Source organism: Salmo salar, chromosome 16 (assembly GCF_965601325.2).
Source record: "Salmo salar chromosome 16, fSalSal1, whole genome shotgun sequence".
Taxonomy (NCBI): Eukaryota; Metazoa; Chordata; class Actinopteri; order Salmoniformes; family Salmonidae; genus Salmo; species Salmo salar.
Window position 1 is genome coordinate 10,541,826 of NC_138306.1, and position 72,089 is coordinate 10,613,914.

The following is a 72,089-nucleotide window of genomic DNA, read 5'->3' on the forward strand; positions in this document are numbered from 1 at the left end:
AGCTTCTAAAGCCATGCCATCATATTCTGGAATTTTCCAAGCTGTTTAAAGGCACAGTCAATTTAGTGTATGTAAACTTCTGACCCACTGGAATTGTGATACAGTGAGTTATAAGTGAAATAATCTAAACAATTGTTGGAAAAATGACTTGTGTCATGCACAAAGTAGATGTCCTAACTGACTTGCCAAAACTATAGTTTGTTAACAAGAAATTTGTGGAGTGGTTGAAAAATTAGTTTTAATGACTCCAACCTAAGTGCATATTTAAACTTCTGACTTCAACTATGTTTTCAGTCCACTTGACAAGCACCTCTGACCAAACCCACTGAAAGTTTACATCGTAAATAAAGACAGGACATCATTTCATTAGATAATAATTTAATATAAACATTTTCAAATTCAACATACAAAAACTGTTGAAACACTCATCCTTGGCTCCTCTCAAATAGTCTAATCATTGTAATATATTGTTGACAAAAACAAAATTGCACATGAGAACATTTAAACTAGATGTTTGTGACTATCCTCGCCTGGTGATGTGTTTAAAGGGTCTTCCCCGCTGATTGACTGTCTGGCAGAGAGGATATCACAGCATTGAGCAGTCTCAAAAATACATGGGACAATGATGAGGGGCCAAATAAATACTTTTGCAGGCAGCCATTTTGACGTCACCATGGCCAGCCCTTTAATTTTCATGCGATTGTTAATGTTTTTTTAATCACTTCTTAAAACAAATAGCGAAATAAACAGGTAATTTTATCGCTTCCCTTGGGAGACATAGGAACAAAAAGTAACATACTGTAGAAGGCAGCAGCGAGCGTCACTATTTGGGGAAAACCTCCTTTAAAAACACTCAAGACAGACGCACATCAACATCCCAGTTAGGATGCCATAGTCAGTCAAAAGTCTTCAACCCCGTACGTAAAGGTAAAAGGTCAAAATAAAATTAAGTGACATTATGAGGGGAAAAAAGGAAATGTAAATTAAAAAGGGAAAAACAAAGACGTGTCACTTAGTTAGCAGGTCTATACTTACGTACATGATGTAAGGTGATAAAACCCTGAGTGCGTGGCCCAGAGTTTGGACAGGGAGGGAGTTCATTCATTGGCTTCGGTGATGAGCGAGCAACCGTCCTGCCCACAGGCGTCTCCCGGCTGGAGACAGTCCTACTGCGGGAGGGTCTGCCTCTAGAGTCTGCCCCCCTCGCTCTGGCTAACCTAGGCAGTGGTCTGATTGGACTTAGATTTAACGTTTTTTTTTTTTGAGGGGGTGGGGGTGGTTATCCTCAGTGATCCTCTCCCTCCATTTTGCTCCAGCCTAAATTTAGGGGCTCACTTAGACTCACTCCCACCTCTTGACATTTGTCAACAAGTTTCCTCAGTTTATCAGTTTTACCTCCCTCCGTAGCTTCAAACAGCAGGCGCTGGAAGGGGAGAGAGAGGAGGGGGGGGGGGAGGGGGGGGGGTAGGTGAACATGCGTGCATTATCTCCCAGGTGGAACAAAAAACGAACTTTTTTTTTGTTGTTGAGAAGTATGTGTGTTTCAGAGAGATAGTAACTGAGAGGGAAATTACATCTTTCCATAGGGTGGCACACAGTGGAAGCTTTTGCAGGGCTTGCTGATAAAGAAGCCGGACCTACAAAAACAAACAAAAAAACACCAAACGCGGGAGCCACATGTCAGTTTAGCGGAGGACAAGGACAAAACAGGAGAAAGAGCGTGGAATGACGTCAGTGGTTTTAGTAACTAGTTTAGTTTGTCTCTAATAGACCAAACTGTTACCGAGCAACAAAATCCAACCATTCCATTTTGTCCAACGTCAGTTGTAAGCCTTTTAACTGTCATACATTACATTGTGGCGAACACTGACAATAGCCTGTAGGGAAGAAATAGATTACAACAAAATGAAGGGAAGATTATGGGACAGCTGGGTCAAGGTACATATGCAAAGCGAAACACTGACAAGGGGTTGGGACAGCAGCAGAGTCATCAACATGTTAACAGAGCAACATACATGATATACTGTACATCCACACAACCCCCTGCTAACTTACTGTCATATCCCTCTCCCTGAACTTTAACCTTCACCCATCCACTCCCTTACCAGCAGGGCTCTACAGTGAATCCATTTTATTCGCGTGTGCACCGAAATATTTTGCTGTGCGACGAGCACCAGTTCACCGATTGCTGCAATGATTATTTCACTGTACCGCAGCCCGAGTGCCATGGAGAATACACTGAGCGCAGATTCATGACCACCATGCTTGCACCATTACTACAAAGAAAACCGCTTGTTACTTCAAATGTTTTTCATTGTGGTCCTACATTTGTGTGCCCCTACATTTTCCAACTTAGGCGCACACGTGTTCCTTTTAAAATAGGTCAGCGTAGAGCCCTGACCAGTCTTTTGCGCTTCTATTTTTGCCCAACTAGTCTTTCCTTTTTTCACTCGCCCGTTTCACTGCCCCTACCCACGTCGCTCATTGCCCCCTGCCCACCCACCCCTACCCCCCGCTAACTCACCTCGGAGCGCTCCTTGAGTTCCCTCTCCACAGCGATCGCTCTGCCGGGAAACACAGCAAAAAAAGCCTGTCAGCTATTCCCGCAATTCAAGTGCAGCGGCTTTTCAAAGCTGCGATTGAAGCAGGACAGAAGCTGCATTTTGTATGTGAAAAAGGGCATTTGAAAAGTGCATCAGAACAGTGAGAAACCATCTAGAAAGATAATCACCGTATCATAATAATCCACAGCGCAGGAGAAAGTTTGGACTTACATTTTCCAGTTGGCCAGATAGTTTGGAACGCTACTGCTCAACATTCTGGCCTGGAATTTCAGATGTTCTATATTTCCGTCCTGCCATTCTTGATGCAGCAACCTATACAACAACAACAGCAGCAACAAATCTGACCTAATCGTCTGGAGAGTACAGCCTAGACAACAAAATAAGACCGGAGCCGCAGTTCTAACACTAACCTAGATAATAGAATCCACAAGCAGATAACTTGACATAACAACCAGTAACTAACATAGAGATTAAACAACAATAACAAGGCTCTAAATCAGTTCCACCTTCTATCACCATCTGTCCATGTCAAAGCAAGCAGGACTAGTTTACAACAGGTTTAGGCTGGTGGTGTCGGGTGCTTTGGGTACCTCAGGGCCAGTTCAGCGTTGGTGGGCATGGTGTATTTTAGTCTCTCCAGGATATGGGGGTGCTGGGACGGGGGCAGACAGCTCAGGTAGTGGAACATAACCTGAGTGTGGAGAAGTTTGCAATTGCACATTTCAAATACCACAAACGCTAACAAAAAGGATTCCACTTCATAGACCCTTCCTGATCAACATTGGCTCTCTGGATTTATTTTTGTCATTGAGGCTCATCTGATCAGTCGTCATAGTGAAGACAAGTCCAGTTGCGGTTCTATTACCTTGTTGTGAAATCTGAAGCAGCTCCAGTACTGGGCCGAGCTGAACGGAACCTCCAGCCTGGAAGGGACAGTTACTAGGCAACGCTGGACCAGGTCTGAAAACATCCGGAGCTCTCTGCCGTTGGAGGGGCTCCCAGCTAGCTTACTGCTGGTAAAAAGGAGATAACTGGAGAGAACAGTAAAAAGGTTAGTTAGGTTAGGTCTCTGGGCCTACCCCTCACCTGGACGTTTGCTAATGCTAAGGCAGCCCCTGTCAGAAGATGAGTGGAGGATAGCTGCTAACCAACCACACTGTGGTTCCAACCACACTGTGGTTGGTTAGATGGTAAGGCCTTCTGATTGGATGCAAAGTCATCCCGATGAAAGCCTGTGCTCCCACTTGGGAACCCTTTTATTGTACGTGTGCCTGTTTCTCATCGCTAGAAGGAGCATTAGATCTGGCTTGACCCTCATCAGATGTGGCCCCTTCATCCCATGGGACGATAGTACTATCCTTATGGCGATACTGGGTGAGAAGATGAAACAGATGCATGTTAAGGAGTTGGTGTAAGACATTGTAAGACTTGACTCACTCCATCCATAGCTTTTGAAGGACATTTAGCTGCATTACGGCTCCCAGCGCGCTCTCGAAAGCATCGATCGCCTCCCCAACACTACCGTGCACCCACTGCCACAGACTGCAAGACACCAGAAAACACATCACTGTCTCGGACTGTATGAAATGACTTCAGGAAGCCCGACTGTCATGTTTTATTGTGTTGATGAATGAATTAATAACCTAATTCTAAAAGCCTTTATGAAAAGGTAACCGTATTATAAACTGTTACCGGTAAATGTTAACAATGGTGCATTGAACCGCCATATATGAATAAGAACTGAGCTTATGTGTAGTGTAGGGTCAGCCAGCGTGTCACAGCGCAGTACAGCACAATACTTACCAGTGGACGAGGTTCAGGTAAGGCTTTTGGTGACTAAGCTGCTCTTGAAGTTGCTTTTTGATAACTGGGCCTCTTAGGATGTCCTCTGTTGGAATACCAAGGATGTACCTTTAAAAAAAAAAATGGAGATTGCATTAATTCATTGAACCATATACCCCCTCTACAAAAAAAGGTAGCAACTTGGTTTACAAAAAGTCATTAAAAGAAAATATATATATTAAAGTTAAGAGAGTAAGGACATTAATTCCTGCTTAAGTTCTGGGAGGAAATGTCCTACCGGAGCACATCCACAGGTTTCTGTTCACTTCTCTCCCCATCACAGAAAGACAGGACAAACTCCCGGAACAGAGGAGTGATGCAACTCGACTTCTCCTGTTCAGAGACACATACAGTGCCTTCAGAAAGTATTCACACCCTTGACTTTTCCCACATTTTATTGTGTTACAGCCTGGATTTAAAATGGATTCAATTGAGATTTTGCCACTAGCCTACACACAATACCCATAATGTCAAAGTGAAATTATGTTTTGACATTTTGACAAATTAACTCAAAATGAAAAGCTGAAATGTCTTGATTCAAGTATTCAACCCCTTCGTTGACAAGTTCAGGAGAAGAAAAAAATGCTTAACAAGTTGCATGGACTCACTGCGTGCAATAATAGTCCTTCAAAAATCATGTTCAACACTAACTAATCTCTGTACCCCACACATACAATTATCTTTAAGGTCCCTCAGTAGAGCAGTGAATTTCAAACACAGATTTAACCACAAAGGGAGGTTTTCCAATGCCTTGCAAAGGGCACCTATTGGTAGATGGATATTTTTTTTAAAGGCATCTAATATCCCTTGGTGAAGTTCTTAATTACACTTTGGATGGTGTACCAATACACCCGGTCACTACAAAGATACAGGCATCCTTTAACTAAGTTGTCGGAGAGGAAGGAAACCAATCAGGGATTTCACCATGAGGCCAATGGTGACTTTAAAACCGTTAGAGTATAATGGATATGGATGGACCAACAACATTGTAGTTACTCCACAATACTAACCTATAATGACAAAGTGAAAATAATAAAAATATGTCAAAACACACATCCTGTTTGCAGTAAGGCACTAAAGTAAAACTGCAAAAAAACGTAACAGATTTGACTTTTGTCCTGAATAAAAAGCATTATGGTTTGGGGCAAATCCAACATCACTGAATACCACTTCATATTTTCAAGCAAGGTTGTGGCAGCATCATGTTATGGGTATGCTTGTCATCAGCAAGGACTAGGGAGTTTTTCGGGGATAAAAAGAAACAGAATAGAGCTAAGCGCAAGCAAAGTCCTAGTGGAAAACCTGGTTCAGTCTGCTTTTCAACAGACAACGGGAGAAGAATTCATCTTTCAGCAGGACAATAATCGAAGGCCGAAAATATACTTGAGTTGCTAACCAAGACGCCATTGAATGTTCCTGAATGGCCTTATTAGTTTTGACTTAAACCGTCTGGAAAATCTATGGCAAAACTTGAAAACGGCTGTCTAGCAATGATCAACCAACTTGACAGAGCTTGAAGAATTTTAAAAAGAACAATGTGCAAATATTGTACAATCCAGGTGTGAAAAGCTTTGAGACTTACCCAGAAAGACTCAGCTGTAATTGCTGCCAAAGTTGATTCTAACACGTATTGACTCAGGGGTGTGAGAACGTATGTAAATTAGATATTTCTGTATTGAATTTAATACATTCGCAAGATTTCCTAAAAACATGTTTTCACTTTGTCAATATTGGGAACTGTGTGTAGATGGGTGAGAATGTTTTATATTTAACCCATTTTGAATTCAGGCTGTAACAAAATGTGGAATAAGTCAAGGGGTATGAATACTTTCTGAAGGCACTGTAGGTTAGCTAGGTCATGAAGAATCTTAGTGCAAAAAAAAAAACACAAAATGATGTCACTACATGTAAATTGACTATGCCCTTTTTAATTGCATCTAAAGGGATATATAACATTTGAAATGACCAGGAGTGCCACCCAACCCACTAACAGACAGACTGACCTGTGCCATAAAGAACTTGCAGGTGTGGTAGAAGACCTCTGCATTGTGTGGACACTGGGACAGAGCCTGTAGCCACACGCAGACACCTTGCTCACAGTCCCCCTTCCCCACGTAGAGCCCTGACAGGGCATCTAACAGGACACAAGACTGCGGGCACAGCGCCAACAGGGACTCACACAGCTCCAGGCCCGCATCGTACCTACGGGGTGCAAGTCAGTTTTAAGTTAAGACTAGCAAGTAGATATTAGTAGAACGTTTAATGACACACACAGCCACCCAACCACATAAGCACACACATTAAGACCTTTCTTGTCCAAACACAAAAGTAAGGCTGGGTGATAAGACCAAATGTCATGATATTTGAATAACTTATTTGACAATATTTTATGTTTTTTAATAATAAAAGTGAAATATTTATGAGTAGTTCATGAACCTAGGATGGCAACACGCACCATCTACAGTACCAGTCGAAAGTTTGGAGACCTAGTCATTCAAGGGTTTTTCTAGATTTTTTCCTACATTGTAGAATAATAGTGAAGACATCAAAACTATGAAATAACACATATGGAATCATGTAGCAACCAAAAAAAAAAAAAAAAAAATTAAATAAAAGTGTTCAACAAATCAAAATATATTTTATATCCTTGAGATTCTTCAAAGTAGCCACCCATTGCCTTGATGACAGCTTTGCACACTCTTGGCATTCTCTCAACCAGCTTCATGAGGTAGTCACCTGGAATGCACTTCAAATAAACAGGTGTGCCTTGGTAAAAGTTAATTTGTGGAATTTCTTTCCATCTTAATGCATTTGAGCCAATCAGTTGTGTTGTGACAAGGTAGGGGTGGTATACAGAAAACAGCCCTATTTGGTAAAAGACCAAGTCCATATTATGGCAAGAACAGCTCAAATAAGCAGAGAAATGACAGTCCATCATTAGTTTAAGACACGAAAGTCAGTCAATCAGCAAAATGAAGAACTTTGAAAGTTTCTTCAAGTGCAGTTGCAAAAACCATCAGGCGCTATGAAACTGGCTCTCATGAGGACAGCCACAGGAAAGGAAGACCCAGAATGACCTACGCTGCAGAGGATAAGTTCATTAGAGTTATCAGCCTCAGAAATTGCAGCCCAAATAAATGCTTCAGAGTTAGACATCTCAACATTAACTGTTCATAGGATACCGCATGAATCAGGCCTTCATGGTCGAATTGCTGCAAATAAACCACTACCAAAGGACACCAATAAAAAGAAGAGGCTTGCTTGGGCCAAGTACATCAGTGCACAGACCAGACTCTGCCTCCCAGTGAGAGAACCCTGGTCTGTCTAACACAAGTCTAACACAAGCAATGTATATTAGACTGGTGGAAATCTGTCCTTTGGTCTAATGAGTCCAAATTCGGGATTTTTGGATCCAACCGCCGTGTCTTTGTGAGATGCAGAGTAGGTGAACGGATTATCCGTACATGTGTGTTTCCCACCGTGAAGCATGGAGGAAGAGGTGTGATGTTGTGGGGGTGCTTTGCTGGTGACACTGTTGCCGATGTATTTAGAATTCAAGGCAGACTTAACCAGCATGGCTACCACAGCATTCTGCAGCGATACGCCATCCCATCTGGTTTGCGCTTAGTGGGACTATCATTTGTGTTTCAACAGGACAATGACCCAACACACCTCCAGGCTGTGTAAGGGCTATTTGACCAAGAAGGAGAGTGATGGAGTGCAGCGTCAGATGACCTAGCCTCCACAATCACCCGACCTCAACCCAATTGAAATGGTTTGGGATAAGTTAGACTGCAGAGTGGAAAAGCAGCCAACAAGTGCTCAGCATATGTGAGAACTCCAAGAATGTTGGAAAAGCATTCCAGGTGAAGCTGGTTGAGAGAATGCCAAGAGTGTGCAAAGCTGTCAAGCATTGAAGAATTTCTAACAGAAAACACTGCATAATTCCATGTGTTATTTCATAATTTTGATGTCTTCACAATTATTCTACAATGTAGAAAATATTAAAATGAAAGGAAAAACCCCTACTGAGTCAGGCTTAAATCAACCAACATCAGCGCCTGACCTCACTAATTCTCGTGACTGAATGGAAGTAAGTCCCCGCAGCTATGTTCCAACATCTAGAGAAAAGCCTTCCCAGAAGAGTGGAGGCTGTTATAGCAGCAAAGTGGGGACCAACTCCCATGTTAATTCCCATGATTTTAGAATGAGATGTTCGACGAGCAGGTGTCCACATCCCATCGCTGCGTCCCTGCCCAGTCATGTGAAATCCGTAGATTAGGGGCTAGTTCCTTTGTCATCTAGTGTACATTATAAGTGATTTCAAATGGGGCTCTATCCATTCTGATCGCTTTATACTGTTCAACTTAAGCCAAGTGCTCGAGCAATTCTACTCTTCTTGACTGACATGGGGAAGTGGCATGCAGAAGGAGAGTGACGACCCAAGTAGCAAACCCATAAACTACACTGAACAAAAATACAACGCAACATGTAATATTGCGTTTATATTTTTGTTCAGTATGTAAAAAAAAAAGACATTACACACGTCAGAAGTTGCATATCACAAACCAAACACTGAAATACCATTATAGAAGGTAAAAGTAAAAACCCAAACCGGTCTGTGCATCAATACCTGTATATAGTCAAATACGGTATACCGCCCAGCACTACACACAAGACAGATTTTATTGGGGGCCACACACACACACACACACCTAGCTAGCAGAATGTTAGCGTTGAGCTTACTTTCCCAGCAGGCTGTAGCAGGCGATGAGGTTTGTGTATAGAGGCAGACAGACCAGGGTTCTCTCACTGGGAGGCAGAGTCATGTCTGTGCACTGACGTACTGCATCTAGCGTTGAAAAAACAAGAATGAAATCAATGCCCCTCTCAGCTGTAAACAACATTTACATCAATGTGGCAGTAATTGTAGAAAAATGTAATAAGTAACTGAGTGGAAATAGTCAAACTGGAAGCGTAACATTTTTAGGCTTGCAAGCAAACTACATTTGCCATGAGTAACTGCGGACAAAGTGAACATTTATAGACTGTGTGAAAAAGCTAAGTAAAAGACCTGTAAAGAGTCGTTGAATCGTGGCGATGGTGAAGGCTCACCTTCGAACACAGCGATAAGTGTATCAGGCTCGGTGCGGACGTCGAGCGGCTTTCTCCAGGGGAGGGCGAAGGACTCTGTGCTTACCACCCGGGAAGGGTTGGAGTTGGCTGGGTCATACAAGCTGGCCGGCAGGCGGTCAAACTCTGTCAGGTGGATGAAGGCCAGCCAGACTAGGCAGCGGTCACTCGCGGTCAGGTGGTCGGCAATGCACTGCTCAGTGACCGACTTCAAGGCATTCTGGAATGAACAGGGATGCCAGAGAGGTGATTGTTTGCCCTTGAGCATCGTGTGCATTTTGTGTAGCAGTAGCTAATCCAAGAGGTATTAAATCAGTTTGTCCTGACGGTGGGAAAAAAAAGATGCCATATGACTAGGAATTGCCCCGGGAATTGAGGTGTGCAGTTAGATTGTTGGCGCTCTCGGTTTATTTCTTTGCAGTTGCTTACCTGTAGGATGGCCAGGGCATTCTGTAGCCGGCCGGTGAACACGCTGAGTTGGACCCTGTAGAGTAGAGACTCCAGCAACTGGAAGGACAGCCTCTCAGAGAAACCACTAGTCCAAGAACAGTCTAGTAGGTACTGCAGCAGACGACCACACACATAGTCCTTCCCCTCAAACGAGCTCTCCATGGTTAGGTACTGTGTGTAGGGGGGGGGTTAGTTTAGACCTAATACACTATAACAGCATATTGGCTACATGCCTGGCCTGCCAATATTATTCTTCTCAGACCAGTTTATATTTCAGAACTCGAGCTTTGATAACTAAATTGATCAGTTGGTGTAGGTGCTTGCGAGGCACAGCGGAGCGTAAATTGAAATAATTAGCTTTTTTATTTGATTTTACTGGATATGATGGTCCTGGTGCTTTCAACACAACTGGGAACTCTGGAAAAAACAAGGTCAAATCATGACATCAGTGATCTTCAGGTTGGAAAGTCAGAGCTCTAGAAACATGCCCGAGTTGGATGACCATTCAAAAAAACGATTTTCCCCCAGTCGGATCCCATTATTTTCAGAGTTCCCAGTTGTTTAGAACGCACAGACGTCGGAGATTTTCCCAGTTCTCCAGTTGTTTTGAACACGGCATTAGTCTCAGCGGAGGGAGGGAAAACAGCAGAGGGTCCGCTCTCTCACGGTCCCTGCTCTCGCCTTCCTTTCCTCCGGTGAAACCGACCCAATAGGGGACCCGTCTTCCACCTGATGGCAAAACTCGAGTCGCACAACATCTGTCCGTGCACAAATTCACGTTGTTCCTATGACCAGAGAAAGTGAAATAGGCCGACTCCTCAATATTAAAATAGACACGACGAGCTGCTAAGAATGATTCTTTTTAAATGGTGGACTATCGAACACTTGACTCCTCATTCATTGCAGCTGCAGTGGAAGTAGTTAGAAGCATGTTATGTTCGGTAATAGTGTTGAATAAAAACAGTGTTGACAGTACTGAAAAAAACGTACACATGAACTCGCTCATTGCTCCCGAGTGGTGCAGTGGTCTAAAGCTCTGCATCTCAGTGCTAGAGGGGTCATTACAGAACCTGGTTTGATCCCAGGCTGTATCACAACCGGCCGTGATCGGAAGTCCCATAGGGCGGCTCAGAATTGGCCCAGCATTGGCCCAGCATTGTCCGGGTTAGGTCGTCATTGTAAAATAAGAACTTGTTCTTAACTGATTTGCCTAGTTAAAGAAAAAGGTACATATTTTTTTAAACAGCAGCCCTTTGCTGTATTCTTTGACAGTCTCTGGTCATGGTTGTAAAAGTAATGAAATCTCACGTAGGCTAGTATTAAACTTTGCTGTGGCCGGGGTTGTGGAAGCTGTAGGTAGGCGTATCGATTTGAGCTATCCGATTGGCCAGCGCAGTAGGCGCACTCGATTTAGCCACAGACCTCCATGTCTGCCGGGTAGGCAGAGTTTGACTTTTCAGACAAATTGGATGGTTCAAAATGCCAACACTTTGCCTACCCGGTGCGCAGAGCTTCTGATGACTTAAATGTAAATGTAAGTGCACCTACCGCCTTCATGCTTTTATCGTTGGCTTTTCTACAGAAATGTTTGGTGATCGACTAGGAACGCCTTGAAGATCGACTGGTTGGTGAACACTGCTGCAGAGGGTAGGTTGGACATGAGAACTTACACTCCACCAGACTTGGTAGTCGGGGGCGTGCTCAACAGCCATCTCACACATCTCCTGCACCTCGCCCCTCTTCCCGCGGCGGGAGAACAGAGACAGGTAGTGGCACCAAATCTCTGGGTTGTCCCGGTTGTCCTCCAGGGCACGAGACAGCGTGTTCAACGCAGCATCCAGACACTCCGCCACTGAGCTACAGGGACGCAACATAATACAATACTTATGTTCTATTACAAAACATACAGTACCAGTCAAAAGTTTAGACACACCTACTCATTCAAGGGTTTCTTTACTTTTACATTGTAGAATAATAGTGAAGACATAAACTATGAAATAACACATTTGGAATCATGTACTAACCAAAAAAAGTGTTAAAAGAAATCTAAATATATTTTATATTTGAGATTCTTCAAAAGTAGCCACCCTTTGCCTCGATTACAGATTTTCACACTCTTGGCATTCTCTCTACCAGCTTCACCTGGAATGCTTTTCCAACAGTCTCGAAGGAGTTCCCACATTTGCTGAACACTTGTTGGCTGCTTTTCCTTCGCCGGGGAATCCAAATCATCCCAAACCATCTCAATTGGGTTGAGGTCGTGTGATTGTGGAGGCCAGGTCATCTGATGCAGCATTCCATCACTCTCCTCCTTGGTCAAATAGCCCTTACACAGCCTGGAGGTGTGTTTTGGGTCATTGTCAGGTTGAAAAACAAATGATAGTCCCACTAAGCGCAAACCAGGTGGGATGATTATCACTGCAGAATGCTGCGGTAGCCATGCTGGTTAAGTGTGTCTTGAATTCCAAATAAACTCACTGACAGTGTCACCAGCAAAGCACCCCCACACCACGTCCTCCATACTTAACGGGGGGAACCACACGTGTTCACACATATAAATCACACACATAAATTCTGGAACTCCAATTTGAGCAGCAGCAGCTGAAAAATGAGCTCCTACAAATATTGAAATGTACATGGTTTTTAGAGTGAAGTACATCGGAAAAAAGCAAAAGAAAACTGCAAGACTGAATAGGAGAAAAAACAAGCAACAAACAAAGAAGATAGGCTTTTGAAAAATAACTATTTTTCATAAAATTGTAGTTATCTTAGCAAGCTGAATTGTTTACCAGTTGCTAAGCAGTTGCTAGGGACTCTTTTGGAAGAAGCTAGCTAGCTAACGAAGAACAACAAAGAATATCTAGTTAACAGAAGAAAAGAAAGAGAAAATCAGGACAGAAGAAAAAGGATATCAAAGTGAAACAGTTCTCTAAAGACACAGGAGACAATAATACAAGAAACAACACTTCTGTAGCTTGTCAACTATGTGTCTGTCTATCCCTGTTCTCTCCTCTCTGCACAGGCCATACAAACGCTTCACACCGCGTGGCCGCTGCCACTCTAACCTGGTGGTCCCAGCGCACACGACCCACGTGGAGTTCCAGGTCTCCGGCAGCCTCTGGAACTGCCGGTCTGCAGCCAACAAGGCTGAGTTCATCTCAGCCTATGCTACCCTCCAGTCCCTAGACTTCCTGGCGCTGACGGAAACATGGATTACCACAGATAACACTGCTACTCCTACTGCTCTCTCTTCGTCTGCCCACGTGTTCTCGCATACCCCTAGAGCATCGAGCCAGCGGGGTGGTGGCACTGGAATCCTCATCTCTCCCAAGTGGACATTCTCTCTTTCTCCCCTGACCCATCTGTCTATCTCCTCATTTGAATTCCATGCTGTCACAGTTACCAGCCCTTTCAAGCTTAACCTGTTGGGTCTAGGGGGCAGCATTTGCACGTCTGGATAAAAAAAATGTACCCGATTTAATCTGGTTACTAATCCTACCCAGTAACTAGAATATGCATATACTTATTATATATGGATAGAAAACACTCTAAAGTTTCCAAAACTGTTTGAATGGTGTCTGTGAGTATAACAGAACTCATTTGGCAGGCAAAACCCTGAGACATTTTCTGACAGGAAGTGGATACCTGATGTGTTGTATTGACTTTAAACCTATCCCATTGAAAAACACAGGGGTTTAGGAATATTTTGGCACTTCCTATTGCTTCCACTAGATGTCACCAGCCTTTACAAAGTGTTTTGAGTCTTCTGGAGGGAGATCTGACCGAACAAGAGCCATGGAACGGTGATGTCCCATTAGACACCTGGCGCGCTACTTCATGTTGGGTACCCTCGTTCCAATACGTTATAAAAGGCTATGCATTCGTCCACCTTGAATATTATTCATGTTCTGGTTAAAAAAGGCCCTAATGATTTATGCTATACAACGTTTGACATGTTTGAACGAACGGAAATATATTTTTTCCCCTCGTTCATGACGAGAAGTCCGGCTGGCTTACATCATGTGCTAACGAGACGGAGATTTTTGGACATAAATGATGAGCTTTTTTGAACAAAACTACATTCGTTATGGACCTGTGATACCTGGAAGTGACATCTGATGAAGAGAATCAAAGGTAATGGATTATTTACATAGTATTTTCGATTTTAGATCTCCCCAACATGACGTCTAGTCTGTATCGCAACGCGTATTTTTCTGGGCACAGTGCTCAGATTATTGCAAAGTGTGATTTCCCAGTAAGGTTATTTTTAAATCTGGCAAGTTGATTGCGTTCAAAAGATGTAAATCTATAATTCTTTAAATGACAATATAATATTTTACCAATGTTTTCTAATTTTAATTATTTAATTTGTGACGCTGACTTGACTGCCGGTTATTGGAGGGAAACGATTTCCTCAACATCAATGCCATAGTAAAACGCTGTTTTTGTATATAAATATGAACTTGATAGAACTAAAAATGCATGCATTGTCTAACATAATGTCCTAGGAGTGTCATCTGATGGAGATTGTAAAAGGTTAGTGTATCATTTTAGCTGGTTTTATGGTTTTGGTGACCCTGTCTTTGACTTGACAAAACATTACACACAACTCTTGTAAATGTACTGTCCTAACATACTCTAAATTTATGCTTTCGCCGTAAAACCTTTTTGAAATCGTAAAACGTGGTTAGATTAAGGAGATGTTTATCTTTCAAATGGTGTAACATAGTTGTATTTTTGAAAAATTTGAATTTTGACATTTATTTGGATTCAAATTTGCCGCTCTTGAAATGCACCTGCTGTTGATGGAGTGCACCACGGGTGGCACGCTAGCGTCCCACCTAGCCCCAAGAGGTTAACATCCTTATCATTTATCGCCCTCCAGGTTCCCTTGGAGAGTTCATCAATGAGCTTGACGCCTTGATAAGTTCCTTTCCTGAGGATGGCTCACCTCTCACAGTTCTGGGTGACTTTAACCTCCCCATGTCTACCTTTGACTCATTCCTCTCTGCCTCCTTCTTTCCACTCCTCTCCTCTTTTGACCTCACCCTCTCACCTTCCCCCCCACTCACAAGGCAGGCAATACGCTTGACCTCATCTTTACTAGATGCTGTTCTTCCACTAATCTCATTTCAACTCCCCTCCAAATCTCCGACCACTACCTTGTATCCTTTTCCCTCTTGCTCTCATCCAACACTTCTCACTCTGCCCCTACTCGGATGGTATTGCGCCGTCCCAACCTTCGCTCTCTCTCTCCCGCTACTCTCTCCTCTTCCATCCTATCATCTCTTCCCTCTGCTCAAACCTTCTCCAACCTATCTCCTGATTCTGCCTCCTCAACCCTCCTTCTCCTCCCTTTCTGCATCCTTTGATTTTCTCTGTCCCCTATCCTCCAGGCCGGCTCGGTCCTCCCCTCCTGCTCCGTGGCTCGACGACTCACTACGAGCTCACAGAACAAGGCTCCGGGCAGCCGAGCGGAAATGGAGGAAAACTCGCCTCCCTGCGGACCTGGCATCCTTTCACTCACTCCTCTCTACATTCTCCTCTTCTGTCTCTGCTGCTAAAGCCACTTTCTACCACTCTAAATTCCAAGCATCTGCCTCTAACCCTAGGAAGCTCTTTGCTACCTTCTCCTCCCTCCTGAATCCTCCCCCCCCCCCCCCCCCCCCCCCCCTCCTCCCTCTCTGCGGATGACTTCGTCAACCATTTTGAAAAGAAGGTTGACGATATCCGATCCTCGTTTGCTAAGTCAAACGACACCACTGGTCCTGCTCTCACTGCCCTACCCTGTGCTTTGACCTCTTTCTCCCCTCTCTCTCCAGATGAAATCTCGCGTCTTGTGACGGCCGGCCGCCCAACAACCTGCCCACTTGACCCTATCCCCTCCTCTCTTCTCCAGACCATTTCCGGAGACCTTCTCCCCTTCCTCACCTCGCTCATCAACTCATCCTTGACCGCTGGCTACGTCCCTTCCGTCTTCAAGAGAGCGAGAGTTGCACCCCTTCTGAAAAAACCTACACTCGATCCCGTCGATGTCAACAACTACAGACCAGTATCCCTTCTTTCTTTTCTCTCCAAAACTCTTGAACGTGCCGTCCTTGGCCAGCTCTCCTGCTATCTCTCTCAGAATGACCTTCTTGATCCTAATCAGTCAGGTTTCAAGACTGGGCATTCAACTGAGACTGCTCTTCTCTGTGTCACGGAGGCTCTCCGCACTGCTAAAGCTAACTCTCTCTCCTCTGCTCTCATCCTTCTAGACCTATCTGCTGCCTTTGATACTGTGAACCATCAGATCCTCCTCTCCACCCTCTCCGAGTTGGGCATCTCCGGCGCGGCCCACGCTTGGATTGCGTCCTACCTGACAGGTCGCTCCTACCAGGTGGCGTGGCGAGAATCTGTCTCCGCACCATGCGCTCTCACCACTGGTGTCCCCAGGGCTCTGTTCTAGGCCCTCTCCTATTCTCGCTATACACCAAGTCACTTGGCTCTGTCATATCCTCACATGGTCTCTCCTATCATTGCTATGCAGACGACACACAATTAATCTTCTCCTTTCCCCCTTCTGATAACCAGGCGGCGAATCGCATCTCTGCATGTCTGTCAGACATATCAGTGTGGATGACGGATCACCAGCTCAAGCTGAACCTCGGCAAGACGGAGCTGCTCTTCCTCCCGGGGAAGGACTGCCCGTTCCATGATCTCGCCATCACGGTTGACAACTCCTTGTGTCCTCCTCCCAGAGTGCTAAGAACCTTGGCGTGATCCTGGACAACACCCTGTCGTTCTCCACTAACATCAAGGCGGTGACCCGATCCTGTAGGTTCATGCTCTACAACATTCGCACAGTACGACCCTGCCTCACACAGGAAGCGGCGCAGGTCCTAATCCAGGCACTTGTCATCTCCCGTCTGGATTACTGCAACTCGCTGTTGGCTGGGCTCCCTGCCTGTGCCATTAAACCCCTACAACTCATCCAGAACGCCGCAGCCCGTCTGGTGTTCAACCTTCCCAAGTTCTCTCACGTCACCCCGCTCCTCCGCTCTCTCCACTGGCTTCCAGTTGAAGCTCGCATCCGCTACAAGACCATGGTGATTGCCTACGGAGCTGTGAAGGGAACGGCACCTCCATACCTTCAGGCTCTGATCAGGCCCTACACCCAAACAAGGGCACTGCGTTCATCCACCTCTGGCCTGCTCGCTCCCTACCTCTGAGGAAGCACAGTTCCCGCTCAGCCCAGTCAAAACTGTTCGCTGCTCTGGCACCCCAATGGTGGAACAAGCTCCCTCACGACGCCAGGACAGCGGAGTCAATCACCACCTTCCGGAGACACCTGAAACCCCACCTCTTTAAGGAATACCTAGGATAGGATAAAGTAATCCTTCTAACCCCCCCCCCCCTTAAAAGATTTAGATGCACTATTGTAAAGTGGTTGTTCCACTGGATATCATAAGGTGAATGCACCATTTTGTAAGTCGCTCTGGATAAGAGCGTCTGCTAAATGACTTAAATGTAAATGTGGAAAATGTCCGTTCACCTACTCTGCATCTCACTAAGACACAGCGGTTGGAACCAAAAATCTCAAATTTGGACTCCGACCAAAGGACAGATTTCCACCAGTCTAATGTCCATTGCTTCGGTTTCTTGGCCCAAGCAAGTCTCTTCTAATTAGTGTCCTTTAGTAATGGTTTCTTTACAGCAATTTAACCATGAAGGCCTGGTTCATGCAGTCTCCTCTGAACAGTTGATGTTGAGATGTGTCTGTTTATTTGGGCTGCAATTTCTGAGGCTGGTAACTCTAATGAGTTTCCTTTTTTTCTGCAGCAGAAGTAACTCTGGGTCTTCCTTTCCTGTGGCGGTCCGCATGAGAGCCAGTTTCATCATAGCGCTTGACTTTTTTTGCGACTGCACTTGAAGAAACTTTCAAAGTACTTGAAATGTTCCGGATTGACTGACCTTCATCTTAAAATAATGGTGGACTGCCGTTTCTCTTTGCTTATTTGAGCTGTTCTTGCCATAATATGGGCTTGGTCTTTTACCAAATAGGGGTATTTTCTATATACCACCCCTACCTTGTCACAACACAATTGATTGGCTCAAATGCATTAAGTAAAGAAATCGCACAAATTAACAAGGCAGACCTGTTAATTGAAATTCATTGCGGGTGACTACCTCATGAAGCTGGTTGAGAGAATGCCAAGCATGTTCAAAGCTGTCATGTCATCAGGCAAAGGGTGGCTAATTTGAAGAATCTTAAATATAAAATATATTTAGATTCGTTTAACACTTTTTTGGTTACTACATGATTCCATATGTGTTATTTCATAGTTTTTTATATCTTCACTATTATTCTACAATGTGGAAAACAGTAAAAAAATCAAGAAAAACTATTGAATGAGTAGGTGTGTCCAAACATTTGGACTGGTACTGTATAATACACATCAATCTGATACACATTCGTCACCCAAGAAAACAACAACTATTTAACACACCAGATCCAGATTCGAGTATGACCTGAGTAGAGGGTCATACATACACAGACACTTACGTTTCTTTCTGGCTGAGGTATTTGAAGGCCAGTTTGATCCACAGCTGTGCGTCGCGGGGGCTCTCCAGGACACTGGTCTCCAAGTTGGATATGTCGTCAGTCTCACTAATGAAGTACCGCTTGTCGTCTGGGGTCACACACACATCCATGGCAGCAGACAAACTCCTCTTGGAACACCCGTCTATGACAAGGATAAAAAAACGACAAAGAGCAAAAAGGATAAAGGTAAAACTCTCCAGGAGAAAAACTCAACCGGTTGTGTTCATTTACATTGCGCTTCAGATCAAGTTGTAATTCTGCTCGTCCGTTGTGGTTTGTTGTTGGGAGGCGAACCTACTGACTGACTCACCGTATTTGACCGGACCAGGGTTGGCGTCTGCACACTCGTCCCCGCTGTCGTCCCCTGCGCTTGGGCTGGCCTGGCGAGTGGGCTGAGGCCTCCACCTCCGGAGATCCTTACACGTGGTGAAGGGAGGGACTAGACAAAACACAAGTTAGACTAGAGTCAGAATGCTTCTATTGTGGAGTAGGTTCCTTAAACTCGCAATATATTGTTGAGTGAATAGGAGATAAAACAAAAGGAAGGAAATCTCACCATGTCTTTTGCTTTCATTCACTTTGCTCAACAGTAGGACGGCCTTCTGGTCCATTCCCATGCGATCCTTGTTTGTCCCAAAGAGCTTTTTTAAATACTTTTCTGAAAATAGGGACACAAGCAACATTGGCACAACTAACATTGTCAGTGAAAGCCTCAAACACATATTTATCATGGAATAAGAGGTTCAAGATTAAAAAACGTGCATTATTAAAAATCGCCAAATCCATGAATTCTAAACTCAATGGCATTTCAATATTGCCAGATGCAGTGTGGTTCTGTTACCTGTGGCAACACTGATGTCATCAGTAGTACTGCTCTCCGAGCAGCCAATCAAGGCCAGGTTGTACGACAGGATATCCTGGAAAAGCTGGTTTCCACTGAAAGTGCAATTTCTCATATGCTGCCTAGAAACAGAGCAGGAGAAACCAACATCAGATCACCCAAATGAGGTGGGGTGATTATAATGAAACAGAAATGAATACAGACTCACATGCATGTTTACACACACACACACTAAGAAGACCGACTTACCACTTGCAGTCATCGTCATTGCATGTGCCTGTGAGGTCGAAGCGGCAGAAACACTTTTTGGGCACTACAACGTTGCTGTAAGACACAGAGCTGAGTGATAACTTCTCTTTGGTCCGAAAGTACGGACTGAACCTGAAGAAAGGCAAAAAAACAAGAAGAGGAAAAGGCGAGAGGTTCTTATTGAAAGGTCATTCTTAGCACTAGCCATGTGTAATTGGGAGAAGGCCTAGCAGTGAAGTCGCCACCTACCTGTAAGACTTGAAGACCAGGAGAGGGCTGCGATATTGTCCGAATGGGACAGGCTTTAGCTCAGCACGGCTTGACTGGGCAGCCATTATGTCTACATCCACCTCTATCACCTGAACATTAAAACATGTCAGTCTTACCATGGAGAATGAATGGAAAACAGTTCCAGACAGGACGTGTGTGTTGGATGCTAGTCCAGAAACTGTACATAACCATCTAAGTAGCATTTAAAATCACAACAAAAGGAAATCTGAATTCAGTGCGTGGAGGTTCCAGTTAAACTATGCTTTACCTTCCCAGCTGGAGGTTTCTCCACAGTGCCACCTAGCGCCCGTAGTTCCCCGAGCAGCAGCTCTCCAAGGTTGGCCTGCTGCTTGTCCATCGTCTGCAGGGCCTCCACCTCCAGCCCTAAGAACAGCTCCCCAGGCCCAGGGGCCTTCACCTTGGCTGGGCAATCCTTGACCAACCCAGTCCCACCGGGCTCCAGTTTAGGCTTGGTGAAGGCGCCCGTCTCTCTGAAAGAGCGCCTGCGAACACTCTGGGTGGAGGCGGAGGGCACAGCTGCAGCGGCGGATTCCACGTCGCCGTCTTCAGTCTCAGTGATATCCTCACTGCTGACCAGGGTGAGTTTATCCTGGGTGAGGTCATGTAGGGATGGCTGGGGCAAAGGGAAGGGGCTGGTGGGAGGGGCACTGGGCTGGCGAGCCCTGGGGATTGGGGTGGAGGTGGCCTGGGGTGGCGGGGGTTCGGGGACGGCTCCTCGGTTGTGGAGGGCCTGGGCCTCCTTCAGTTTCTGGATCTTTAGGGCGTACTCGGACTCTAGCAGCTGCAGACGCTGCTTCTGGGCCAGGAGGTCGGCGAAGTGGCGTTCAGTCCCGCGGGGGGCGACAGAGACTTCCACCCGCAGACGTTTCACCGGCTGTAGAATGGAGGCAGGGAAGAGAGACTGTTTAGAGAACACTGGCTTTTACTTATGGCTGGGTCGTGTGCAGTTGAAAGGAAATGGGAGAAGACTTTCGAAACAGAGGTGGTGTTACAAGGCGAATAACACACATTTTCCACTTCAAAGCAATTTACAATGTTGTGCCCTACTGGACAAGGCCTTGAACATATTTCTATGTTTTATCAAACAACAAGCAAGGGCTCCAGAAGAGTATAGTGTGGGTCGGTACGTTGTGATGCTCACCGAGGGATGGCTGACGTCGGTGCGTCGTTTCTGACCCCCTGGCTCTCGGCCTGCGGCGGCCTGGGCTTGGACCATCTCTTTCTGCAGCTTCAAGCTGTGGTTCTTCTTCACTGACACACGGAGCTGAACACGATGAACCTATAGGGCGGGAACATACATGACAGACGTTAAAGGGTAGAAACAAAACATTAAGAGCACCTGCTCTTTCCATGACAGACTGACCAGGTGAATCCAGGTGAAAGCTATCATCCCTTATTGATGTCACTTGTTAAAATCCACTTCAAAATCAGTGTAGATGAGAAGGATTTTTAAGCCTTGACACAATTGAGACATGGATTGTGTGTGTGCCATTCAGAGGGTGAATGGGCAAGATATTTAAGTGCCTTTGAACGGTGTACGGTAGGCGAGACACACCGGTTCTTGACACGCACCGGTTCGAGTGTGTCAAGAACTGCAACGCTGCTGGGTTTGTCACACTCAACAGTTTCCCATGTGTATCAAGAATGGTCCACCACCCAAAGGACATCCAGCCAACATGACAACAGCGGGAAGCATTGGAGTCAACATGGGCCAGCATCCCTGTGGAACGCTTACGGCACCTTCTAGAGTCCATGCACTGACGAATTAAGACTGTTCTGAGGGGGAAAGGGGGATGCAACTCAATATTAGGAAGGTGTTCCTCATGTTGGGAATACTCTGTGTAAATGACAGATGAGAGCTAAAACATAAACACGACCAGTATGATAACGCATCAGAACCTTAATTAGCTGAATCAGGTGTGGTGAGAGTGAAAGACATCACACCCATTAGCCCTCCAAGGAGAAGGCATGACCACAGCTGCTATATACACGCGAAGGAGAAGTGAATGAAATCGGCCATATCCTTCAGAGACATTCCTTTTTAGCTTGGCATCTTCCCAACATTCCCAGTAGAAACAATTCCTCCTCCACTGTTCATCTTCCACTGACTAAAACCGCCAGTCAGCCGACTCATTGCTCTCAGCTAGGAGTTTCCTTCAAACTTCATTCCCTTTCCGTTTCACTTCCCCTGGGTTCCTTCCTAACCGACACACCTGTTCCTGGAGCCTGTGGAGGAGGGTCTTGTTGGCGCTGACGATCTTCTCCGAGGCCAGGAGCTGTTCTTTGAGCTTGGCCACCTTGGCCTCAGCTGCCTTCAACGCCTCCTTCTTCTTCTGCTCCTGCTGTAAGAGCTGCCTCAGGATGCCGTCGTCCTTCAGGAGCAGGTTTCTGGGAGAAGGGAAAGGGGAGAAACCATAAGGCCGAGTGATTTTCTAATGTGAGACAACTACTGAAAATACCAATGTGTTTGGGGGCCTCACCTGTGTTTGGTCAGGTTGGTCTCTGCCTCGGTCAGCTGTAGCTTGGCCGCTGCCTTGGCAGCAAAGTCCACATCGGGATCAGAGCCTGCAGGAGAGGACACAGCTCGGGGACTGTGGTCCATCAGAACCTTCTGTTTCTCCCTACTGCAGCCAGTCAACAAATAAAACAGTGAGACATTTTTGTCAGTGTTTTTAGTTTAACCTTGATATAAACCAGGCTAGTCAATTAAGATCAAATTCTTATTTACAATGACGGCCTGGCAACAGGCCTCCCGTGAGGACGGGGGCCAGGATAAAAAAAATACATACTAAGATAAAAATGGACACTGGCAACAGCACAAATACACCAGCAAACAAACAGCGGGTGTGTGTGTGCGTGCAGGAATGTGTGTGAAGTAAAACATGCTTCCTTACATAAGGCGACGCAAACTAGTGGCAACTACATGTCTCAACAACCTGTTCATCTATTTGTCCTTTGAACTCCTCCAGGGACACCAGGTCCTGTTTTAGGTTGGCTTGGAAGGAATTCCAAGACCACGGGTATAATGAATGAAAGGCCCATTCGTAGCCCATAGCGTGCCACCATTCACATTTTAAAGGAACATCCTTCCTCACCTTGGTGCCTTTAGTATAGCTATGCGTGTTAATGAACGGTTGTATCCATCGATATCGCCTGGGTAAGAAGAACGACATCACTATGTCAGGCCATCTTCTGGGGAAACCATACCTGGCTATTTCTTCTTTCAGCAGACGATACTCAGCCTTCTTGGCATCAGACAGAGCCTCCGGAGTTCTGACTGGATCGTTCTCCTCAGACCCCGACGTGGGTTTGGCTTTTGCTGCCTAGACGTTCAGAGAGCGAGCGAGAGAGAGAGAAAAGAAAAAACATTAACTGCCCGTCCCCCTCAGATCATATACAATTAGCACACTCGCAAGCATCTCAAATTAGAATTCTGCCATTCATATATACATTGAAAAGAGGTCCTGGAGGCTAAACTGTTGGGCCACACTCACACACGTACCTCTGCAGACCTGCGGGCCTCCTTAATCATGAACTCCAGTCCTCCGAAGACAAACTGTGTCTGTGTAGAGCTGCTGCAGGTCTCCATGTCCGAGTCACTGTCGTCTGAACCGTTGAGCTGGACAACCACAGCCTTGTGCCGCGGGAGCTGGGGGAACAATAAAAAAAGTCTGAATTTAAAAAATGGGTCATCGTGAGGAACGGGCGCGGACTTCACGGCTCCAAATCAACTCATCGTAAAGTGAGTGTCAATTTACAACCAGATCCCCCCCGTCTTATTCATTATGATCTGAAATGCAAAACTGATCCTATGTCAGCCCTCCCACTCTTGACGCTTAGTGAATACGAGCCCTGGGATGCAGTCGAAGATGAGCTTACTGTTCACGGGCTCTGGGAACATAAGTGAGGCCGGGCGTCATTGGGAACACATGTCCTGCTGAAGGGACCCACGAGTGTTTCCTATAGCAATCACAGCGCGAGTTCTAAGCCATTGGTCTTATAAGACACCACATGGCATTACTGAGGACAAAGATACCTGCGGCTTCCAAAGTCCTGTTTCACACAATTTTGCTGCAACAAAAAAAATCAGAATACGTAGTTCTTTAACAAAAAGTAATATTTTCAGCACATGCAAGATGATCAGAGAAGAAACTCATTTGCGAATCTACTGACTTGTTGCTTCAACATACTTCCATGGCTGTGTTTAAAATGTAGGTGAACAGAATGAATGCCATGCGGAATAGTGTGGTTGAGAGTGTCAAAGAAAGAACGCTATTCGGGACATTGTGGGTTTTAAGAAATGTACATTTTAGTCATTTAGCAGACGCCATTATTCAGAGAGACTTACAGGAGCAATTAGGGTTAAGTGCCTTGCTCAAAGGCACATCGACAGACTTCTCACCTAGTCGCCTTGGGGAGTCGAACCGGCGACCTTTCGGTTACTGACCCAACGCTCTTAACCGCTAGGCTACCTGCCGCCCCAGAACGTTAACTATTTGGAAACCTGCGCTTTTTCACATGGATTTCCTGAAACTGTTTAGGTTTGGTTGGAAAGCCAACAGGAACTAAAATTGACTATGAGGTTGAGATGAACATGTTTACTGGTTACTTCAGTAACAACCATGTATTCGCCTGTAGTATATTATCTACATTGTGTTATTGTCCTTACCACCAGTGGGAGCCTGGAGTGGTGATGCCCGCGGCTGAACTTTTTGTTTCGTGGCTGGGGTGCTGTGTTGAGGCTGACCACACTCCGGTTGCTCATGGGCACCGGCTGAACCAGACTGACCAGGGGGGAGGGAGAGGGGGGGCCGCTGTCAAGGGTCATCTCCTAAGGGGGAAGAAGACATTTTTAAAGCCAGACTCACCAAGCCCACTGTTCAAAGACAATTATTTGCTGTAGTAATGGAAAATATCATGATTGAGTTGCCCATCTCATATAGCAGGGTAACGAGATAAATGAGCATTGTTCAACACCTGTAAATGAACAGAGTGAAAAATATGCATCTTCTGTTGAGCTGAATTCACTTTCTAGAGTATGACCGACTCCTAAAACAATACAGACAACACGTTCATGTCACTTTACGCTCCTGTGGCGCCATCTAGTGTTGTACCGCAGGAAGTACCACCTTCTTGTTGGCCATGGACATGAGGCAGGTCTCTCTGAGCAGCATCTCCTCCTCCTCTTCCTCGTCAGCGAACGGCGGCTTGGGGGGCGGCTCTAGCTCATCCGGGGGTGGGGGCATTGGGGGTAAGGGTGGAGGGGGCGCGGACGGAATGACAGACAGGAAACGCGACTGACCCAAATCCTGGAAAGAAAGAGGAAAGCCGTTTAGTTTCACCTAGAAGAGAAGCATGGTTTAGAGTTTAGAGTGGAACGTACAATTCTGTATTGAGGGGGGTCCACGGGGAAAGGCATGGGCATGTGAGTGAAACATCCTGGGACCTCAAATGGATCATGTACTGGAGAAGACGCTGGAAAGAGACAAGAACAGAATTTTAGCCAATCAGATTCTGACAGAAATAAGACTGTCAAACATCACAAAAGCGGCATGGATTGATGACCATGTCCCTACATACAATCGCTTCCACGATGTAGGATGGGTTCTATATAACACCTTCAGAAAGGTTCAACAGTGCTGTGAGTGCATTCGCAGGTGAGCTGATTGCTCACCCGGAGAATTGGTCTCACTGTCAGTATCCATGGCAACCTCGTCGTAGTTGTCATACTGGTAAAGGTTCCCTGAGGTGTCCAATCCCTGTTTACCAGAAGACTTCCTAGTGTGGTCGCTGTCTCTGGACTGAGAGGGACAAATAGACATTTTTACTTCAACATTTTCTCAGTCTTTTTCTCTTATCTGGGAAAGTGAACATTTCTGACACAGATCCCAATCACTGGCCCCTGCCTCATAACCACTTGTGTAGATCTGTAACGATTGGATAGCTTAAAAGCAATATGGTGAAAAATTCACCAAGTTTTTCAGAAGGCAAGGTAGAGCCACCTCCATATTACATACTCATATCCAATCCTTTCGAAGCTACTTGAAGTGCCTAGGGAGTAGGGGCTAGGGCATTCTGGACTGCAAGTGGTTTGAGTAAAAATAAAATAAACAATTTTAAACATTAAAATGACTAAAACTAAATTGAAACGGTAAAAATGATAATGAACCAACATTTATAGTCTCTTTACTATGTCCTGATTGCTAACAGTTATCAAAACGAAAGGTAGATAGTCAGGAAACATAAAACAATTCAAAGCGATGGATAGAGAATTTATATTTTGCCATTTTGACAGCAAGGAAATGTAATAGATTTTAAGTGCGGCCCTCCGGACCTCGTTGAAGACCGAATGCAGCCCGCAGGTGAGTTCAACACCCCTGGGCTAGGGTCTAGGATGGGTTTATGGACAGGAACTCTCGCTCTCTCCCTCTTACCTTGCTCGGATTGCGCGGCAGTGGCGGCTTGGAGCCCCCGACCAGCTTCATGAAGCGGTTGTACTGCTCGTCCTGATTGGACAGATCCCGGATCTTGCGGATCTCTTCCTCCCTCCTGCGGCGTTCCTCCTCCTCCTGTCTCCGCAGCTCATCCTGGTCTCTCTGCTGTTGGAGCTTCCAGGTCCTCAACTGCTGCTTCCGGAACGCCTGCTTGGCCACCGAGCCTGGGGTACAGGAATCAAGAGGGGGGACATTTTGGGGGAAAACCCTAAGAAAACCCTCAAGTTTGAGCTTTAGAAATCTAATGAACTCCATGTTGGCACCAAATGTTCCAAGATTAGAATGTCAGTTACATGGAATGTTTGGTGCCAACATTGAGGACAGTTTGTATCTGACTAAGCAGAAAGGCCCTCCTCACCTGGGCTGACCATCTTCCTCCCTGGATACCCCTTGACCGGAGCTTTGCTCTTCTCCACTGGAGGCTTAGCCCCAGCCTTGGCCTTTTCCTGGGGCTTGTTGGCCAGAGCTTTGGCCTTCTCCGAGGCAGCAGAGGAGGCGGACCTGGTAGTGACTCTGCCTCTTTCGGCTGGGTTGGATGCGCTGGATGTAGAGCTGGAGGTCTTCTCCTGGGAAGGCTTGGCGTTGGTGATTTTCTCCTTGCTCGCCTTCATTACCTGCTGTTCTTTCTGCTGCCACTTCCTGCTGGCTGACTGCAAGGCCAAGAGACGCAGCTGCAGCTCAGACAGCTCCTCGTCTTCATTGCTCCCTTTCACTTTAGGCTGCGGAGGAAGAGGGGGGGGGGGGTAATTATAATGGGATTTTAAATAGGTATGGCCTAAGGGCCAGATGACCTGGATCCTAACTTGACAACAATGCAACTCAACTTTCGCAAGTGTGCATTGTGTCAATGGACATTTCCACATCTCAAGTCAACATTTGTGACTAAACCATTTTAAACTAGATAAAGCCTAATGCCTTGACATAAAACATTTTAACTAGGGCTGTCAAACCATTAAACTAGTGAATTGAGGTAATGGCATTAATCACAACTTTAGAATTTGCTCAAATTTTGCAATAAAGAAAGATCTTTCCATTTAAGAATCAGTATATTGAGTTAGACATACCATGTTTTGATTGTAAGGGATGGAAACACAAAATAATCTACATCGGAATGTTTGAATAGCATTTTCACCATAAACACAAAAGTAACAGTAATATTCAGCTAGCTGTTAATGCTCACAATGTTTAAGTAGGCCTACTGCCTCTTAACAATGTTTAAGTTTAACACTTGCGCACAACACACACAGGGGTCTTTTCACAGTCCCCCAAATCCAGAACAAATCCAAGAAAGCGTACAGTATTATATAGAGCCGTTATTGCATGGCACTCCGTTCCATCTCATAATGCTCAAGTGAACAGCAAACCTGGTTTAAAAAAAAAAAAAACAGATAAAGCAACACCTCACGGCACAACGCCTCTCCCCTATTCGACCTAGATATGTAGCTCTGTCCTTGAGCTGTTCTTGTCTATTAATGTTTAGTGTGGACCCCAGGAAGAGTAGCTGCTGCTTCTCAGCAGCTAATAGGGATCCTAATAAAATACCATGTACCAAAGCTTCAGGCATACTAAATGAGTGGGACTATAGGAAAAATAACTGGCTCTACGGATACAAAGTACAAAGAGCTTTAAAATCTTGTCCAACAATGTTATGAAAGCACTGCAACCATCTGTAGTGTTCAGATAACTTTACACACATAGGCCTACACTCTCCCACCCTCCCACACATACTCCCACACCCCCCACTCTTGAAGAATCTCTTCGAGTAGCCTATTCCTTTTCAATTTTTCCTGTGCCATCCAAATGTGTGCATAGCCTAACCAGTGGTCAGGTTGCTAGCTAGGTACCATGACTAACTAGCTAAACAATGTTCACAAGTAGTTTAAAACTGCCTGCGACATGCGCAAACAAACAGCGGCAGAAAAAAAAACCAGCTCTGGTAATACTGGGCAGAACTTTATGTGACTTGGGTTAGAGGCACATGGTCTTCAGCGACGTAAAGGCCCAAGCATCGACTGTAGCTGCGTTCCGTGTGGTGTTCTGGCCTAAGAAGGTCAGTGCGGAAACACGCACGCTTAAAAAGGTTTACGCGAGGTGTAGAAACGTGTGCCGATAAACATGTCGCGCAGGATTAGCGCGTTAACTTTGACAGCCCTCATTTTAACAGATGCCTACCTTGACAGGGGACGGAGTGGAGTCCTCTGATGATTCGCTGCAGCACGCACAACCCACTTTCGAATACTTCGTCTCCCCCTCTTTCTTCGGGTCCTCAGATTTGCCGCTGCAGCACACACAGGTTGTTGTGTCCTTCTCCCCTTTCTTGTTCGCCTCCTTCTTCAACCCATCTTTCTCCTCTTCTCCTAAATAGTCAGTAGACAACACAAACAGGGTCTTAACATTGTGGCTGATAAAACAATACATCATTGATTATAGTCAAGTCTGCTTCACAATGGTTCCTTAGTTAATTACCACCACGGTAGCCATTGCTGCAGACTTGTGTTGTATCGTGGCTTTGGTACACACCTTTGGGAATAGAAAACGGGGTAGCGACTGGTTCAACTGGACCTCTTTCACTCTCCACGTCGCTGTCCTCTTTCTCTGGATCTTTCTTTTCCGTTTTCGTTTTGAGTGCATCAATTTCTGCAGGAGTGAGGAGTTTCTGTCGTAGAGGCTTGAGGTTGAACGCCTGAAATACCTTCTTCTCCTCCGCAGCGCTGTCATTGGGAATACTGTTAGTGTCGGGTAATGGCTCGGTCTGGGGATTACCGGCAGAAACCTCAGGCTCGTTCAGAGCCCACAGGTCTTCTTCGGGCTTCAGAACCAGGTTCTCTTCTTTTCTAATACATTCCAGCTCCAGCTGAATCTGTTTGTACTTGGTGAGCAGATCCTCAAAGCTCTCGTTAACACCATTCTCGGTTTTGGCAGCGTTGTGGTGCATCATCTGCTTGTTTCTTACCTGATTCCTCCCCATCATTACCTTCTCTGAATTCATGAAGTGAAGGAAAGGCACAATTAATGAGTTTTATTACGACATACAAAGACTGACACTAATAGCAAAATGTACTTCGATCCAAAATCCATTTCCAGGTCAACAGCACAAAGTATTTTGTCTCTAACTCAAAATACTACCAATCAATTGAGCTTTGATAGCAGGGAGGGAAAGACAGTGTAAAATCAAATGTTACAAAATGGCAGATATATTATTAGCTAGAGGCGATATGGTAACTGCAATCAAGGCTAGTACAACAGCCAAACAGAGAAATATGTTACAATGTGTAGTTACATTTGTTAGGCTTTTACCTTCAGCAACATGGCATCACACACTTTACAATCATACAGATGCCATGAGATGAATGCCAAAAGGATACGTTTGTTTCTCGAGGGAGATTCTTTCTTGTTACTGTGATTCTCTCCGGGCCCATAACGTCCGGGGGGAACCCTACCAGTCTCTCTCCCTCCACCACATCCGTCTCCCCAGCCTCCCCGTCCCCAATCCCCGCGACCGTCATCTTCTGGTTTCCACCGGTGCCTAAATCGACCCAGAGCTGTGTAACTTCGTTCCCAGAAGCTGGAACGTGGGCTCTGGTCACAGTGAGGGCCCAGTGGCGGCGGCCGGTCGGGTCCGCTTTGCTGTCTGTGGTTCGGGGGGAACGGACTGTGCGAATGAGGTCCGCGGTTGTATGGCATTAAGAGTCGAAAATCTGTCGGCTGGCTACCCATAAGAGGTGGTAAACTTCGCGCCGATGGTTTCGATTTCCGTGTATTTCGTGATGAGTTGTTGTTCGTACTACTAGGCCTCATTGTATCCTGCTGTATAAGCACCTTTTCGTCGGTGTCATCATCGCAGATCTCCCCGTCTTCTAGCTCCCCTTCGTCCGTCGGAGACCGATTGCTTGACTTTGAATCCATTTTGTAGAGTAAAGAGGTGTTACACTAGTACTTAAACGCACAACATGTGTTTGCGATTCCAAACGTGGATGTATTATTGTGTTGTTACGCCAACGTTAAAGGACATAACGCTAACTACGCTATTTCTCTCCCTTCTTCTGCTTGAAGCCTGGGGAAGTTCCACCGCAGAAGTTGAGGGGGGGCCGGTGTACATTTGTGACGCTATGCAACACTCCAAATGCCTCGCTTGGGTGGAGCTCCAAAGGCACGTATGCGGACTTCTTCTTCTTCGGTGAGGTTTAACCACGGTTGGCATCCAATAAATGTTGCATTACCGCCACCTACTAGACTGGAGTATAACTCCCTTATACTATGCTTGAAAAAGTAAATAAAAAAAATAAGCAAATACCCTACCATCTAGCAATACACTCACAATTATACATTTTTTTTTAAATAAAAAATATTATTAATAATATATATACACAATACCTCAATATATATACAATCTATTTAGTCCTACTTCAGGATGGGACACCAGCACTCAACACACCCTGTAACTCTTCTGACGTCAAATCTCGCATACCCAAATATCTCTCTGCCTGTGCCACCACAAACTCTATTTTCTGCGATTTACGTTCCATCCCTGCAGTACAGTTGATAACCATTGCTATAAATGCCCAAAATGAAATCTTACTGAAACATATATCACTTGTTGGTTTATCCTTCTGTACTGGTACAGTTCTACTACCCCGTGGACCCATCTTCCTCTACTTTCTTTAACGCCTCAGCATATGACAACTTCTGCAGTACTCTAACCCTGGAAACCTCAACCTGCCTCTCTCACACAGCACATCTCTGATCCCCAGCCGCATGGGTACCCCTACAATTAACACATACCACGACTTTCCCCAATTAGGATGGCGCCGGAGGGGAGGGCTGCCGTCTTATCGGCTCTTAACCAACCATGCTATTTTGAAGATCCTGGACTTCATGACAGGCCACCTGTCATGCGAATTACTTTGATAAAATGTTCACCAATTCCAAAAAGTTTAAGAGACCTAAAGAGAAATTCATGTTCAATTGTGTCAAAGGCTTTACAGAAGTCCAAAAATAAGACAACCGATCCGAGTCAATTGAATCTGAATAATCTATAAAGTCCAAGACTAAACAAATGTTAGAGCTTATGTGACAGCCCTTCATAAATCCTGTTTGAGTCTCTTTTATAATGGTATCTATTCCTTTCTTTAATCTTTTGCCATAAAGCAGAGCAATCAATTTGTAATCAATATTTAATAAAGTAATTGGTCTCCAACTGTCAATGAGAGAAGGGTCTTTATCGGGCTTCGGAATCAATGAAATAAGGCCCTGTTTCATAGTGGAGACCATTTCCCCACTTTTAATGCAATCTTGAAACATATTAAAAATCAGGTCTTCTAGTAACTCTCAAAACTGTCTATAGAATTTAACAGACAGGCCATCAGGGCCAGGGGATTTCCCTTTTTTCATTGAATTCAGAGCCTGGTTGAAAAGATGTTTGATCAATACTGAATCAATATGGTATTTAATTCCAAATAATGTAATTATATTCCTGAAAGATTACCTGCGAAATTGGCTAGGTTTCACCAACAAGCTTTAATGGCCTGGAAAATATGTTTTCTGCACAGTTTTTCCCCACATAAAGCTCTTTTGTGGAATAATTCAGATATAACTGTAAGGAATAAATAATTGTTCTACCCCAGCTGGCATGAGAAGAATATTGACTTTGTTCTTGATGTTTTCAACAAAAAGGGTAATATTCTCACATATGAACAATTTATAACATTGAAAGAGTTTCCAATATCTTTCAGAGAGTTTATTTCTGTGATCAAAGCCATTCCCAGTGGTCTAACTACACTAATGAAAACTCATCTTAGCTTTGGTAATGATCACAAAGTTTATCCAGAACTCAGTTTGGAAGGCATGGGCTTACTTGAGAAATCTTGTAATAAATATATCATTCACATAACCAACTTACACCGAGAGGAAAGTTTTTCTGGAACATGCTTATTCCTGACATTGTCTGGAAAAATGCATGGTTAAGGCCTTACAAATATTGTATACCAAACAAAGTTAAGGAAGTGCACTTCAAAATTTTACATAAGATATATCCATGTAATTCTATGATATCCAAATGTGTGGCTAAATTTTATATTTGAGATTCTTCAAAGTAGCCACCCTTTGCCTTAATGACAGCTTTGCACACGCTTGGCTTTCTCTCAACCAGCTTCATGAGGTAGTCACCTGGAATGCATTTCAATTAACAGGTATGCCTTGTTCAAAGTTAATTTGTGTAATTTCTATCATTCTTATGCATTTGAGCCAATCAGTTGTCTTGTGACAAGGTAGGGGTGGTATACAGAAGATAGCCCTATTATGGCAAGAATAGCTGAAATAAGCAAAGAGAAACAACAGTCCATTATTACTTTAAAACATGGAGGTCAGTCAATGCGGAACATTTCAAGAACTTTTAAAGTTTCTTCAAGTGCAGTCGAAAAACCATGAAGCGCTATGATGAAACTGGCTCTCATGAGGACCACCACAGGAAAGGAAGACCCAGCGTTACCTCTGCTGCAGAGGATAAGTTCTTTAGAGTAACCAGCCTTAGAAATTGCAGCTGAAATAAATGCTTCATAGAGCTCAAGGAACAGACACATCTCAACATCAACTGTTCAGAGGAGACTGCGTGAATCAGGCCTTCATGGTCAAATTGCTGCAAAGAAACCACTACTAGAGGACACCAATAAAAAGAAGAGACTTGCTTGGGCAAAGAAACACGGGCAATGGACATTAGACCGGTGGACATTTTTGGTTCCAACCACCGTGTCTTTGTGAGACGCAGAGTAGGTAAACAGCTGATCTCTGTATGTGTGGTTTCCACCGGAAAGCATGGAGGAAGAGGTGTGATGTTGTGGGGGTGCTTGCTGGTGACACTGTTGCCAATTTATTTAGAATTCAAGGCACACTTAACCAGTATGGCTACCGCAGCATTCTGCAGCGATACGCCATCCCATCTGATTTGCGCTTAGTGGGATTATCATTTGTTTTTCAACAGGACAATGATGCAACACACCTCCAAGTTGTGTAAGGGCTATTTGACCAAGAATGATAGTAATGGAGTGCTGCATCAGATGACCTGGCATCCACAATTACACGGCCATAACCCAATTGAGATGGTTGGGATGAGTTGGACCACAGAGTGAAGGAAAAGCAGCCAACAAGTACTCAGCATTTGGGGGAACTCCTTCAAGACTCCTGGAAAAGCATTCCAGGTGAAGCTGGTTAAGAGAATGCCAAGAGCGTGCAAAGCTATCATAAAGGCAAAGGGTTGCTACTTTGAAGAATCTAAAATATATTTTGATTTGTTTAACACCTTTTTGGTTACTACATGATTCCATATGTGTTGTTTCATAGTTTTATTGTCTTCACTATTATTCTACAATGTAGAAAATAGTAAAAATAAAGAAAAACCCTTGAATTAGTTTTGACTGGTACCATACATTTATATAAACTATCAATAACGAAATGTAAATTCAACTAAATCACCCTGCTTTTCTAACAACATTCTAATCAGGTCCCGGCATAGGTTTAGAAGTATCCTGTGAGGGCAGGACATTTTCTGGCGACAGTAGTCCTTGCAGTGCTTCTGCTGTCAAGTCTTGGAGGCCCAAAAACGTATTGGCTGCAGATATAATGATGTCCAGCTTCTTGGACACTTGTGCAGTACAATTAATAACTGAAGCTATAAATGCTACAAAATCCACCTTCACAGTATGTGTGTCCAGATCCCTTGATTGGCGTATATCATTTGCAACTGGTTGCGATGCATCCACCGCCATATCTTCTTCAACACTGTGGCCTCTTGCCCCTTCAACTCTCTTCACCGCCTCCACAAAGGATATTTGCTGTACAGCCCAGATCATTGACACTTGAACCTCTTTCACCTCTTTCAAAGCACTCAGGGAATTCGGGGATATGATCTCCACCACAGTTGCAACATTTTACATTCACAGACTCTTCAATAACATATTCCTTCTGTCTGAAAATACTTGACACATCGCCAAACTTTTTGCAATTCTTGCATTGCATCGGGTTGCTCTCACGGGGTATCTTATATATCCCAGCTTTACATACTGTAGGTTGTTAGATACTCTTCATTAAACATCACTAATACATATCAACTTTGCTCCTTTATCCCATTCTCCATATCAGTCAAGCGACATGTATTAACTACTCTTTGATTTTTTTGCCTAAGATATTGATTATCAATGTTTAATGTTATGCCAGCACCTTTTACCGGTGCCCTGCTCCGAAAATCAAAGTTGTCAACTTCATGCGTCATTAATTTTGTTAGCCACAATGCACGCTCCTTTTGCTCTTTAGATACACACGATATCATATCATACCACACTCCTGGTTACTTAGACTGCATCCACTTGCCCCAGAGCCTTCTTCACCATCCTTGTGACATAAAAAGGGTTTCCCAAATAAACATCTTATCCAAAACACGTACTCCAACAAGCAATTGTTCATCAGACTAATTTCCCACAACAATTTTAGCCCTTTTTTGTCCCATTCTTGGACTTCACTGCTGTCCACTCATATTTCTCACTGTCAGTACTTCACACGCTTTCAGCTTCAAACAACACTTCTGCTTCCGTCATCTCAACCTCCGTCTGTCCTACTTCCGGGTGCTGTTCCCGCCACATGACATGCAAAACAAAAAAGGCAGAACAGCCAAAGGGATTCCACAAAGAAATAACAAATAGGAAAAATAAGTTAAAACAAATCTACATCATATCAAATTAAATACAGACGTGTAGCGAATACATGTTTGAGACATTTTGTTTTGCATACGTTTTAATGATTCTAAATGATTGTCCAAATCATTTTTTTTTTAAAAGGGCATTTTTCTTCATAAATTTTCTTGAACAATTTTCCTAACAAAATAAAGAGATTTATGACATACTGGCGTTCAATTGTGGAATCAGTGTAGTGAAATAATATGTCAAACTTGTATGCATTTTGCTACCAAAATAGTTTCACATCAGTCCAGAACACCTCACTATGCTAACAATTGCAAAATACGTGTTCATATTCAGTTTGTAGTTCACAAAAACTGCATTCACTGGCAACATCGAGTATATACAGTATTTAGAAATCAAGCTATTATAGAGGTAGATTCTATGGATAATCTTTACATTTAAATCTATGGATAATCTTAAATTTATGGTCACCATAAATTTATGTTGAGTGAGCCAAGCATGTTACCATCAAACGATGAAGGCCAACAAAATATAGCAAAAGGAATAGAATTCCTGTAGAAAATATCCCTTAATAACCGATTATTGAATTTCTTATCTAGTAAACCTATGCCATTCACTGGGATATCGCTTACAATAGGAGATTTTCCAGAACATGCTTTATTCTGTAGTAAAGATTTTATCCCACTAGGTATAATTGTTTCTTTCAATAAATGCTCTCTGTGTTAACAGATTCCCACTAATACTAACTACTTGGCTGACTAGGACAATGTTTTTTGAGAACCAACTATGGTAATTACGGTATCGCCCCATTATTCCATATAAAACATTTACGAGGGGAAAAGTTGTGTTTGTACCACAAAGCCCAGCACACTAAAATACTGCTTGTGCAACAACAAAAAAAACGCCAATTTCACAGGACCACATACTCCAGTTGCTGCAATTAACCATCAGCAGTTACACGTCTGCGTGGTAACGCCTGAGCTAACTGCGCCTGCGCTTCCCGGAAATGCGGAAGATGACTTGTCACTGTTGTTGAAGCTGTCAGGCACGTGAGCTGCACTGTGCAACGTCGTCGTGAGTGCAGGCAGGCGATATGGCGGCTGATACTCCTCCCAAGGTACTGAAAATGCACAACTTTTGGAATATCGTCTTTGCGCCTTTATTCTCCGTTTTTTTTTTTTTTTCGTATTTAGATGCATCTATCACTAAATGTGAATATAACCGTGGGGAAGGAGATTATGTTGATGCAAACGCTTGAGCTGACCCACTTTGTGGTGGTGTCCATCAGCTGTTTTTCCTTGCTAAACTAGCTAGGTAGCCAGCTAACTATCTTCCAGCTCACAACAATGCCACGGAAGCATATAAGTAGATCTCGGTAGTTGAATTTCATGAACCTGTGTGTGTGTTGTAAATAACTACCTGATACTATCCGTTTCCTCTTGCAGTTTGAAAAAACAACCATACATCGGCCAAGTGACTGCTCAGTTAGCATCTAACGTTAGCTCGTTGCAGGTCTAGGTGCTACCTCGCTTGCTCACCCGCTAGCTGACCAGTTAGTTCAATTCTCTGGATTCCCTAGCTAGCTGTCTGGTGGTCTCTTTTTTTTAAAGTTTTTTGTTGTTGTTGGCCAGTGCTCTTGGATTTAACGTTACTATACAGCTAAATACTGTTGTTGGCTAGTGTATTGAGAGAGAGAGATTAGCATGTAGAATGTAACATAAATTCACCCATTATTACCATAGCTGATTTTCCTGCTGTATTGCATTTTTCTTCAGGTGTTATTTGAACATGAAGGTGTTTTCATACACTCAAACGAAGACGGCGAAGAGCCAGATCTCCTTGTTTCTGGGTTCCTACGGCTCATTGATAAGGTTGATATCAGTGCCTGAGTTGTTGTTGATTGTATTTCAATTCTTGAATTCCAGGAACTTGTATGTATGCTTATTGTGTTTTTAATGATTACCAGGATGGTGAAACTATCGTGGAATACAAACCCTTGGAGGACAGTGTTGATCCATCCAACATGTTGTGTGCTGGCAAGGTTTGACATTTTCTTTTGGAATGTTTAATTCACCAAAATGCCAACCAATTGTTCAGTAACTTTGTGCGGTATATCGCTATGTAAATTGGAAAGAACCTGTAATGCATTTAACTAAGGATATTATCTGACAGAACTTTACTGAAGATTTGTGTGTATTTGTCAAAAGTGTTAACCATGGCTAATGGGGATAGTCTCTTAAAACAGCTGCCTTCCAATAACTTTTCCATTAACCAACATTCCATAAATATTCTTCATGATTCAGCAAAATCAAGAATTCCTATATTTAGCCACACCATTCACACGTCTGTTTTAAGCTTTTAGAATTTGAATGATGATGATGGGAAAAGACCTGATTCATCATGTTATTTACGAGGTGAATCCATTCCGTTCCCCCAGGATTCCAGCTCGGTGATGGAGTGGGCCCAGTGTCCCGGGGAGGAGAGGTCGACTCCTCAGCAGGCTGTGGTAGAGCAGCAGCAGAGCTATGAGACTGAGTGGGACATGATCAACGCAGTCTCCTTTCCTAAGAGGAAACCCTGCTCCAACGGAGAGGGTGGGTGGACAATTGGGTGCATGCCAAAAGAATGCCTCCTACATGTAACATGAGCTTTGTTCAGATGGCTTCACTTAACACACAAGTTCACTTACAGCAGAAGTTTACTAAATTGTGTGAAGTGGGTTTGATATGAGAATCTCTTGCCGAGGTTTGGGCTTTCCTTTTGTAAATTTCCACTATGGTTTATTAAGGACTGAACATAGTTTGAATTGTATGTTGAGGTCATCACCAGATGAGCTCAGAATGGAACTGGATTAATTTCTTTGCTTTCTTCCAGGTGCATTGAACCATACGCATGAGAAAAGCAAGTGGGCCTTCACCTTCAGTGTGTGGGACCTGAGGTCTATCACAGTGAAGGAGAAGGGCTCGTCCCGCCTGATGTTCAGACTGAAGGAGCCCCCCACCTCCCTGCCAGTCCTCCACTTCCACCAAGGGGGTAGTGAAGACTTCCTGGACTGCTTGAGGAGATATGCCTTGATCACTGAGTGAGTGCTTCAGCGTTCTGGTCTGCTAAACTAGTCCAACTGGTTCTGAAAAAAATAAGCTGTTATTTGACGATTGATCAATCAATCCAATTGATTTATGAAGCCTTTTTACATCTGCAGTGGTCACAAAGTGCTTTACAGTAGAAACCAAAGAGCCAGCAGAAGTGGTCAGGAAGAAGTGGCCAGTAAAAAACAAACGTATAGGAACCAGGATCAGACATGAATATATTCTGATTCCATTCGATACCATGGTTATTGCATGATTACATTTAGTTTCTAAGTGCAATCGTGGACGCTAAACGACCTCTGACGATGTTATGTAGGCCTGGTAATGTGACTGTAGTGAGCGCAGTGTGGTGAATCTCCAGCAGAGGGCCCTCTGAGCCCATTTGAATCACAGGATGATTATTTTGTTGATTACTACTGTATGTTCTTCCAAAATAAGTCACTGCTCCTTTAAGGCTTTCGTGGCGGAAGGTGGGCCACCCTTAGTAGCCTATAAAATCTATTGAAACGTTTTACAACCAAAACCTTTTTTGTCTGTATAAAAGATTTCCCTCCAGGGCTCAAATAAAAAATAGATAAAAAAAAAAAATAATTATATATATATATATATATATATATATATATATATATATATATATATATATATATATATATATATATATATATATATATATATATACACACATACACATACACATACACACACACACACACGGGTCTGGGACGACATATCCAAAATTCATAAAATCACTGCACATCAAACATTTTTAAAAAGCAATGAGGCTGATGCAACAGATTTGGACTGTTTAGCTTAAGATGTTGATAAAGATTTTATTTCTTCATATTATAAATTTCGCAATGCACACATGGCTGTGGGCTACACGCGATGTTCCAAAATGCATTTAATGGGAAAACGCCATTCTCAAAAGCACACCGCATGCGCGAGTGGTGCCCGAGATGAAAATGATTAGTTAGGGGAGATATAAAGATGCATGAACTAGCATGGCTTGTTGATATGACCACGATTGTGCCTTTGGCTGCTGGACAATAAAATAATGTTGATTTTGAAAATCAATAGAACATAAGATAAATGCTGGTTTCAATGCAATATGAAGTGTTTTAAAATTCCCTCAACATTTCTACGGTGGTATTTTGGCTAGGTTAAGCTTCTTTAAAACAAGGTAAGACATGCTTCATAAAATGTCCGTGTCTTAAACAATTAAGTTTGGTTATATAGTTTCAAAATGCTGACCACCTCTCAGATTTAAGGTGGTTGATGTGTGGTCGCAAAATGCACTGTCCTTCACTCTCTGGTCTTGTGACCATTTGATCTAATGTCAAGCCCTGGTGTATGTTTGTATACCGTGTATACAATCCTATTTGTGGAGGATAAATGCCAAAATGACCTGTTGTCGCTATACCCACCATTAGACCAGAGGGGTATACTACGTACCGGGTTTGAGGAGATGGCGAGGTAACTTTGGTCAACTCTGAGTTCAAGTGGCTCACCTTTTTTTTAGGTAGGTAAATTTCTATGGCAACAAATCCTTCTGAACTAACCTGCTCTGGGGCAGGCTAACTCCATTAATCCTGAATGAAGTCTCTGAGCCAGGAGTTGAGGACCAATGAATTCAGATACAATCTTTGTGAGAGGGAGGGTGTTTACATCCCCTTCATTTGTGAAAAACGACTGATTTTAAATAATTTATTAGTTAATGTTTGTGTTAAACTCATAGTGTACCCATGAGTTTAACAGTCAAATTGCCAGATTTAGAGGTTCCAAAAACCTTCTATGGATTATGTCTATGGCCACAATGCAACAAGCTGTTCCACAGAAGGGGCGATTAGTAGTGGGGGGAAAATGGTGATTGTGCATTGATAAGCACTCCAAAGATGGCATTAAATATAAGTAATAAAGACTGCACTTCTATAAACCTATTTCCCACCATAGCCTGCTGAATTTTGCAAGATAAGTTTCTCTCATTTTGATTTAGTCACAAATGTAAATGTGGCACTGACTCGCCCACTCCACAATGCCCTTTCCCACCTGGACAAAAGGAACACCTATGTGAGATTCCTGTTCATTGACTACAGCTCAGTGTTCAACACCATAGTGCCCACAAAGCTCATCACTAAGATAAGGACCCTGGGACTAAACACCTCCCTCTGCAACTGGATCCTAGACTTCCTGACAGGCCGCCCCCAGGTGGTGAGGGTAGGCAACAAAAAATCTGCTATGCTGATCCTCAACACTGGGGCCCCTCAGGAGTGTGTGCTTAGTCCCCTCCTTTACTAGCTGTTCACCCACGACTGCGTGGCCAAGCACGATTCCAACACCAAGTTTGCTGATGACACAACAGTGGTAGGCCTGATCACTGACAATGATGAGACAGCCTATAGGGAGGAGATCAGGACCTGGCATTGTGGTGCCAGGACAACAACCTCCCTCAATGTGAGCTGATTGTGGACTACAGGAAAAGGAGGGTCAAACAGGTCCCCATTAACACCGACAGGGCTGCAGTGGAGCGGGTCGCGAGTTTCAAGTTCCTTGGTGTCCACATCCCCAACCAACTATCATGGTCTAAACACACCAAGGCAGTCGTGACGAGGGCACAACAATGCCTTTTCCCCCTCAGGAGACTGAAAAGATTTGGCATGGGTCCCCAGATCCTCAAAGTTCTACAGCTGCACCATTGAGAGCATCCTGACCGGTTGCATCACCCCCTGGTATGGCAACTGCTCGGCATCTGACCGTAAGGCGCTACAGAGGATAGTGTATACGGCCCAGTATGTCAGTCGAGCCAAGCTTCCTGCCATCCTGGAACTCTATACCAGGAGGTGTCAGAGGAAGGCCCAACAAATTGTCAAATACTCCAGTCACCCAAGTCATAGACTCTTCTCGCTGCTACCGCACAGCAAGCAGTACCTGAGTGCCAAGTCTAGGTCCAAAAGGCTCCTTAACAGCTTCTACCCCAAGCCATAAGACTGCTGAACAATTAATCAAATGGCCCCCCGGATTATTTACATTGACTTTGTTTTTACACTGCTGCTACTCGCTGTTTATCTTTAGTCCCTACCTACATCTACAAATTACCTGTGCTAACATGTACCCCCGCTGATTGACTCAGTACTCGTACCCCCTGTATATAGCCTCGTTATTTGATTTAGTAAGTATTTTCATAACTCTATTTCTTGAACTGCATTGTTGGTTAAGTAAGCATTTCACAGTATGGTCTACACCTGTTGTATTCACTGCATGTGACATAACATTTGATTTGATGTTTCAGCATTGTCTCACAGAAGAATTTGGTGTTCGACTAGCCATGTGTGACATGCACCCACCGTTACAAGCCTGCTAGAGTTAGCAGCAGGCGGATACTGTCTGAGCAATATCCACCGTCATAGTACGCATAACGTCTGACCTGGAGTGTGAAGCTAACTGAAGCTGACTAGATTTATAAAAGCCTGAGTAGATCTAGTATGCTTTGTTGTATACCACTCTGGAATTAATTGGTAGATAGAAGATGGGTAGTTAAGGAATTCTATGTTTTGGCTCAATAGAGGGGGTTTTCACCACCTGAAACACTTGGCTTTTTCATGTGGTTTCTTATCTAATATGCTAGTGATTTGCATAATGTCTACTAACCGGTGCCCCCACACATCCTTGACTAACCGGTGCCCCCGCACATTGACTCTGTACCGGTACCCCCTGTATATAGCCTCGCTATTGTTATTTTACTGCTGCTTTTGAATTATTTGTTAGTTTTATTTTATTTTTTTCTTAACCGCTTTGTTGGTTAAGGGCTTGTAAGTAAGCGTTTCACTGTAAGGTCTACACCTGTTGTATTCGGTGCATGTGACAAATAAAATTAGATTGATAGCAAACACTTGGTTTTCCTCTCCCTATCCCATCTTCTGCCTGACTGGTTAGTGGGCAGTTTCTCCTCCATGAGAGAGCTGGGCTTTCTGTTTGAGCCAAATATCACATCATATAATTCCCCCTATAGAGGTACTGTGCTCCTCTTTCAGTCAGCGCATATAGCTGTTGAAGTTCTTATCAAGGCCTTTCATAATGACTATTTTCAATTAAAGCTGCAATATTTAACTTTTTAGGCGACCCAACAAAATTCACATAGAAATTATAGTTATAGGTCTGTCCTGATTGAAAGCAAGTCGGTAGATCTGCTCTGTGTGTGCTATTTCTATGCTTCCCATTCTTAAGTTTTGTTTTTGCATCTTTTACTTTCAGTTTTGTACACCAGCTGAAAATACAATATTTTTGCTTATGGAAAATATATTAAACAGAGATTTACATGGTAAAATGATTCTCTACACTATACTTTGTTTTGTGTCAAACTGAAATCAGGCGAATTATTCAAAGTTTTGCAACCAGGAAATGGCGGAGCGATTTCTGCATAGTGCACCCACCTTTAAGTGCTGGCCGGCCATTTTCAGCCAGGCATCTGGTTAGAACGGAGAATAGGCAATGAATGATATCTTGCCCTGTACCATGTCTTCCAATAAATATTGTGTTTTTGTGACTGTTAACCCTTTAAGAAATATGATTGAATTTGGATATTGACGCTATCAGGGTGCTTTACCTGCTTTGCATGAAGGAGAGAGCACACTTTAATGTTTCTGAGGATTATGCATTGTCTTGTTGCGTCTCTTCCCCTCATAGAGCCTTGATATGAACACCTTTGTCTGAAATGCATGCTCACTCGTAGGGTCCGGATCTCTAATATACATCATTTCCTCGTATGTTTTCAGGGCCCCAGATGATGAAACCTGCCTGCTGGTCAGCACTCCCAACAGAGCTCTGTCTCAGTCCTTCGAGAACCTTCTTGATGACAACAACTACGGCCTTGTTACTGTAAGAGGCTACTATTGTCATGCAATTAGTTGTCATAGTCATACATATGGCACTTACCTAGCCTGGTTAACCAGAATGACTGGTTGTGAAACGAGCACGTACATCTACAAGGGGGAAAAAAGTTAATTTTTGCCGTCATAAGACATGTTTTCCCTTACAGAAGCTCAAGAATGATCCGTACGTGACGACCCTGGGGGGCTTCTCCAAGGTCACCAACTACATCTTCGATGCGTTCCGTGGCTCAGAGCTGGAGCAGCAGCAGCGGCCCCCGGAGGAGATGGCTGACCTAGACATCCTGGGACTGGGAGAGGTCATCCCTGGCCTGGAGATCAACCAGCAGGAGGAGCCGGGCTTCGAGGTCATCACCAGGGTGAGTGGATGGAGAGTGTGACATAACAGCACCTCTGGCCATGAGCCCTGGCATCCCAAGATGCTGTGGGGGTCTGAAAGGGAAGTAACAGGCCAACCGACCAGCTTGGACAGCTATTGAGTGTGCAGGCTTTGTTCCAGATGTAGTACAGTAGGGCTGTTGTTGTGAGGTGTGTTAGAGTAGACTGGGACCAAATGCCCTTTTTCTGATAACTAGTTCATTGTATCTACCATGGAGCCCATTTTCATAATATTACCGTATGTCCCAGCTGCTTGCTGTAGTTAAGTTGTCGTGAAAAAAACGGTCCTTTATTTTAGGGCATTTTTCACCCTGCCAGCTCCTATTAGTTCTCTTTAGCACGGTGGCACCAACTCGCCTACGGTGAAGCATGGTGGTGGCAGCATCATGCTGTGAGGATATTTTTCAGCTGCAGGGACTGGGACACTTGTCAGGATCGAGGGAAAGCTGAAAGGAGCAAAGTACAGAGATCCTTAATGAAAACCTGCTCCAGAGTGCTCAGGACCTCAGACTGGGGCGAAGGTTTACCTTCCAACAGGACAACAACCCTAAACACACAGCCAAGACGACGCAGGAGTGGCTTTGGCTCAAGTCTCAGAATGTCCTTGAGTAGCCCAGCCAGAGCCCGGACTTGAACTCGATCGAACATCTCTGGAGAGACCTGAAAATAGCTGTGCAGCGACGCTTTCCATCCAACCTGACAGAGCTTGAGAGGATCTGCAGAGGAGAATGGGAGAAACTCCCCAAATACAGGTGTTCCAAGGTTGTAGCTTCATACCCAAGGAGACTCGATGCTGTAATCGCTGCCAAAGGTGCTTCATCAAAGTACTGAGTAGAGGGTCTGAATACTTATGTAAATGTGATATTGCATGTTTTTATTTTTAGCAAAATTAAATTACAAAAATGTAAATTAAATTACCAAAAATGTGTCTAAACCTGTTCATGCTTTGTCATTATGGGGTATTGTAGAATAAGGCGGTAACGTAACAAAAATGTGGAAAAAGACATGAGCACACTCGACACGATCGATGAGCGGATGTTTACTTCCTACATGAGTTGTTATTTTTCAGTTTTGTCCTACAAACTGATTGTAGTGGTAAAATAAAAAGGTTGAAATGTTTGTCACTCCAGTCAGAAGAGGCTCAGCGACAGTTCCTTTCAACTCATTTGCTATGGCATCGCGCTAGTGTTCCAGCTCAGCCAATGTTAATTTTTCAGCCTTGGGTGAATTTTGACTCGTTCTATTGTCCAGCCTAGTTAGAGCAGAGTAGAATCAAGTCTGGACACCCAGTAACTCTTCAGGAGGAGGCTTGGCCAACCCTGGTCTAGTGCCTATGAATGGATTCTTTGGCAGTGGTATCTGTCTTCAGCTGGAGTTTGTCTTTTAACATGCTTACAGTGCAGAAGAGTGCATGATCTTATTGGTTAGGGATTTGTTTGTCTCAGATCGACCTGGGAGCAAGGCCAGAGGTGACGAGGAGGCAGCCACTGTCTGCAGAGGACTGGGCTGAGCACCAGGAGAAGGGAGGAAGGATGAAAAATGTCCCTCACCTCAAGAAAATAATATTCAAAGGGGTATGTTGAATTTATGGAGAGACTAAGAGGACCTGGTAAAGCACCTTCTCCAGTGAAACTCTCTGGGCTTGTTTCCCAGACAGAGATTAAGCCTAGTTCTGGACTAAAGTTACCTTTCAATGGAGAATCTCTATTGAACTGACATGCTTTTTAGTCCCGGACTAGGCTTCATATAATCTGTATCCGGGAAACTGGCCCTCTGTGTATATTCGTTTGTGGTAACTATCAATTCTGGGTAAAGTCATTCTTCTAAATGATGTCTTGATCCTGCAGGGCTTGTGCCATGCGGTGAGGAAAGAGGCCTGGAAGTTTCTGCTGGGGTATTACCCCTGGGACAGCACCTACGAGGAGAGGAAAGGCCTACAGAGGAGGAAAACGTATGTGTGCTTTACACAGACAGACAGACAGACAGACATTTGAAACAGCTGTTTTTATTATAACAAATGTATTATCACCACTAATCAAAGTGGCCAATGTGGTCTTACAATGATGATCAGCCATTGTTGCCATTTTCCTTTGTTTAGCCTATGCTGGTTATGTGAGTGAAATATGAGTCAAGTGTCCTAGTGAGATGTTTCCATGTTGTTTTCTCCCTGGTGAATAAGGGATGAGTACTTCAGGATGAAGCTCCAGTGGAAGTCTGTGAGTGAGGAGCAGGAGAGGAGGAACTCCAGGTTGAGAGACTTCAGGAGCCTGATAGGTAAATGTCGATCCCATTCACCCTGCTGTCTTATCAGGCTGTTCCAGCTGGAGATAACAGTACATACATTACTAATTTGGTTGCACTTGACTAAACATTTTTCTGTGCGACCAGTATTTTTATTTTGGTAGCACCGTACAACAAAATAATTATCGAATAAAAATAAACTCAATGCATAACAATATTTCTCCCCAATTCTCTTCTCTTCACTGCTCAAACAAGACAGGCTGATACATTGTTTACAAATCATAACCAATCATAATGCTACAAATTCTTAAACGTAGCTAATTAAACCAATCGCAGGCCAGGCACAACCAATCCTTTTTACGCAAACCTTCCCTCCAGAACTGTGCCGCCCCTTTTTGTCAGCTAAGTAATGGCATTAGCTAGCAAGCTAAACAACAACAATGAAACGCAGCGGATTTTACATTTACGTCATTTAATTTTAAGCTTTCTCTAACAAAAAACGAATGATGAAAATTACCGACCGGAAGATGCTGCTATAGGAGATGCTGCTTCCGATCGACCTCTGGAAAAAGATCTACACTGAACAAAAATCTTATGTGCAACATGCAACAATTTCACGTTGTTGCAGTTCATATAAGGAAATCAGTCTATTGAAATAAATTCATTAGGCCCTAATCTATGGAATTCACATGACTGGGAATACAGATATGAATCTGTTGGTCACAGATGACTTATTAAATAAAAAGTAGGGGCGTGGATCAGAAAACCAGTCACTATCTGGTGTGACCACCATTTGCTTCATGCCGTGCGACAAATCTCCTTAGCATAGAGTTGATCAGGATATTGACTGTGGCCTGTGGAATATTGTCACACTCTTCAATGGCTGTGCAAAAATGCTGGAGATATGTATTTATTTATTTATTTATATATTTACTTATTTATATCTGCCTTTATATCTATCTATCTTATTAATATATATCTCTGAGTATAAAGGCAATGGAAGAACTGGGACATTTTCAGCATCCAGGAATTGTGTCCAGATCCTTGTGACATGGGCCTCTGCATTATCATGCAGAAACATGAGGTGATAGCGGCAGATGAATAGCACGATAATGGGCCTCAGGATCTCGTCGTGGTATCTCTGCATTCAAATTGCCATCGATAAAATGCAATTGTGTTCATTGTCTGTAGCTTATGCCTGCCTGTACCATAACCCCACCGCCTCCTTGGGGCACTCTGTTTGACATCAGCAAACCGCTCGCCCACATGACACCATTGAAGTCAGCTGTGACGCCAAACTGCAGTCCGGTCAAGACCCTCGTGAGGACGATGAGCACACAGATGAGCTTCCCTGAGACGCTTTCTGACAGTTTGTGCATAACTTTTTCGGTTGTGCAAACCAACAGTTTCATCAGCTGTCCGGGTGACTGGTCTCAGACGATTCCGCAGGTGAAGAAGCCGGATGTGGAGGTCCTGTGCTGGTGTGGTTGCACATGGTCTGCAGTTGATGCCGGGTTGGACGTACTGCAAAATTCTGTAAAGTAACACAATGCGGCTTATGGTAGAGAAATTAACATTCAATTCTGTTGTCTCGCTAGCGTCCCACCTCGACAACAGCCAGTGAAATTGCAGGGCGCCAAATTCAAAACAACAGAAATCTCATAATTACAATTCCTCAAACATACAAGTATTATACACCATTTTAAAGAAACTTCTTGTTAATCCAGCCACAGTGTCTGATTTCAAAAAGGCTTTTCGGTGAAAGCATACAATACGATTGTTAGGTCAGCGCCTAGTCACAAAACAACATACAGCCATTTTCTAGCCAAAGAGAGGAGTCCCAAAAAGCAGAAATAGATATAAAATGTATCACTAACCTTTGATCTTCATCAGATGGCACTCATAGAACTTCATTTTACACAATACATGTATGTTTTGTTCGATAAAGTTCATATTTATATCCCAAAATCTCAGTTTATATTATTACGTTATGTTCAGTAATGTTTTGCCTACAAAACATCCGGTGATTTTGCAGAAATACTCATCATAAACTTTGATGAAAGATACAAGTGTTATGCATAGGATTATAGATAAACAGCAACCGCTGTGTCAGATTTCAAAAAAGCTTTACGGTGACAGCACACCGTGCGATAATCTGAGTACAGCGCTCAGCCACCAAAACAAGCCATACAGATACCCGCCATGTTGTGGAGTCAACAAAAGTCAGAAATTGTGTTATAAATATTCACTTACCTTTGATGATCTTCATCGGAATGCACTCCCAGGAATCCCAGTTCCACAATAAATGTTTGTTTTGTTAGATAAGTTCATCTTTATGCCCAAATACCTCCTTTTTGTTCGCGCGTTTAGTTTACTATTCCAAATGCACAAGGCGCAGGCACTAAGTCCAGACGAAAAGTCAAAGTTGCATTACAGTTTGTAGAAACATGTCAAACGATGTATAGAATCAATCTTTAGGATGTCTTTATCATAAATCTTCAATAATATTCCAACCGGACAATTCCTTTGTCTTTAGAAATGAAAGGGAACGGAGCTCGTGCTCACGGCTGTGCGCGTGACTAAGCTAAAGGCTTTCAGCCAGACCACTGGTTCAAACAGCTCTTATTCACTCCCCTTTTACAATAGAAGCCTGAAACAACGTTCTAAAGACTGTTGACATCTAGTGGAAGCCTTAGGAAGTGCAATCTGACCAAATTTACATTGGATAGGCAATCACTTGAAAAACTACAAACCTCAGATTTCCCACTTCCTGGTTGGATTTTTCTCAGGTGTTCACCTGCCATATGTGTTCTGTTATACTCACAGACATCATTCAAACAGTTTTAGAAACTTCAGAGTGTTTTCTATCCAAATCTACTAATAATATGCATATCTTAGCTTCTGGGCCTGAGTAGCAGGCAGTTTACTCTGGGAACCTTATTCATCCAAGCTACTCAATACTGCCCCCTGTTCCCAAAGAAGTTAACAGCTCTGGTAGACATTCCTGAAGTCAGCATGACAATTGGACACTCCCTCAACTTGTGACATATGTGGCATTGTGTTATAACACAACTGCACATTTTAGTGGCCTTTTATTGTCCCCAGCACAAGGTGAACTTGTGTAATGATCATGCTGTTTAATCAGCTTTTTCGTATGCCACACATGTCAGGTGGATGGATTGTCTTAGAAAAAGAGAAATGCTCACTAACAGGGATGTAAACAAATTTGTGCAGTAAATGGGGGAGAGCTTTTTATAGGTATAGAAAATGTCTGGGATCTTTTATTTCAGCTCATGAAACATTGGTCCAACACTTTACATAAGTGGTCACCAACCAGTCCACTGGTCGATCTCCAAGGCATTCCTTGTCCATCACCAAACATTTACAGTACCAGTCAATGGTTTCAAGACACCAACTCATTCAAGGGTTTTTCTTCATTTTTTTTACATTTTCTACATTGTAGAATAATAGTGTAGACATCAACACTGAAATAACACATGGACTCATGTAGTAACCAAAAAAGTATTTAAACAAATCAAAATATATTCTTCAAAGTAGCCACCCTTTGCCTTGATGACAGCTTTGCACACGCTTGGCATTCTCTCAACCAGCTTCACCTGGAATGCTTTTCCAACAGTCTTCAAGGAGTTCCCACATATGCTGAGCACCTGTTGGCTGCTTTTCCTTCACTCTGCGGTCCAAACCATCTCAATTGGGTTTGGGTCGGATGATTGTGGAGGCCAGATCTGATGTAGCACGCTCCTCCTTGGTCAAATAGCCCTTACACAACCTGGAGGTGTGTTGGGTCATTGTCCTGTTGAAATACAAATGATAGTCCCACTAAGCGCAAACCAGATGGGATGGCGTGTCGCTGCAGAATGCTGTGGTAGCAATGCTGGTTAAATGTGCCTTGAATTGTAAATAAATCACTGACAGTGTCACCAGAAAAGCACCGTCACACCACCTCCATGCTTCACGGTGAGAACCACGCATGCGGAGATCATCCATTCACCTACTCTGCGTCTCACAAAGACAGCAGTTGGAACCAAAAATCTCAAATTTGGACTCGTCAAACCAAAGGACAGATTTCCTCTGGTCTAATATCCATTGTACATTATATACATTTTTTTGCTGTTGGTGGGACGTACACGTGTTTCAGCAGAACGAGCGCTGGGAAGACAACGTTTTTTTTTCTGTTTTTTTCCCTTCCCATTTTGAACAATTTCATGTGTCTGAAGGGAGAACTCCTCCTACACTGCAGGCCCAGAGAGCAAATGAAGCGCACCTATAAGCCTTCCCGCTGGCCAATCAAGTAGCTTAGATTACCACATTGACACCGTTTCCTTGAGCCATAGGCTGTAAGAAGACGCATTGAACACACGGCAAAAGTTGACACTGAGATTTCAAAACTTTTTTAAAACCATAACTATACTCAACGACTACAGCAAAAAGCTTCTGTTTTTATGTGCAAGTTCATGTTTAAGTGGAAATTCACAGCTGTCAACACTTTGTTCAACACCTTCATAAGCAATATTCGCATGAGTTATTATTAACGGCTTGTCTTTTTCATAATATCTCACTTTCTCTAGTCATAGGAGTAACAACATTAATTAGTGCATGAGGCAGAAATAATGCAGTGCGACTTGAGTTTCTCCCGTAAGCTGGAAGACTGTTCCTTTTCTCAGCGGAGGGTGAATCACGGTTAGTCGGATGAGGGACAGCCTCACTTCTGCTCCCCTCCCCCCAGACTGACCATCGGATACAAGGCATCAGTCCAGTAAAAAAATAAATAAAAAAAAAAAAATATTATGCCCACTTAGCTGTGCCTCACAAGTAATACAGCAAAGTATCTATTACCAGTGTGATCAGAAACCTAAATGTTTTAAATATAATTTAAAAATGATCTGAGAAGAGCTACATTGGCAAGGCAATTTAAGCAACGCCAATATGCAGTGATAATGTATTGGGCCTGTAGCCTACTGCACAAACCTCATTGCTACAGAATGGTTTTTAATTAGTTGGGTATGCTTATATTTTGTATAGTTAAGTAAAAAAAAATCTGAGTGGTAGATCTCAGCTTGCATTTTGACTCAAAGTGATCTTGACTCAGGGTACATGTTGCATTTATATTTTTGTTCAGTGTTCATGTCTGAGGGGTTTCTTCACGATTTCAAGTGATTGAGGGACAAAACTAGCAGCAAAATGTTCTGTGAGTACTGTCGAAAGTTTGGTGTAATAGCAGCAGGGAAGACTTCTTTTGCTCCTAGGTCCACCAACCTAAGACACGAGTTGTTGCTAAAAAATAAAATAAAAAAAAGCCAAAAGCACATCAATTGCCGGGATAAGGGCATCATGGCAGGAGCAACATCACTACGTCTACTACCAGATTTTTACCAAATTCAGACCCATGCTACTTACCCAGAAAAATAATGGATTACTAATCAACCTGACCTATGGAAACAGTGTCCTGCGCAATCATTATTGGCACCGTTGCGGAAGCTATCCGGAGTTTCTACCTTAAACCCTAACAGCAAGTTGATTTATTAGCTAGATTCTAGATCAAAGAAATTGACTAGTTATTGTGAGAGGAGACTAAATATTTATTAAAATATCCAAGTATATGTTCATAGTCGGCATGTTGCCTTGTTAAAACATTACTACCTACATAATAAACGATCTGTTAACTGATATCCATTACTGTATTCAGCTTAGTTTGCAGTTGCACTTTTAAATACAATGGTTGTTGATCACCTATATTGTTTGCTGTTGCATTTGCGAATACAACACGTTTTCTATATTACATTTGTTTGTACAAAAGTAATAACCTACAGTGCCTTCGTAAAGTATTCAGACCCCTTGACTTTTTCCCACATTTTGTTACGTTACAGCGTTATTTTAAAATGGATTAAACTTTTTTTTCCCCTCATCTACACACAATCCCCCATAACAACAAGGCAAAAACAGGTTTTTAGACATTTAAGCAAATTCCGGAATATCAAATTTGCATAAGTATTCAGACCCTCTACCCAGTACTTTGTTGAATCACCTTTGGCAGCGATTACAGCTTTGAGTCTTTTTGGGTATGATGCTAGAAGCTTGGCACACCTGGTTTTGGGGAGTTTCACCCATTCTTCTCTGCAGATCCTCTCAAGCTCTGTCAGGTTGGATGGGGAGCGTCGCTACATAGCTATTTTCAGGTCTCCAGAGATGTTTGATCGCGTTCAAGTCCGGGCTCTGGCTGGGCCACCCAAGGACATTCAGAGACTTGTCCTGAAGCAACTCCTGCGTTGTCTTGGCTGTGTACTTACGGTTGTTGTCCTGTTGGAAGGTGAACCTTCACCCCAGTCTGAGGTCCTGAGTGCTCTGGAGCAGGTTTTCATAAAGGATCTCTTTGTACTTTGCTTTGTTCATCTTTCCCTCGAACCTGATGAGTCTCCCAGTCCCTGCTGCTGAGAAACATCTTCACAGCATGATGCCTTGACACAATCCTGTCTCGGAACTCTGAGAACAATTCCTTGAACCTCATTGCTTGGTTTTTGCTCTGACATGCACTGTCAACTGTGGGATCAAGTCATGTCTAATCAATTGAATTGACCACAGGTGGATTCCAATCAATTTGTAGAAACGTCTCATAGCAAACGGTCTGAATACTTATGTAAATAAGGTATTTTTTATTTTTTTATACATTTTCAAAATGTCTAAACCGGTTTTTGCTTTGTCATTATGGGGTATTGTGTAGATTGGTGAGGAGAAAAAAATAAATTTTAGATTTAGATTTTAGAATAAGACTGTAACGTGACAAAATGTGGTAAAAGAGAAGGGGTCTGAATACTTTATGAATGCACTGTTTGTTTTAACTCTTACTGCATTGGTTTTACTGTAGTTTGATTTGAGAATATTCAGCTTTGAGGAAGCATCTGAAATGCCTCTGTTTGGCGTATCCTTTCTGAAATAGGCTTAATATGGTTGTTTATTTATCTGTGAATGTCTTGTCTTCTCAGAGAAGGACGTGAACAGAACAGACCGAACCAACAGGTTCTATGAGGGCATGGACAACCCAGGCCTGGTGTTACTCCACGACATCCTGATGACGTATTGCATGTATGATTTTGATCTGGGTAAGTCATAGCATTATTGCCAAGTCGTACAGCAGATATCATCATTTATATCTGATTGGCATAGATTCTATTGACGTCTCTTATTGAAGATAATTATGAAATTGTTGCTGTTCACCCGTAGTAACATAGCTAATTCGGCAGTCACGGCTGATAACTGCATATCAGTGGGATTTGTCATGCTCACCTTATAATTAATGTTATGGGAATTGTACTCGTCTCCAGGGTATGTCCAGGGAATGAGTGACCTCCTCTCCCCGATCCTGTATGTGATGGAGAATGAGGTGGATGCCTTCTGGTGTTTTGTCTCCTTCATGGATCATATGGTAAGAAATGTAGCATTGTTTTGTCTAGTGCTGTTTTTGTGTGTGTGTGTTTTGACTTGTTTACTTTGATATGCCCGAGTGTGCTGTTTTTCTGACCCGACTTGTGCGTCTGTCTCCGTGTGTATGTGGTGTTTTGGGCGTGTGCAGCACCAGAACTTTGAGGAGCAGATGCAGGGCATGAAGACACAACTGATCCAGCTCAGTACTCTGTTGAGGCTGCTGGATCTGGCCTTCTGGAACTACCTCGGTACGCCACACCACCTGCCTTCCCTCTATCATTCACCTCTTCATGTTCAGCTTCGAAAAGCATACTTTATAAAAAAATCATTATCATTTGCGTACTAAGCTGTAAAGATTTTGGCAAATCCTGAGAAGTAAATGAAATGTCATTTTAGATTATCAATCAATACAGCAGTCTTGCATATACAGTGCCTTCAGTAAGTATTCATACCCCTTTTTCCACAATTTGTTACAGACTTAATTCAAAATGGATTAAATTGATGATTTAACACACACATAATGACAAAGTGAAAACATGTTTTTAGACATTTTTGCAAATGTATTGAAAATGAAATTCAGGGGGCCTCCCGAGTGGCGCAGCGGTCTTTGGCAGTGCATCGCAGTGTTGCGGCATCGCTACAGCCTTGGGCTCGATCCCAGGCTGTGTCATTACCGGCTGTGACCGGGAGTCCCATAGGGCGGCACATAATTGGCCCAGCTGGTTAGGTTAGGGTTTGGCTGGGGGGGGGCTTTACTTGGCTCTTGCGACTCCTTGTGGCGGGCCGGGCACCAGCAGGATGACTTCGGTCATCAGTTGAACGGTGTTTCCTTTGACACGTTGGTGCGGCTGGCTTCCAGGTTAAGCGAGCGGGTGATAAGATGGTTTTGCGGGTCATGTTTCAGAGGATGCATGACTCGACCTTCGCCTCTCCCGAGCCCGTTGGGAGAGATGAGACAAGATCGTAATCACGAAAAAAGGGGGGTAATAAAATATATATAGATATCTCATTTACGTAAGTATTCACACCCCTGAGTCAGTACTTTGTAGAAGCACCTTTGGCAGCGATTACAGCTGTGAGTTTTTCTGGGTAAGTGTCAGAGCTTTCCACACCTGGATTGTGCAACATTTACCCATTTATTTTTAAAATTCTTCAAGCTCTGTCCAATTGGTTGTTGATCATTGTTAGACAACTATTTTCAGGTGTTACCGTAGATTTTCAAGTAGATTTAAGTCAAAACTCTAATTCGACCACTCAGGAACATTCACTGTCTTCTTGGTAAGAAACGCCAATGTAGGTTTGGCCTTGTGAAAGGTTGTCCTGCTGAAAGTTGAATTCATTTCCCAGTGTCTGGTGGATAGCAGACTGAACCAGGTTTTCCTCTAGGATTTTGTCTGTGCTTAGCTCCCTTCAGTTTAAGTTTTTTAAATCTTAACTCCCCAGTCCTTAACAATTACAAGCATACCCATAAAATGATGTAACCACCACTATGCTTGAAAATATAGAGAGTGGTACTTAGTAATGTGTTGTATTGGATTTGCCTCAAACATAACACTTTGTATTCAGGACCAAAAGTGAATTGCTTTTCCACATTTTTTGCAGTAGTACTTTAGAGCTTTGTTGCAAACAGGGTCAGGCCCTAAAATGAACACCTGTCACCTGCCAAATGCGGGTAGGTTTTGGCACTGAGGGGTAAGATGTCTATTTCACCAGCCATGTTGGCGGGTGCTCAGGGCTCCGCAGTGTGAGCATTTCACTCACATTTGTGACTAGAAATAGTCAAGTATGAGCACATCTTATAGTAAAATAAATGCCGCTGTGGATGTTTTCAAAGTATTTGGTTTCATAGCTGATAAATTATTTGCACAAAGTCAAAAGAACTACGATTCCTATGTTGCCTATCCCATCTCGTGCTGCCTGGCTGGGGGCCGTGCGCACGTGAAGAGCTGAGTGAAAGATTCATTGTTGGAAGTGCTGCACACAGGCATAAAGTTGGTCTAATTAACTTAGTCTACTACTGAAGTTAGATTTTGTCCTTGTGTTTCTCTGCTATTTATTTTGTTTTGTTCACAAGCTAGGTTGTTTTTCAATGTTTGAGTTTCAACTGCTATGGAAGAGAAGAAAACGCTTCTACTACTCAGACTCAATCTCACAGGCACAAACATGACTAAAGTCATGTTACCAATGGCAACATCCCACCCTTAAAGGGGCAGGTGAAAATTTGTCTCATCAGTGATATTTTGGTTAAAAGACTTGGGTCACAAAAATGTAATTAAACAATATAACATATTACTTCTTACTAGTAATACATGTATTGTTTTAGAAACATTATACAAAGCATGCTGATCTGTTCTTTAGTGTTTTTGCTGGTGTAATTTTAGTGGGAGAAAAATATTTTGGCTGGTAAAATTCTGCGTGGATGGTAGATTTTGTAATCTACCTGCCACAGTGGCTGATGGATCAAAAAGTAAATTTTTGGCGCTGAACAGGATGCATGTTTTGGAATATTTGTGTTCTGTACAGGTTTCCTTCTTTTCACTCTGCCAATTTAGGTTAGTATTGTGGAGTAACTACAATGTTGTTGATCCATCCTCAGTTTTCTCCTATCACAGCCATTAAACTTTAACTATTTTAAAGTCACCATTGGCCTCATGGTGAAATCCCTGAGTGGTTTCCTTCCTAACCGGCAACTAAGTTAGGAAGGACACCTGTATCTTTTTAGTGACTGGGTGTATTAATACACCACCCAAAGTGTAATTAGTAACTTCACCACGTTCAAAGGGATATTCAATGTCTGCTTTTCTTTTAAAAATGTACCCATCTACCAATAGGTGACCTTCTTTGCGAGGAATTGGAAAACCTCCCTGGTCTTTGTGGTTGCATCTGTTTGAAATCCACTGCTCAACTGAGGGACCTTACAGATAATTTTATATGTGGGGTACAAAGATGAGGTAGTCATTCAGAATTATGTTAAACATTATTATTGTACAGTGAGTCCGTGCAACTTGTGACTTGTTAAGCACATTTTTACTCCTTAACTTATTTAGGCTTTCCATAAAAAAGGGGTTGAATACTTATTGACTCAAAACATTTCAGCTTTTCACATTTAATGAATTTGTAGAAATGTTGATGAACATAATTCCACTTTGACATTGTGTAGGCCAGTGTCAAAAAATATCTAAATTGAATCCTTTTTCAATTCAGGCTGTAACACAACAAAATGTGAAAAAAATCAAGGCGTGTGAATAATTTCTGAAGGAACTGTAAATACAAGTTCAACAATATTCCTTTCTGATTTTGCCTCGTGTGTTTTGGTTCCTCCAGAGTCGCAGGATTCAGGTTACCTGTATTTCTGTTTCCGGTGGTTGCTGATCCGCTTCAAGAGGGAGCTCAGTTATCCAGATGTTCTTCGTATGTGGGAGGTGAGTTCTGTTCTGTCCATATACCTTTGACCTGTTAGCATAAGTGTCTCATCATTTAGGGGGAAATCAATGTCAGTCTCTCGCCTATGAGATTTGATTAATGACTCAAGGTGATGATTTTATCACTTTTTTTATTTTTGAGTTCATGATTTATCTTCATATTCTGATAGGTCTTGTTAATAAGACTTCCTGGTTCTGCTTAGGTCATGTGGACTGGCTTGCCCTGCCAAAACTTCCATTTGCTGGTGTGCTGTGCCATTCTAGACTCAGAGAAACGGAAAATCATGGAGGAAAACTATGGCTTCAATGAGATCCTCAAGGTAACAGCAGTCATTTGCAGATTGACTGGTTGGTCAGTTGAAAAATATCAGACATTTTCAAGAACGGTTGTTGGGAGTGTTTTCCAAGTGAATTAGTTTTAAATGTCATTGTTTTGTATGTTAATCCAGCACATCAATGAACTCTCAATGAAACTGGACATTGAAGAAATCCTTCACAAATCAGAGGCTTTCTGTATGCAGATCAGAAGTTGTAAGGTATGGTCAAGGATGTCATTTTGTACTTTCAATTGAAAGTCCATAAGAGTCAATTAAAATAAACTATGCAGGTCCAGATTTACATATTGGTTATGTCTTGGTTGTATATAATCTACATATTCTTATTTTCTTTCCTTTCAGGATTTGCCTCATTCAATAATTGAGATCCTGGGATTCAACACAGAAAGCGAACTTCCCAGATTACAAGGGCAGGAGTTTGGGACTCTTGATTCTCCTCAGTCCCCCAGACCCACACAGAGACAGGAGGTCTTCTCTAATGGTCACAATGGACATTACAGAGAACCCCCTCAAAACGGCTGCAAAGTCACTTTCATATCATAGTGAACAATATCATTCATACAGAGACTTTGCAATGTCCACATACCAGAATGAGTATTTTGGATTCAGTTATTGGATAATTTGTTAACTGAAGCAAGCTTATCAAAGCCCTATAAGAAGAGATATGAAGAGAAAATAATGTAAAAAGGATTTAAAATTATTATTTTTGTAATTTCTTGTACCATATTGTCTTTCATTTAAATAAGTCATTCCTCCTTGCTAAGGTTTTTTTTGTAAAGACTGGCAAGGTGAGTTTAATTTGTAAAGTAAAAATATGATGTTTTTATTTCAACTATAACTTTTTCCTGAATCACACACAAGCATTAAATGTTGATTGATTTAAGTTAAAAACAAACAACTACTTTTATCAAGATCTAGCCAGATATCAATTTGGTAGTAAATTACAAAAGTGCTGTAAAATGTTTTGTCTTAATGCTCTGTCACAATAATACCCTTTTCAAATTGAAAATGTGAAAAGAAAACTCTATCTTCCTGAATCAAAATAAAAGTATAGCCTTTAATTATGTACTCAGTACTGGAGTATAATGTGTTACTTTGCTCTGAGATTTTCCTATTGAGGGAAGCATTCTTTTCCATTTCATATATATATATATATTTCGTACCCTGTTAGAGGAAATGTGTGCACACTCATACACTGTCCTGTAAGACTTCCTTTGACCGTTTTGGCAAAAACAAAATGTAAACAAAAAAAATCCTCCAAAATATCAATGATATTTCAATTTGGGTGACTGTTTATTTAATACAATATTTTGCTTGCTTCCAACATTCTGAATTGTGCACTGTCTGTATCTAGGCCAGGAAGGAAACTATAGAGGGAGTTCCGGCCCATGTAGTGAAATGCCCAACTCTTTCACTCATCCGGTCTTGTATATGGTTTACACTGTTACATGTGTTGTCTTTTCGCAAATGACTAACAACGGTATGTATTTATACTGTTGTTTTCATTATGTTGTAAAACAACAGTTGAAACATATTTTATTTTTCATTTGGATATACACCTTTCCGATCTCTGTTTTGAAAATGCACTCAACCTTGGATTAAGAATACATCGCCATCTTTCCTTTTGCAGTTGCTTGGAAATTAGTAGTTTAATTGGATGAAACTACAGTGGTGTTCAGGGCACTGACAAGTTTTCTATACCCTATCTATTTACAAGACCTGTTTCATGCCACTTTAGACATTAGTCCCTTGTCCTAATTCAGATGGGGACATAGCTGTTGTGTTCTTGGTGTGTTGCCAGAATACCTAAACCTATTGGATTTCAAGTACTCTTCCATAATGTCAACAACCTGCATTAGTCTTTGTCTCCAATGTTTACATGGTAAACACCCTTTGGTCTTCAAATGACTTCCTCCAATCATTAAGTTGTGCAGAAATGTCACATTTTATTATTTCACTGCTGTGTGAAGTATTAAAGCCAATTTATGCTTGCTCTGGCAGTGTGATCTTGAGGCTCCGTATGGAGGGTTTGAAGCAATTGCGGAGGCTCTTGCGGAGGCAAAAATCCAGCTCCGTACTGCATCGCCGTGCGCCTCCCAAATGTAACAATGCGAAGCTATTGGTGAGTGAAGGGCTGCATGGAATGGGATCTAGTGTCCTCTGCAATAGATAGTTTGGTTGGTTGATTGATTGGTTTATTCAAGCCATCTGCGATACATGGATGACTTGATGGATGGGTTCATTGATTGGTTGGTTCGTTGGTTGGTTGATTTAGCTTTGAGGCTCTCTTGATAACCGCATGACCTGCATGTTCCATTTAGACTTTATATTGCTATGGTCTTTCTTCTCTGAGTGATGCGTACTTAAAGACATGCTCCGTAACTTTGGCGACTACACATTTTTAAACCTCCAGCTTTGGGCTGGATGTGTCAATGTGTAGTTCATAAATGAGCAGAATTATTCTTACCTCCAATTAACCATGAAATCCTTAGTTTGAAAGGCTATTACAAGAATATGGAGAGTTATGAAAACTGGGTGTTTTGCAAATGTTGAACTTACAATATGGCTACAAATACTGGAAAAGCTGAATCAAAGTCCAAGTATACAGCTTTGACGATATTCTTGCAGAAAAATGAAATGTAAATGTCGCCTTTGCCCAAATGTACCTGGGTGACTTCACACTACATGTCATGTAGCTGTGCAGTCATGAGTGAACAGGGAGTAAAGGAAGGGACTGAACACGCACCCCTGAGGGGTCTCTGTATTGAGGATGAGCGTCCTGGGGGTGGCCCGTCAGGAAGTCCAGGATCCAGTTGCGGAGGGAGGTGTTTACTCCCAGGGTCCTTAGCTTATTGATGAGCTTTGAGGGCACTATGGTGTTGAACGCTGAGCTGTAGTCAATGAATAGCATTCTCACATAGGTATTCCTTTTGTCCAGGTGTTGCAGTTAAAGGTCTGTGCGTAAATATGTAGTGCACATAAAAAATACCTTTGAGGTTAAATTCCCATGTACCGAATAATAAATACAAGTTAAATGGGTTTCCATCACATTTTCAACTCTAGGCGTACTGATGGTGTAGTCATAAAAAATGTTGCGAAGTTATAGCGAATGTGCCTACTCTGGTATTGGCATGTGCACTGTAGCCAACAGCTTGCAGATACAATGCAGGTATAGTATAGCCTACTACATGATGAAATTCATATGGACAAAAGTGCAAAATTATTTTTATTTGTCAAATGGCAGCCAAGCATCGATCATCAGGTCACCAGAATAAGACCCTCGATATTTATTGAAAGGAACAAGCAGTCCAACAGCAGTCCCACCACTGCTACACCTGGCTTTCAGCTGATCCTTGTCTGGCAGCAAAACAGTTCATTCAGCCTTATTTACTGCCTTTTAAAAAAACGGCTGATATGGCTGACTTGCTTAAACAAATGTGGTTTCTAATGACAATTGAGATATACAAACTATGGCATAAGGGGACGACAAGCGGATAAGAGGCAATCCGTAATTTTGATTAAGACATTAATGAGCGAGCAACGATGGATGTATTCAATATAACTTTGTTTAGCACTTAAATGTACAGCGACAGAATTCAGAACATGGGCCAGTCTTAGTGTTCTCCCTGTACACCAAGTCAGAACTGTAGGAAAAAATAAAGGGGGCATATAAGCAGACAATGAAAGCTCTTACAATATTTGATGATTACATTTCTCTAAAACAAGTTATAAGCTACATAAGAGGGGTAAATAGACTAAGGCACATGGGCTACTAACATCTTACTACACAACATACACTTGGTATTACTTTTTTAGCTACAGTATACATATCTCCCTGGCATATTACATAATTTATGCAGCAGCATACATTTTTGGGCTCACCTTGTGCTGTGCTCACTTGAACAGGAAGGTGGTGCAGCTTTCCTTCGTGGGCAAATTTTGTCATCAAAGTATGTATGGCATTCTCTGAATTTATGGTGCTTTCAAAACAACTGGGAACTCGGGGAAAAAAACAAGGTTGAATCATGATGACGTCATTTATCTTCAGGTCGTAGCTCTAGAAAGAGGCCGTATTTACAATTCCGAGTTGGATGAACATTCAAAATGTATTTTCCTAGTCGGAGCTTGTTTATTCCCGACTTCCCAGTTGTCTTGAACTCAGGGAAGTCAAGTTTTCCCAGTTCCGAGTTAACAGTTGTTTTGAACGCAACACAAATCATGCTTCATTGACAGCATGGCCAATGTTGAATGTTTATCATTTTAAACTTGGAAAAGAGACCCTTAATCCCAGATTTGGGACCACACAGCCACTGTCACTGATTCCTTCCAAACCACTCATTGTTGAATTTGCAATTTCCAACTTATTTTGTAATGTCCAGTGGCTGATGAGCACCGATACGTTTTATCTATAGTTTCTCTTCACATGACAAGGATTAAAAAGGATTTGCCAGTAGATTGTCGACTTGATTCATGATGACTGCTAGCTAAGATTTTGAAAGTATGATGTTGACATGATCAGTCCAATCAAAGCTACTGTACATATGATTTGATGTCATTTTATGTGTGACCAATGACCTTGAGCCTTCTTGGATGGGCACTGCTAATGTAACTATGGCAGCACCCAAGGGGCTAGAATTTTCAAGGTCTTCCCTTAGAGTTGGCGGTGACGTTGTGTCCCCATGAGTGACAGAACACTGAGCCAATCACGGCGCAACGCTCCATATTTTCTGCTGACTTGCCCCACCACCACAGAAAGCACTGAGCTAGGCTGAAACACCTGCAGTTTGGATCTGCCTTATTCAAGAAAACTAAAAAAGAGACCATGTTTGTATGCAGCTTTATTAACTCAATGATGTATATATTTTTTTTACATTGTTTACAAACTCATGTGACAAGAATTAATGCCAAAATTACATGCAAAACAGGCAAGCCCCCCCACCAAAAAATGTGGGTCTCAAAACAAATGCCCTGAATGACAGGTCGCCACTGCAACCTCATCACTTTGCACTTTCACCGCCCTGTGAAGTTCCTCATAACTTATTTCATATGTAGACTAATAGACTGCATGCTTTGGTGACATTTCTTATCAGACATGTAGGCTACTTTACTCACATACAAAGGTTGGATGGAAACCTGGTTAATTCCAAGCCATTTTGAGGATGCTGTAATCACAGTGCATTTGGAAAGTATTCAAGCCCCTTGACTTTATCCAGAACCAGTTACAGCCTTATTCTAAAATGGATTAAATATTTTTCATCAATCTACACATAATACCCCATATTGACAAAGCGAAAACAGGTTTTGCAAATGTATGAAACATAAAAAACAGAAACACAAAAGTGTTCAGACCGTTTGCTATGAGACTCAAAATTGAACTCAGGTGTATCCTGTTTCCATTGATCATCTTGAGATGTTTCTACAACTTGACTGGAGTCCACCTGTGGTCAATTCCATTGATTGGACATGATTTGGAAAGGCACACACCTGTCTATATAAGGTCCCACAGTTGACAGTGCATGTCAGAGCTAAAACCAAGCCATGAGGTCGAAGGAATTGTCCATAGAGTGCCGAGACAGGATTGTGTCGAGGCACAGATCTGGGGAATGGTACCAATAAATGTCTGCAGTATTGAAGGTCCCCAAGAAGACAGTGGCCTTTATCATTCTTAAATGGAAGAAGTTTGGAACCACCAAGATTCTTCCTAGAGCTGGCCGCCCGGCCAAACTGAGCAATCGGCGGAGAAGGGCCTTGGTCAGGAAGTTCACTCTGGCGATATGGGAGAACCTTCCAGAAGGACAACCATCTCTGCAGCACTCCACCAATCAGGCCTTTATTGTAGAGTGGCCAGATGGAAGCCACTCCTCAGTAAAAGGCACATGACAGCCAGTTAGTTAGCCAAAAGGCACATAAAGACTCTTAGATCATGAAAAACAACATCAAACTCTTTGGCCTGAATGACAAGCATCACGTCTGGAGGAAACCTGGCACCATCCCTACGGTGAAGCATGGTGGTGTCAGCATCATGCTGTGGGGAGATTTTTCAGATGAAGGGACCAGGAGACTAGTCAGGATAGAGGGAAAGCTGAACGGAGCAAAGTACAGAGAGATTTTTGATGAAAGCCTGCTCCAGAGTGCTCAGGACCTCAGACTGGGGCGAAGGTTTCCCTTCCAACAGGACAATGACCCTAAGCACAGAACGCAGGAGTGGCTTCGGGACAAGTCTCTGAATGTCCTAAAGTGGCCCAGCCAGAGCCCAGACCTGAACCCAATCGAACATCTGGGCCTGCCGGGAGCATATGTGGCAACATTATTATAGGACGACTTGGGAGAATGATGATCTGCAACAGACCGTGCATTCAGTATCAGAAGTAAAAATACAGCCAGACTGGCCTGCTACTGTGCCTTTCTGGACCTTATAAACTGTTGAGAGTGGATCCACAACTGATCGAAATCAAATGAAACATTCAAGTCACAGGGCTTTTGTGCCATCATTCAAATGACATTTTCACTTCAGCCTAGGATAGAATGTTGTACTCACTTGAAAACAAGAATGAAATTATTCATTGCATTGTTCTTTCATGTGAATGATGCACCTGGCCTCTACGCTGCCTATCAGCTATTCCTATTTGTTCTTGTTGATTCATATAAAAAATTGATGCAGCTTTGAATTTTTGTGTGTTATGATTGCTAGTTGGCCTACCCACCTGTCACTATGAATGGTGGATAGAGGGCAGGATAGACCATTAGACTGGTAGACTACACTGACTTGTGGTATAGTAAAAGTTAGCACAAGGAAAAGTTTAGAGCATTAGGGAAGTAGAAAAACACATTTATATTGGGGAGATGCATTCAAGCAGATGAGGAAATGTGGCTAGGATGAAAGAAATTATATAGTAAAACCTGCAAAAGAGCAAATGTAAACCAGGGATAAAGCAGGGTACCTGTTTCCTCCAGCATCTTCACAAGGTCCTTTGCTGTTGTTCTGGGATTGATTTGCACTTCACGCACCAAAGTACATTCATCTCTAGGAGACAGAACGCGTCACCTTCCTGAGCGGTATGATTGCTGCATGGTCCCATGGTGTTTATACTTGCGTACTATTGTTTGTACAGATGAACGTGGTACCTTCAGACATTTGGAAATTGCTCCCAAGGAAGAACCAGACTTGTGGAGGTCTACAAATATCTTTCGGAGGTCTTGGCTGATTTCTTTTGATTTTCCCATGATGTCTTACAAAGAGGCACTGAGTTTGAAGGTAGGCCTTGAAATACATCCACAGGTACACCTCCAATGCACTCAAATGAAGTCAATTAGCCTATCGGAAGCTTCTAAAGCCATCACATCATTTTCTGGAATTTTCCAAGCTGTTTAAAGGCACAGTCAACTTAGTGTATGTAAACTTCTAACCCACTGGAATTGTGGTACAGTGAATTTTAAGTGAAATAATCTGTCCTGTAAACAATTGTTGGAAAAATTACTTTGGTCATGCACAAAGTAGATGTCCTAACAGACCTGCCAAAACTATAGTTTGTTAACAAGAAATTTGTGGAGTGGTTGAAAAACAAGTTTTAATTACTCCAACCTAAGTATATGTAAACTTCCGATTTCAGCTGTACATAAAGTAGTCAAAATGTCGGTATTTGGTCCCATATTCCTAGCACGCAATGCCTACAACAAGCTTCTGACTTTCCAAACTTGTTGGATGCATTTCCAGTTTGTTTTGGTTGTGTTTCAGATTATTTTGTGCCCAATAGAAATGAATGGTAAATAATGTATTGTGTCATTTTGGAGTCACTTTTATTTGAAATGAGAATATAATGTTTCTAAACAATGATCATACCCTCAAGACATGCTAACCTTTCACCATTACCAATAACAGGAGCAGGGGTGTAGGTCTGCTAGAGCGCGGAGGAGCGGCGCTCCCTCACTTTTTTCAATTTGAGAACACAGATCTGGTTAAACTATTTTTGGAAAATGTATTGTGATAGATTCAAAATAAATTATATTTAATTACCACTAAAATTCCATGAAAAAATGATAGAATGACAAACCAAATAAATATGTATAGCAGCCTAGAGGAAAGTAAATGGTGGTTTCTTCCCTGTCTTCTCTCTGGCATTGGCAAGAATGATGAAGAACTATAGGCAGTACGTGTGTGCACTGCAGAGGCCCGTTGGAGGCTTGACCTCTTTGGCCAATCAGAGCATTGAAAAAAAATCTAAATTCACCATGTGTCTGGCTTAATGTTCATAAAACACCACGGACCCCCTCTTGCGCAATGGAACCCAGAATGATATGTTACCAGTTGGTTACGACACCGTTCTGACGAGGAAACCCAAACCAGAATCACCCAAACCAGAGGAGCCTGACCCTCTCTGGAAGTTGCTGTAACCCTGCTTGGTATATTTAGCCTACACTGGCTATTGGTTGAGACGCAGGGCCTGTTCTAGCTTGGTATTTTATGGTGGGCAATTGGAAATTGGAATTAGGCCAAGTTGGAGGTAATAATGCATTTAGGTTATAGTTTCTTGAGATGCATGAATACACCATACCAAAAGCTTGATTTCTATGGCTGTTTTAAAGTGAATTTCCTGCAATTCTAAGTAGTAATGATTTATGTTCACTACTTGGTCAATTTACTTGATAGCCTGTTTAATCTATGCAAATACATTTTATGAATTGATAGTTCACCTCTGTTTTCTTTTATTCTGTAATAGGGTATATTGTAACCATGTGTTCAAGCTAATTAAATCAAAGTGTATTTATTGATGTAAGCTACACAATACAATGAAATGCCTACTCGCAATAAAGATCTCCTCACAACAGTACAAGGATACTAAGCTATATGTTTTTGTATTTACATTAGGCTACAATCTACAAATAGCTATACCACATAGTCGTAGGCTTATTAGGTTATAGGCCTACTGCAATTTATTGTTTGTTCCTGATCTAGCCGAATTGCAGAGCTATCTTTCAGCACCACAGGTTGGTTCAACTTAATCATTGCGCGATCCTGGCACTGTCCTTTTGGCACCACGAAGGGCGCTCCAATCGCTTAAAATTACATCTCATCAAGATCTGTTGAATACGCCAAATAATCATATTATTTTTGGGGTGACCAACTTTTTATTTAGTTTTGTCTTCTTTTTGAGGGGGTGTTACAGGAACAAAAAAACGAAATAAATGCATACAAATATAACCCCAGGAAATACAATAAAAAAATTGGTACTGATAGTCCTCCATCTTTCCCTCTTTGTAAATGTGTTTATTTTATCCAGGACCATATACATTTAGATAAATGTTATAGCTTGAGAGAAACTGAATTTATCTATGATCTTCAATGTATTTGGGAGTGATTGAGATACATTGTCTAGATATAGTAAAATATCGTCTGCATATAATGAGATGAAGTGATCAGCAGCCCTTTGGGAAATTGGTGTTATTTTGTTCGATTGATGAATTGCAATGGCCAGGGGTTACATGGATAAGAAAAGCAAAGGAGAAAATGGATCACCTTGTCTGCTGCTTCTGAACGGAGAAGAGCAGATATTGCCTGTTAATAACAATGGCTAAGGGATTGGCATATAGTATTTTAATCATATTAATGATATTGGAGACAATTCCCATATGTTCCCAGACAGACCAGAGATATGAATATTCTAGTCTATCAAAAGCTTAATCTGCATGGATACATAATATAGCTCAAGGACCTGTTATTTCTGGTGAAGCATATAAGATATTTTATAGTTGGAGGTTATCCGAGTATAAAAACTTTTTAAGAAATCCACTTTGGTCTGTTTTTTAGAAAAGTTTAATATGCGTTTTTCAAAAAATAGTTGGCGATAGTGAGAACACTGTAGGAAGGAATACCGTCCCATCCAGGTGATTTGCCTATATTCTATTCAATGCCCTTTTGAGTTCATTGAGAGAGATTTGGGCTCCCAGCAAGGTGGCTTCCTCTGAGACGAAAAGTTCTTCATTCTTTTAGAAAGGACTTAATCTTGCTTGGTGTCGATGTTCAATCAGAGGTGTACAGTTTCTAGAAGTGAGAAAATCTTTGATTAATTTGGGTTCTGATAGTAATTCCCCTTTCAGATTCAGTACTTTTAGTTGAAATCGGAAGTTTACATACACATAGGTTGGAGTCATTAAAACTTGTTTTTCAACCACTCCACAAATTTCTTGTTACAAACTATAGTTTTGGCAAGTCGGTTAGGACATCTACTTTGTGCATGACAAAAGTCATTTTTACAACAATTGTTTACAGGACAGATTATTTCACTTATAATTCACTGTATCACAATTCCAGTGGGTCAGAAGTTTACATACACTAAGTCGACTGGGCCTTTAAACAGCTTGGAAAATTCCAGAAAATGATGTGATGGCTTTAGAAGCTTCTGATAGACTAATTGACATCATCTGAGTCAATTGGAGGTGTACCTGTGGATGTATTTCAAGGTCTACCTTCAAACTCAGGTCCTCTTTGCTTGACATCATGGGAAAATCAAAAGAAATCAGCCAAGACCTCCGTTAAAAAATTGTAGACCTCCACAAGTCTGGTTCTCCCTTGGGAGCAATTTCCAAATGCCTGAAGGTACCACGTTCATCTGTACAAACAATAGTATGCAAGTATAAACACCATGGGACCACGCAGCAATCATACCGCTAAGGAAGGAGACGCGTTCTGTCTCCTAGAGATGAATGTATTTTGGTGCGAAAAGTGCAAGTCAGTCCCAGAACAACAGCAAAGGACCTTGCGAAGATGCTGGAGGAAACCGGTACAAAAGTATTTATATCCACAGTAAAACGAGTCCTATATCGACATAACCTCAAAGGCCGCTCAACACGGAAGAAGCCACTTCTCCGAAACTGCCATAAAAAATCCAGACTATGCTTTGCAACTGCTCATGGGGACAAAGATTGTACTTTTTGGGGAAATGTCCTCTGGTCTGATGAAACAAAAATATAACTGTTTGGCCATAATGACCATCGTTATGTTTGGAGGAAAAAGGTGGAGCCTTGCAAGCTGAAGAACCACGTCCCAACCGTGAAGCATGGGGGTGGCAGCATCATAATGTGGGGGTGCTTTGCTGCAGGAGGGACTGGTGCACTTCACAAAATAGATGGAATCATGAGGTAGGAAAATGATGTGGATGTATTGAAGCAACATCTCAAGACATCAGTCATGAAGGTAAAGCTTGGTCGCAAATGGGTCTCCCAAATGGACAATGACCCCAAGCATTCTTCCAAAGTTGTGGCAAAATGGCTTAAGGACAACAAAGTCAAGGTATTGGAGTGGCCATCACAAAGACCTGAACTCAATCCTATAGAAAATATGTGGGCAGAACTGAAAAAGTGTGTGCGAGCAAGGAGGCCTACAAACCTGACTCAGTTACACCAGTTCTGACAGGAGGAATGGGCCAAAATTCACCCAACTTATTGTAGGAAGTTTGTGGAAGGCTACCCAAAACGTTTGACCCAAGTTAAACAATTTAAAGGCAACGCTACCAAATACTAATTTAGTGTATGTAAACTTCTGACCCACTGGGAATGTGATGAAAGAAATAAAACCTGAAATAAATCATTCTCTCTACTATTATTCTGACATTTCACATTCTTAAAATAAAGTGGTGATCCTAACTGACCTAAGACAGGGAATTTTTACTAGGATTAAATGTCAGGAATTGTGAAAAACTGAGTTTAAATGTATTTGGCTAAGGTGTATGTAAACCTCTGACTTCAATTGTATCTCCCTGGAATATTACATTTGTCATCGAAGTCTGGCGTTCTCTGGATTTATGGTGCTTTTGTCACGGATCCCCCCCGGTACTGCTGCTCATTCTGTTCACCAGTTCCAGAGGTCTAGGTCACCGGCTTTCTAGGCTTGACTGAACGGGATTCATTATCATTAACCCCGGACTGTCTTGTCTGATTACACACACCTGGTTCCCATTTCCCCTGATTAGTATGTTATATATAAGTGCCCTCTGTTCCCTCTGTCTTTGTCGGTTATTGTTCCCATGTCCGTTGGTCGTGTGAGTACCTATGCGGTGTTGCAGCTGTTATGCTGCTTCCTTTATATATTGTCTATTACTGGTATCGTCCCGTGTCATTCAACGAGGTTTACCCTCACTCTCGTTTGGACACAGCCCAGTGTTTTTGTGTACGTGTTTGTTTTGGGTGTATTAAAAACCCCTATTGTGTATTCCTGCGCCTGTATCCAAATCCTTTATCCCGGCGTGACAGCTTTCAAGACAACTGGGAACTCGGATGAAAACAATGAAGAATCATGACGTCAGTGATCTTTAGGTCGGAGCTCTAATAAGAGGCCCGAGTTCCCGCCTTGGAAATCCGAAATGGATGACCGTTAAAAACGTATTTTCCCAGTCGGAGCTCGTTTTTTCAGAGTTCACAGTTGTCTTGAACTCACTGAATTCTGAAATTTCCCAGTTCAGAGTTTCAAGTTGTTTTGAACGTGGCAGAAGTCATGCTGGATTGACAGCATGGCCAATGTATTCAACCTTTTCTGGCCCATGGTGTTGCATGTAAATGTTTATCCTTTTAAGCTTGGAAAAGAGACCCTTAAATTCAGACTTGGACCACACACTGTCACAAAAAGAGCCGTGTTGAATAGACCAAACTGCAGCGGGAATATGGATGCTCATGTTTTAATTCAAAAAAGGAGCAACGCATCCACTGGAAAACAATATACACGACAGGAACAGTTTTGCAGGCACACAACATGCAGTGCAAAAACAACTACCCACGAAAACCAAACGAACACACACCTACTTATGGGACTCCCAATCAGAGGCAACTAGAAACACCTGCCTCCAATTGAGAGTCCAGCACCCAAAACTACACATAGAAAAACAAACCTAGAACCTATACCAAACTAATACACCCCACTACACCACACACAAAACCCCATAATACAAAACAAATATACCTCTGCCACGTCCTGACCAAATATAATAGAAATAATACCTAAATATTGGTCAGGACGTGACATTACCCCCCCCCTAAAGGTGCAGACCCCGGAATGCACCTTAAAAGAAAACACAAAAAATCCCCATTACCCCAACAAAACCAAAAAGCAATACCCCCTAAACAATAAGGGAGGGAAGGGAGGGTGGCTGCCGTCAACGACGGCACTGTGCTACACCCTCCCTCCCCAACCCACCTATCCTGGAGGTGGCTCCGGTGCAGGACGTGGACCCTGCTCCACCCTCGGCGTCGCCCACTTCGGTGGAGCCGATAGCTGCGCCAGGCAGACGGACCCCTCGGGCCGGGCCGGAGGACAGGAGGACAGGAGGGCCCCTCGGGCTGGGCCGGGGGACAGGAGGGCCCCTCGGGCTGGGCCGGGGGACAGGAGGGCCCCTCGGGCTGGGCCGGGGGACAGGAGGGCCCCTCGGGCTGGGCCGGAGAGCAGGAGGGCCCCTCGGGCTGGGCCGGAGAGCAGGAGGGCCCCTCGGGCTGGGCCGGAGAGCAGGAGGGCCCCTCGGGCTGGGCCGGAGAGCAGGAGGGCCCCTCGGGCTGGGCCGGAGAGCAGGAGGGCCCCTCGGGCTGGGCCGGAGAGCAGGAGGGCCCCTCGGGCTGGGCCGGAGAGCAGGAGGGCCCCTCGGGCTGGGCCGGAGAGCAGGAGGGCCCCTCGGGCTGGGCCGGAGGGCAGGAGGGCCCCTCGGGCTGGGCCGGAGGGCAGGAGGGCCCCTCGGGCTGGGCCGGAGGACAGGAGGGCCACTCGGGCTGGGCCGGAGGACAGGAGGGCCACTCTGGCCGATCCTGACAGGCAGGGCACCCTGGCAGATCCGGGCAGGCGGGCACCTCTGGCAGAACCGGGCAGTCTGGCCACTCTGGCAGAACCGGGCAGTCTGGCCACTCTGGCAGAACCGGGCAGTCTGGCCACTCTGGCAGAACCGGGCAGTCTGGCCACCCTGGCAGTTCAGGGCAGTCTGGCCACCCTGGCAGTTCAGGGCAGTCTGGCCACCCTGGCAGTTCAGGGCAGTCTGGCCACCCTGGCAGTTCAGGGCAGTCTGGCCACCCTGGCAGTTCAGGGCAGTCTGGCCACCCTGGCAGTTCAGGGCAGTCTGGCCACTCTGGCAGTTCAGGGCAGTCTGGCCACTCTGGCAGTTCAGGGCAGTCTGGCCACTCTGGCAGTTCAGGGCAGTCTGGCCACTCTGGCAGTTCAGGGCAGTCTGGCCAGTCTGGCAGTTCAGGGCAGTCTGGCCACTCTGGCAGTTCAGGGCAGTCTGGCCACTCCGGCAGTTCAGGGCAGTCTGGCCACTCCGGCAGTTCAGGGCAGTTTGGCCACTCCGGCAGTTCAGGGCAGTCTGGCCTCTCCGGCAGTTCAGGGCAGTCTGACCTCTCTGACGACTGTTGACTGGCGGGCAGCTCTGACGACTGTTGACTGGCGGGCAGCTCTGACGACTGTTGACTGGCGGGCAGCTCTGACGACTGTTGACTGGCGGGCAGCTCTGACGACTGTTGACTGGCGGGCAGCTCTGACGACTGTTGACTGGCGGGCAGCTCTGGTGACTGTTGACTGGCGAGGCTGGGTTGACACACTAGACTCCTGATGCGTGGGGCTGGTATAGGACGTGCCAGCCTGGAGACACGCACCTCCATGCTAGTGCGTCTGGCGGGAAACACCGGACCGAAAGGGCGCACTGGCGGTCTTGAGCGCAGGGTTGGCATCACCCCTTCCGGCTCGATGCCTACTTCGCCCTGGCACATGCGGGGCGCTTGTACCTTGCCTACCGGCCTGAAAATCCCAGGCCTCACCACAGCCCCAACCCCAAAGCACGGGACCTGTCCAGTCTGCCCTACAAGGGTACGGGGAGCTGGCCTGGGGCTGTAATCTCGCCCCGCCAAATAGCCCTTGTGCCCCCCCCTAAAAAATTATTGGGGCTGCCTCCAACATTCCTCCCTCACTTGCCTCTGTCCTCTTCTCCGCTGCTTGGTCCTTTGGTGGTGGGTAGTTCTGTCACAAAAAGAGCCGTGTTGAATAGACCAAACTGCAGCGGGAATATGGATGCTCATGTTTTAATTCAAAAAAGGAGCAACGCATCCACTGGAAAACAATATACACGACAGGAACAGTTTTGCAGGCACACAACACGCAGTGCAAAAACAACTACCCACGAAAACCAAACAAACACACACCTAC

The 72,089-nt window shown here is 43.4% G+C and overlaps 2 protein-coding genes across 3 annotated transcripts; one reads left to right on the forward strand and one right to left on the reverse strand.

Moving 5' to 3' along the window:
* Positions 1-361: 361 nt before the first annotated feature.
* Positions 362-30,608, reverse strand: LOC106573129 (zinc finger C3H1 domain-containing protein). 2 transcript variants are annotated; one of them, XM_014147850.3, is made up of 35 exons: positions 29,814-30,608; positions 28,969-29,427; positions 28,621-28,805; positions 26,807-27,167; positions 26,389-26,612; positions 25,647-25,755; positions 25,338-25,429; positions 25,084-25,263; positions 24,624-24,785; positions 23,457-23,603; positions 23,162-23,277; positions 22,435-22,578; positions 22,168-22,342; positions 21,096-21,233; positions 20,202-20,828; positions 19,913-20,022; positions 19,664-19,795; positions 19,415-19,536; positions 19,130-19,231; positions 18,884-19,012; positions 18,535-18,715; positions 11,660-11,846; positions 9,969-10,160; positions 9,522-9,759; positions 9,153-9,258; positions 6,410-6,608; positions 4,645-4,739; positions 4,368-4,475; positions 4,002-4,106; positions 3,430-3,595; positions 3,155-3,255; positions 2,775-2,876; positions 2,525-2,564; positions 1,575-1,637; positions 362-1,423 (listed from the first exon to the last, which is right to left on the reverse strand). In XM_014147850.3, the coding sequence occupies exons 1-35, from the start codon at positions 30,352-30,354 to the stop codon at positions 1,286-1,288; spliced, it is 6,276 nt and encodes a 2,091-aa protein (XP_014003325.3). In that variant the 5' UTR covers positions 30,355-30,608; the 3' UTR covers positions 362-1,285. The 2 variants fall into 2 exon arrangements, with proteins under 2 accessions (XP_014003325.3, XP_014003324.3); XM_014147849.3 differs by having other exon boundaries at positions 25,629-25,755; positions 29,814-30,607.
* Positions 30,609-36,142: 5,534 nt separating this feature from the next.
* On the forward strand, positions 36,143-57,991 carry LOC106573130 (TBC1 domain family member 15). Its single transcript, XM_014147852.3, has 17 exons — positions 36,143-36,252; positions 36,911-37,006; positions 37,102-37,176; positions 37,573-37,729; positions 38,010-38,217; positions 42,994-43,096; positions 43,257-43,466; positions 44,931-45,059; positions 45,333-45,436; positions 45,665-45,759; positions 52,728-52,844; positions 53,067-53,167; positions 53,315-53,414; positions 56,491-56,588; positions 56,792-56,908; positions 57,038-57,124; positions 57,266-57,991. The coding sequence occupies exons 1-17, from the start codon at positions 36,229-36,231 to the stop codon at positions 57,464-57,466; spliced, it is 2,022 nt and encodes a 673-aa protein (XP_014003327.1). The 5' UTR covers positions 36,143-36,228; the 3' UTR covers positions 57,467-57,991.
* The last annotated feature ends 14,098 nt before the right edge of the window (positions 57,992-72,089 follow it).

Excerpts from the sequence above, each read along its gene's own strand:
- LOC106573130 (XM_014147852.3), top strand. The coding sequence starts at position 36,229 with ATGGCGGCTGATACTCCTCCCAAG. Across the intron at positions 37,730-38,009 it reads ACCCTGCTCCAACGGAGAGG|GTGCATTGAACCATACGCAT; the intron begins GTGGGTGGACAA and ends GCTTTCTTCCAG. Across the intron at positions 52,845-53,066 it reads CATGTATGATTTTGATCTGG|GGTATGTCCAGGGAATGAGT; the intron begins GTAAGTCATAGC and ends ACTCGTCTCCAG.
- LOC106573129 (XM_014147849.3), bottom strand. The coding sequence starts at position 30,354 with ATGGATTCAAAGTCAAGCAATCGGTCTCCGACGGACGAAGGGGAGCTA. Across the intron at positions 20,023-20,201 it reads AGAAACCTCCAGCTGGGAAG|GTGATAGAGGTGGATGTAGA; the intron begins GTAAAGCATAGT and ends TTTAATGTTCAG. Across the intron at positions 11,847-18,534 it reads TACCTCAGCCAGAAAGAAAC|CTCAGTGGCGGAGTGTCTGG; the intron begins GTAAGTGTCTGT and ends GCGTCCCTGTAG.